The sequence below is a fragment of the Tachypleus tridentatus genome, chromosome 1 (assembly GCF_004210375.1).
Source record: "Tachypleus tridentatus isolate NWPU-2018 chromosome 1, ASM421037v1, whole genome shotgun sequence".
Lineage (NCBI taxonomy): Eukaryota > Metazoa > Arthropoda > Merostomata > Xiphosura > Limulidae > Tachypleus > Tachypleus tridentatus.
This window is the reverse complement of record NC_134825.1, coordinates 43632942-43705030: the sequence shown is the minus strand read 5'-3', so window position 1 is coordinate 43705030 and position 72089 is coordinate 43632942. Positions and strand designations below refer to the sequence as shown.

General features: G+C 32.7%; 1 pseudogene; it reads left to right on the top strand.

The window, feature by feature from the left end:
• Positions 1–32688: 32688 nt before the first annotated feature.
• Positions 32689–69856, top strand: LOC143232390 (UDP-glucuronic acid decarboxylase 1-like; annotated as a pseudogene).
• Positions 69857–72089: the final 2233 nt, after the last annotated feature.

The following is a 72089-nucleotide window of genomic DNA, read 5'->3' as shown; positions in this document are numbered from 1 at the left end:
ATAACGATAAAAGCATGCTAGTGTCATTAACACAAGCAACTGACGACAGATCAAACATTGTCTCATTTGTGCAGAAAATGTTAGGAATTTGGGTTGTTTACATACTCGAAATAACGTGTGTTTTTTTTTAATGTCAGTGGGGAAACAATAAGGCCTCGCGAACTACCGAAAATATATGTCGAGACGTGGATTGATTGATGCTAATAGAGAGCCTGACCCCCTGGGTTGATTCGCTGACCTCCCGCGGCGGAGGCTGCCTACACTCTCAGCCCGTTTCTCGGTTCGGCCACATTTCAGCTGTTGAAGAACGTGTTGATCGTGGAAACTCAAGAGAAACGTAGCTCTTGCTTTTGTCTCCAGTCTATCAGTTCTAAAGAATAAATATCTTCTCTATCACGTTTCTTCATTATTTAACAGTTCATTTCCTCTGTATTGGGCGTGTGGGTAATATATATTGTTTTCTAGTCACTAAATCTGTCATACATTAAAAATAAATCTGCGCCACAAGAATTAGCATTTAAAAAAAGGAGTCTTAAAACTTTGTAATACTAATACATATACACCTAATACCTGTAACTGTTCAAAAACTTTGTAATACTAATACATATACACCTAATACCTGTAACTGTTAAAAAACTTTGTAATACTAATACATATACACCTAATACCTGTAACTGTTAAAAAACTTTGTAATACTAATACATATACACCTAATACCTGTAACTGTTCAAAAACTTTGTAATACTAATACATATACACCTAATACCTGTAACTGTTCAAAAACTTTGTAATACTAATACATATACACCTAATACCCGTAACTGTTCAAAAACTTTGTAATACTAATACATATACACCTAATACCTGTAATTGTTCAAAAACTTTGTAATACTAATACATATACACCTAATACCTGTAACTGTTCAAAAACTTTGTAATACTAATACATATACACCTAATATCTGTAACTGTTAAAAAACTTTGTAATACTAATACATATACACCTAATACCTGTAACTGTTAAAAAACTTTGTAATACTAATACATATACACCTAATACCTGTAACTGTTCAAAAACTTTGTAATACTAATACATATACACCTAATACCTGTAACTGTTCAAAAACTTTGTAATACTAATACATATACACCTAATACCTGTAACTGCTAAAAAACTTTGTAATACTAATACATATACACCTAATACCTGTAACTGTTCAAAAACTTTGTAATACTAATACATATACACCTAATACCTGTAACTGTTCAAAAACTTTGTAATACTAATACATATACACCTAATACCCGTAACTGTTCAAAAACTTTGTAATACTAATACATATACACCTAATACCTGTAATTGTTCAAAAACTTTGTAATACTAATACATATACACCTAATACCTGTAACTGTTCAAAAACTTTGTAATACTAATACATATACACCTACTACCTGTAACTGTTCAAAAACGTTGTAATACTAATACATATACACCTAATACCTGTAACTGTTCAAAAACGTTGTAATACTAATACATATAACATATACCACTTATAACTATTCTAAAAGTTTGTAACATTAATACGTACACATCTACCACCTGCAAGTATTCTAATACTAATACATATACATTTACCACCTGTAACTATTCTACCAGGCCTGGCATGGCCTAGCGCGTTAAGGCGTGCGCTTCGTAATCTGAGGGTCGCGGGTTCGCGCCCGACTCGCGCCAAACATGCTCGCCCTCCCAGCCGTGGGGGCGTTATAATGTGACGGTCAATTCCACTTTTCGTTGGTAAAAAAGTAGCCCAAGAGTTGGCGGTGGGTGGTGATGACTAGCTGCCTTCCCTCTAGTCTTACACTACTAAATTAGGGACGGCTAGCACAGATAGCCCTCGAGTAGCTTTGTGCGAAATTCCAAAACAAACAAACTATTCTGAAAGTTTCTAATATTAATACATATACATCTACTACCTGTAACTATTCAGATAGCCCTCGAGTAGCTTTGTGCGAAATTCCAAAACAAACAAACTCTTCTGAAAGTTTCTAATATTAATACATATACATCTACTACCTGTAACTATTCAGATAGTATCCAAATTCGAAAGTTTCTAATATTAATACATATACATCTACTACCTGTAACTATTCAGAGTATCCACGGGAAATGAATCATAGACCAAATAATATGCATTAACTTTAGAATAATTGTCGTTGTTCACATGAAAATCGAATATTATAACAAAACATCTTTTTATTGTACTTCTTCGTCTGACGTTCCATGTTTGATCAAAAATCGGAGTGTGAAAGTTACAAGTGGAAAAAAGAACTAAAGTATAAACTATAAGTACTATGCAACAACATACGTTGTATGAAGTCACTGCCAAATATAAGTAAAAGATAAAAAAAAATTCTAACTCCAACTATGACAAGCAGAATTACTGTGAGTAGAAATGTTATCAGTATCCTCCAATTGAATTTTGAGCAAAATAAGCGCCAGGTGGCAAGTCATGTGATCTTAAATACAAGTTGGAGTCAATGTAGATACTGTAGAGTTTATAGACAAATGAATTATCATATCACGTTTGTTAATAAGATGCAGGTTCATATCGGACACTAATATAAATCGAACACGATGTGACTTGTTTCGAACGAGTAAATCAATCAGACGCAGTGATTATATAGTTTTCTTTTTTATTAAAATTGGTCTTAGCTCATTAAAACTATTTGTAGATGAATCAAGAACGTTTTACTACTGCAACTTATATGTTTCTAATAAAATGAAAGCATGCCACTGTCGCCACAGGCATATCATTTCCAAGTAAAATTAGAATTGGATCTGGTCCCAGTTATTTTCTTAAATGTACACACAGTTCTAACCTGGCTGAAATGTAAGGCGTGATTCACCTGTGAGGAAAACAATCCTCAACACGTCGTTTGACCAATCCAAATGTCCTTGGCACAACTAAAGAAGGGCTGTTTGTGGGTATGAGTTAGAAAAACCGTGCCCTCAGTGTCTGGAATAAAGGTAAGCCCTTATCAAACCTGTTTTTGACCGTTTACATGCTAATGTTTCGTTGCTGCTCTGAACAGTTCGCGCAATAGGAAAGCTGAAACCTGCGGGTTTCTTAAAACCCGTACTGTTAAATAGCAGTTTATTTTGACCAGCGAGTCCACCTCATGCTAACCACACTTTTCGAGACGTGGTCATTCTCTAACGACTTTATAGATTTGTTTGGAATCCTGAAGCGTGTTATAATCAATTTTTATCACTTTAAATATCATACTCTTGTTTAAACTATTAATTGAGAACACTATGTGTTTCCTTCACTTTTTTAAACATATAATTTAAATGGACATGCCAGATTACGTGAAAGAAACTCAGGAATGCCACAAACATTACTTAGTAAGAGTAGCTGTGCTTTACCATAATTAGAATATAGAAGTGTCAATACGTAAAAACACCAGACAAACTCTCAGTTACTGACTATATAAACCTGTATAACACATAAAAGACTACCTCAAATGAAACAAACTCTCAGCTACTGACTATATAAACCTGTATAGCACATAAAAGACTACTTCAAATGAAACAAACTCTCAGTTACTGACTATATAAACCTGTATAACACATAAAAGACAACCTCAAATGAAACAAAGTCTCAGCTACTGACTATATAAATCTGTATAACACATAAAAGACTACTTCAAATGAAACAAACTCTCAGTTACTGACTATATAAACCTGTATAGCACATAAAAGACTACTTCAAATGAAACAAACTCTCAGCTACTGACTATATAAACCTGTATAGCACATAAAAGACTACCTCAAATGAAACAAACTCTCAGGTTATAAACCTGTATAAGACATAAAATTCATTGGTGAAAGAGTAGCCCGAGAGTTGGCGTTGGGTGGTGATGACTAGCTGTCACTGCTAAATTAGGGGCGGCTGGTGCAGATAGCACTTTTGTAGCTTTTCGCGAAATTCAAAAACAAACAAACGATTTTGGTTCTGATCCACCGAAAATTCGAAATGCTACCACATGTATTAGCATGTTCCCAGAAACTAAGGGATTTTTCTTCAAAACCCAAAGCTACTAGTTTGACACTGTTCATTGAAAAATGAGCGCATTTACGTAAAATATTTTAACCAGTCTTCTCTCCAAAGTGTTTATATTTGGTTAAAGATATATTCAAACGTTTTAAACACGATAATAGTTTATCCAGGTAATTTCCATATAATCAAAACAGCATATTTTCAAATATTGTGGTTTCGAAAATTTCCCAAATACATCTACTCTAAAAGTCTAAGCGATTATGCTTTATGATTTTATTTTAATATGTTAAAATAATAGTATTACCAAGCGATGACGTTAGTCGGAGAAAGCGATAATGCTTTATTCTACTAGCTTAATGTATTTTACTTGTTATTCGCGAAATGATTGCATTCGACTAAGAAGGTTGAAAGTCGATTAAACTAAATCCAAACTAACTTGCTTCCCTACTTCCTGCTTCCTGGACCAAATTATGACCAAAACATTAAAACTGCCAACGTTTTATGCCTAAATGAGATGTATAACAAGTAAGTATATGCCAGAATATTAATGAAATATTATATGAGAGATTTAACTAAAAATAATAATAACAACAGAAATTGAATATTTGATAACGAGAAAAATCGGGATTTTATTTATCAAACTATCTAATGTTAAAATATAGATACATTAAAAAGAAAGACCTCACTATCTAATGTTAAAATATAGATACATTAAAAAGAAAGACCTCACTATCTACACATACATTTGATAGTTCACTTTAAGTCTACAACCAGTTTGTTTTAATACTTTTTAGCACTGCTTTCTTTATTTCCTCGAAAGGGGACCGAAAACCTTCTGGAAGGGTTAATGTTTTAACCATTTGCACCACTATACAGTAGTGTGTTGTCTATCAGTCAATCAGTAGACACTAGAATGACTTTACATTAAGGTAGCTCAGCGTTTCAATTTGTAATGTCGTGACATCAGTGAAACGTGTGCATGCCATGAAACACGAGAAGAATTGTGCACTCTGTAGGAAAAACACAGTATAGCATATAACTTCAAAAGCAAGAAAAAATGTTATTCTTAATTTTGGTTTTATTAATCTTGACACAAAACGTGTCTTGAAGTTCGCCTAATTTTTATTATTTACAGTCAATTTAAGAACAGTTACGCCATCAAATACACTATGGTTTCAAATAATAAGCTTTATAAGGAGTGAGTTTATGGAAGAATTATATATTCAAATAACATTTAGTGAACTTACGATATCTTCTAGTTACCATAACGTAAGTACCTAATACTTTCAGAATTCTTAAATAAAAACGAAATTTTATGAACCCAAGAAGTTAATTTCTAGCTTGAAGAATGTGATGGTAATGATCCGCCATCTATCGGGGGTTGTAATAAGCGAAAAAGGATCTATCGAAAGTTCTAAAACTAGTTTTCACAGAGTTCTCGAACCAATGTAACATAATTTTATACATTTTATTATACAAAACAAATCTGTAGATTGGGAAATAATCAGTATATATACAAGGCATACACCATAATGACAAATAGGTTGGTTTGATTTGTTTTGAATTTTGCGCAAAGCTACTTGAGGGTTATCTGTGATAGCCAACCCTAATTTAGTAGTAGTAAGACGAGGGGGAAGGCAGCTAGTCATCACCACCCACCGCCAACTCTTTCACCAACGAATAGTGGGATTAACCATCACATTATAACGTCCCCACGGCTGAAAGGTTTGGTGTGACGGGGATTCGATCCCGCGACCCTCAAATCACGAGTCAAGGCTAAATTAGATATCACTCGTGTAGCTTTACACGAAATTCGAAACAAAATTTAAAAATTCCCACTAGTTGGTGGAGGAATCTATAGTGTCTCTAAGTGTTGTTTATTAAAAATATAACTTTTCTTCACCAGCTGGTCACAAACTAAAACGTTATACAGATGACATATTTTACAGTCATATGTTGCTCCCAGTTGCAGTACATATCGATGTTATTGTTTGTTTGTTATTATATATAAAGCTACACAAGGAGCTATCTGTGCTTTGCCTACGACGGGTATAGAAACGCGGTTTGTAGCAGTATAAGCCAGCAGACATGCCACTGTGCCACAAGGGGGCGTTAATATTGAGGGAACAAACTTAATAAGTAAACGTGAAGTAATATTCATAGCTTATAATATTCTATAGATGTTATATGTGTAACAAAGCTTGTAGTACTGTATAGATGTCATATGTATAACATAGCTTGTAATACTGTATAGATGTTATATGTCTAACATAGCTTGTAATACTGTATATATGTCATATGTATAACATAGCTTGTAATACTGTATAGATGTTATATGTGTAACAAAGCTTGTAGTACTGTATAGATGTCATATGTATAACAAAGGTTGTAATACTGTATAGATGTCATATGTATAACATAGTTTGTAATAGTGTATAGATATCATATGTATAACATAGCTTGTAATAATGTAGAGATGTCATATGTGTAACATAGCTTGTAATACTGTACAGATGTTATATGTGTAACAAAGCTTGTAGTACTGTATAAATGTCATATGTATAACATAGGTTGTAATACTGTTTAGATGTCATATGTATAACATAGCTTGTAATACTGTATAGATATCATATGTATAACATAGCTTGTAATAATGTAGAGATGTCAAATGTGTAACATAGCTTGTAATACTGTATATATATCATATATGTAACATAGCTTGTAATACTGTATAAATGTCATATGTGTAACTACTTCATAATGTGTGATGTCTGTATATCTTTTCCGATTTCAGGTGCTATTTTTGAGTCACTTCTCTTGCACTTAAGATAAATCAAGAAACCTGACTAACTTAAAGCAATTAAATTACCTTATGTATATATAATGTAACAAAAACTGTCCTACCAGTTGAACTTTATTCGAAGTTATTTTAATGAATTATTAAATTGATAACAAATGTATCACCATCTCGAGCATTTTCTTTATTACGTTCATTCCACGGGAATGTCGAGATGGCGTGCATGTGCATCAATCACCACACAAGTCTACCGAATACCGGAGATCGCCAAGTAACCTACGCTTGTCGCGGCATTAAACGTCACTTTTGTTTGGCGTCGGCTTTACGCAGTGAAAATTGAAATGTCTATCAAGCTCTGCCCGATTACCCGATTGTTTATCAGCGCATAGTCTGTCTTCAGGGGCTCCACCTGAGTTCTATTAACAAGTTTTATCGAAATTGTTGCTGCTAGTTCCTCAGATGATATGTACTCCCCCAGTGGCACAGACAGCATTTCTGTAGCTCTGTGCTCATTAATAAACACATGAAATTTTGAAGTCAAGACACCTGGCAGATAGACATACACCTCTGTTATATATCAAATGAATTAGCAACTGGTTTCGTGGGGTAAGTCGCCCTCTACAGAAATTCACTCAGATTTCGAAAGACACAAACTCAAAAGTTATTAAAATAAAGGTGCCCGACATGGCCAAGCGCGTTAAGGCGTGCGACTCGTAATCTGAGGGTCGCGGGTTCGCGGGTTCGCGCCCGAGTCGCGCCAAACATGCTCGCCCTCCCAGCCGTGGGGGCGTTATAATGTGACGGTCAATCCCACTATTTGTTGGTAAAAGAGTAGCCCAAGAGCTGGCGGTGGGTGGTGATGACTAGCTGCCTTCCCTCTAGTCTTACACTACTAAATTAGGGACAGCTAGTACAGATAGCCCTCGTGTAGCTTTGTGCGAAATTCCAAAACAAACCAAAACATTAAAATAAAGCTGAAATAAACTAGCTACGTAAATAGTTCGTAGGTTTAAACAACAATTAAGTTAACTTTATTACTACAAATAAACTAGTAACTAAACTTTAAACATTAATCCCATATTGTAGAATTAAATATTGTTAGTTTTTCCTGCACAAAACTTTGTAGTTCCATCTTCAATAGTTTAGTTATTATTTACACAAGTTCTCATAGTTTTAATAATTTGTTTATTAAGAAATACGCACTTGACCAGTAGATAAAACGTCTGAGAGTCTAAATAGTGGTATCTAATCTTTCACTTTCAGCTTCCCTAACAAATCTTATGACATGTCTCACACTTGTGATGTTTAAAGTGTGTTTGAAGATATAATTATTTCGGGCATTTATCATACAAAAGACCATTTCATCAGTATAATCACAAATGCACGTTTCTTCCTTATGATAACCTTTTTTGACAAATCAAAATTACATTTGATAAATTTGTTCGGGGATTCTTGAGGTAGGTTGTTTTAATAAGTGGTATATTTACATTTTAAGCTTGAAAGAAGTTACTTTTGTACCCTATACTCTGGCAAACTTGGTCTTATTTGTGTAGCCCCGGACTTAAAGTGTTTAACAAGAAGCCAAGCCGTCAAAACTTATCGGTTATGTTAATCATACCCAGCTCCTGATGTGAAGAAGATAGTAAGAACGAGATCAGGTCGCAAGCAGTTATTATTAAGGCACAGTGTACTGACATACCTTGGGTAAGACCTATACAAGGATCCTAGAATATCAAATTCCAACCTAGCAATTACTCTGTACTAGGCTAAAGTCTTAGAAGTGTCAATGAAGGAGAAGTGTTTGGTACGAATTTAGTGAGATGAGATTACTTGTTGAAAAGCACTTCCCATAGTGCAGTTCTTGGACTTGAAAAAACCGTTCGGCCACAATCCCGCTGGATCACAAATTTGACAAATATGGTATCCCAGAATACATTTCACCTCAGCATTACTTAAAATCACGACAGCGTCGAGCCAAGAGAGTTGGAATAGGGATATAATGTAGCTGATCTTGTCTTTTACCACGGTGGTTTTACACTATACGTTACCTGAAAAAATGGACTGTGGAACAAATGAAGTGTATCTCTGCAAAATGCCAACGAATACGGGCCAGACATGGCCAGGTGGTTAAGACGTTTGACTCGTAATCTGAGGGTCGCGGGTTCGAATCCCCGTCGCATCAAACATGCTCGCCCTTTCAGCCGTGAGGGTGTTTTAATGTGACGGTCAATCCCACTATTCGTTGGTAAAAGAGTGGTTTAAGAGTTGGCGGTGGATGGTGATAACTAGCTGCCTTCTCTCTAGTCTTACACTGTTAAATTAGGGACGGCTAGCGTAGATAGCCCTTGTGTAGCTTTGCGCGAAATTCAACATAAACCAAAGAAAAGCCAGCGAATGCTGGTTAATTATATATCAGTAACAGCAAACGTGATGAGTACACTAACAGGACGAGATAACAATCCCACTGAATTCCGTTAATGTAGCCTCATGTGTAACCACCCGCTGCTTCAGTGCTTTAGTTTTCATAATCGTAAAACGGAACGAAACGTCGAAAGCTGGTCTACATGAATGACTTGTATACATTTTGTATCGTGCTATTTAGACTGCGTAACACACCTATTACCTTTAAGTGATGGAGCTAAAGTTACTTTGTTTACAACAACAGAGTTATTCCAAAAAATAAAATAGACAAAACTGAAACCTCATTGGGAAACATTACTGAATATAAAAATATCATTTATTAAGGTTTTTATTGTTAGGGAAGATGTATTTACTGGTCTTGTTAAACCCATAGCAGTGAGAAACTGGCAGCAATCTGAGATAGAAGTTTTAATCTTTTTCAGCTTTGTACCATATTACTAGCTCTTTCTCTTTGTAAGTAGAATTTCTAAAATGTCAGTACTTACCTAAACTGATTAATATTTTAGGTTCACTTGAGAGTATGAATAGTCATTTCTGTCAGTTAATTTTGTTTTAGTTGATGTACCTTGTCTCTGACATAACCTACACCTACTGATAAATTGTGGTTTGTTGGCACTTCGCTATGTTTGTCTCATTCTCCAACTACTACCGGCACTGTTGATCTATTTGCTTAACTTGAGCTGAACATCAATCATACGCTGTTTGATCATGGCACTTTCTTCTTGTCATGAATCCAGCAAGTAGTCTCTGTTCTGTTTCTTCTGGCAGCAGAATCCACGGTGACTATCACTCTTTTCTTGTTTATTGAAAGCAACATCTTTGTAGGTAGTTCCAGCTGCTTTATGTTGAGATTTCTGCAGTTGCTTGTTGGTAACAGACTTGCATTTAATCATAGTTCTTCCGTTTGTGTAAGAAATATAGGATTTACCTGTTGACTTCTTGTCATCTGTGGTGGTATCCTGCTTCTGGTCAGCCACTTCGGTTTCAACTTTAACTGATCATTCCTGGACTTGTCAGTTAAAATCCCTTTATGGGCTTCCATATACTGTTCTGCCATCTTTATCATCTTTTCTACGTATTTTGGTGCTCTTTCTTTTAGGAACAGTGACATATCAGTGAAGAATGAGATAATAAACTGTTCACATATTAACAGATCTACCATTCCTTTAAAATCTATCTTTGCACTTGACATGCCATTCTATCTTGTGAAGTATCGCTGTAGACGTTTTGAACTTCCAGTAAACAATTTTCGGCCAATTTTTAACTTGTCATACTCTATCACATCTCCTAACGTCTTACCCACATACACTTGTAATCCTTTTCCTGTGAGAAGGCCTGTGACAGGCTGCCTAGTTGCCTTTGTCCCCGTTCTGACTTCGAGCCAATCTTTCATAATTCTCCAGGAAAGCATCCTTGTTATATTTGTGTTCCTCAACTTTGGGCAGCTTGGGTCGGCTGGCCTTGACCCCATTATCATTCTTGGGTCCTTTCTCTTTTATTTGGATGAGCTTGTGATATTATTCTCTCTATTTCTAGTCACCTCTCTCTCCCCTGTTCTTTCTCTTTTCTTTGTTTCTATATGTTTCTTCCTATTCTCTCTCTATGTCTTGTTGTTGTTTAACAAACTTTCATAGATCACTATCTCTGAGCCCAAGTCGCTCACCCCTCTCTGTCCACTTATTAAAGTCAGTCAACATAGTTATATAGTATGGTTGTGGCCTCTACAATAATTTCGCCACCACTACAGCTATACTTACATAAGCCTACTTCTGCTGTAGTTCATGAGCTCTTCTAGAAACCGTCGTTTACTACTATATAATCCTGACTGGCCCGCCAGTGTTAGATTTTGATGTATGTGTGAGCTAGATTTTTTACAGTAACTGTCTGTGATTCTTAATGATTAATTTCAATAATAAACAAACAGCACACAGCCCACTTGTTTAAAATAACATATTAAAACAAGTTAAACATATATACAAATCTTTGCTACACTGTTGGTTATCACAATTGTATCTGGAATTTTAAATAACTATCTCTTTTTCATGAAATTACACACATAATGGTTCAGTTGATTTAAAAAACAGTTTGACAAGGCGAATTCTTCTTCTCTGTTCTGTTATTACAATACAGTTAGTTATAATTTCACTTTAAACTCGCCATTATACTCTTTATGAATAAATTCACAATCATACAGTATAGATCTAGTTATCTATCTAGTTAACTGTCTATCTTCTTCAACTACATTTTGTACCTGTATTTATAGAGTGACAGACGCCTAGAACGTTCCACGATATTGTGGCGCAATAATACTAAATTGAAGCAAAGATAAAAATGTAGAAGTTTCCAGTAACATTACGTAATAATACAACAAACGCCAAATCACAACAATGTATGATTCTTATACAATAACATAAACAAATCTGTGATAAATTATGCTTCTAAAAAATAAATGTAACACTCACACAATACTTAAATTATTTAAATCTTAACACCCATATTAACTTAATTAAACAGTCATGTAAATATAACAGATACACTATATGTGGAGTAGCCTAGTTTTTATTACGCTCAACCAGTTATAGTGCATTTATAATAGCTCGGAAATGCGGAAATAACTTTTCATATCCTAAGATATCCTTTCATTAACCATAAATTTACATAACTACTCGTCCGGGGTACCGGTATCCCGGTTAATACTGTTTAATCATTGTCTCGTATTTGATGGCACGAGGCTATGCAATGCAATTTTTTCGATTATAAGTTGTAATTAAACCTAATTGTATACCTACACTACTCAGTTATTGTTATCATAATTTTGTCATTGTTACATTGTACCTCCATAAAGACGGTACAACCGTAAAATGTAAATAGGTACGACTTCATGACATGTGGTCCTGTTAAGAGTATGAATGTTAGGGTAAAGAACAAGTACAATTAGAAATTTTAGCGTCCTTTACATTTTTTTTCTTAAGAAACCGACGTCTGACTAGATTGTGAATTATTCAGCGGTGTAACGTTTTTGTCACCTCTTCCACGTGCCATTTTTGTTTCTCCTTCTCATTGTATTTTTTCCTACGTGCTTCATTGTTGTTACTTATATTTGTTCACAATGTCGCCCTAATTATCTCTGTTGCCTAGAATTCCATGTGTCACGATTTTCTTTCTTATTGTTCTAGTATCACCTTGGTTGTAAGATGTTACATGTGTCATCGTTGCTACATGTCCATCATTTACCACATCGAACTGAATGTTTCACTAAGACCTCTGTATCTTGCGCTTCTGTGTTGTCGTCTCTTCTGTGTTACCTTTCCCTCCTAATGTGTGACCAACTTACTATAACTTTTCTCTTGCGATGCCCGTAAAATCATTGTAACTATTTCCTTAGAAGGCTCAGTAACTCACTGTAACTCTTTCCTAGTTACTGTAACTTCACTGTCCGCTGCCTCTGATGGCCAAGTTTGGAAATTACTGCAAAATGGTCTTATCAGTGGTTTGTAAAAAGCCGGAGCAATATTATTATGTAAGAGTTTGGCTGAAAGTTTCAAAGAGACTTTTTTTCAGAAAACCGTCTAACATATATAGCTAAGCGTTTTTCTGAAAGGTTTAACTTATAACATATTCCTTATAATCGTAAACATCTCTTGTTACTTACCAATATCGCAATTTATGTTTTCTTATAAAAATAACTTCCTGCAACTAGTAAAATGTATCGAACTGTCTGACTTACTGCTAGCACTTTACTGGAATGCCTTTTGAGTTTCTTTCTTATCTTGTCCCCAGTAGGAAAGCGACAAGTCTACGGATTTACACCGTTAAAATCAAGGGTTTTATTTCTAGACAACGAAAATAGCCTGACGTGGCTTTGCTCTGAAAAAGTAGATACATACAGACACACATTAACGTTTACTGATAAGGACAGAATAACGTTTCGACCTTCCTAGGTCATCTTCAGGTTGAGAGATAGAGAGTTGCAAACTCAGGAGTTCTGAGGTACATAAATACTTCTGAGTTTGGTCATAGCCCAGGTGTATATGTATACCAACTTTCGTTCAAATCCATTCAGCCGTTTTCTAGATATTTTACTAAAAATACACAAACACACATACAGAAGTGAAAACAAGCCTCCGTCCACCTTAGGTGACACATTGTATACGACCTTTTCTATATGTCTGTTAATTTGAGATAGACATTTTCAGTTAAAAAATATCTATTTAAATTTGTTGTCAATGTAAAGCGAAAAGTTGAGTAAATATGATATTTTTTTCTATTGAATTCGTAGGGCCGTTTTTAATCTGTTTATTATACATACCTTTGATGTTTAATTTTATTAGTAAGTGATAGTCACACAACGATCATCTTTTGTTTCGCGTGGGTTTTTATGACTCATAACTGCATAAGCGGAAGCTTTGTAAGAAAATTTGAAACTGGACAATGGGTTACGTATTAGTAGGGCGTGGAAGAACAACGAATCTAGCGGTACTAATGGAAAAGCAGCTCTGGTGGTAAAATTCGTAGCGCCAACTATCTGTTAATCTCATTGGCTGTAATTAAGCTAGGGCACGGTTGTATCAGGTACGTATGGCTTCCCTATCAGCATTGTTTGACGCCACGACACAACTTCAATCTTCATTCAAATATCAGCCCCCTTTGGTGTGACGTGACAAGGTGTGACAGATTTAGCTGATTAGAAATCAGGGTGTGAGCTTACACCCCAAGAGGTGCTTAGTTAAACGATGTTTCTACCGAGTGAAATTAATATTTCCACAAACGACATCTGTTTAAGCTTATATCTTTAATCACAGAATGTTTCTTGACCTCAAAATATTCCAATTAATTAGAAAATTCTTAAACGAGTAATGTTTACACACTAAATAAAGATCTAACGTCTGTTTAATGTGAATAGCCATTATTCGTTCATTTAAAATTTTCAACCAACAACTGCTGCAAGCGTTTCCAACTTCGTAAGCAGCTGTGTGCAAAATCCAGTACTCAGTGAATCAGTTTCGTTTGATTTATTTTGAATTACTCGCAAAGCTACACGAGAGCAATCTGCACTAGCCGTCCCTAATTTTCTAGTGTAAGACTAGAGGGAAGGCAGCTAGTTATCACCACCCACCGTCCATCTTGGGCTACTCTTTTACCAAAGAATAATGCGATTCTTTATAACGACATTATAACTCTCCCACGGCTGAATGGGCGAGCATGTTTGGTGCGATTGGGACAGTGAATCAGACAGAGGCGAACTGTTTGAAGCTATGTTTAACTCCCATAGAATAATCTGCGTTTGGTAGCGGTTTACAAACTAACTTCTATCCTAAAAAAAACAAAAACGCTGTATATAGGCTGTCTTAATTATTTTAACTTCGCGATACTAAATTTAAAAACACCATGACTACTTCACTACTTCAGACTGAATCTTACATGCATTTTGTTTGTGTTATTTGCTCCTGTATTTAATCAGAGTAAAATAAAAAATTATTGTTTAACACTGTTTGTAACACTTGTTTATTTTAATAAGAGGTGGTTGAATCTGTGTATTAGCCCTCATATCCTTTTAAACCTTTTGTATTATATTATTCTACTAGTTTAAAAGAGTTTTTTTAAATAAAAGTAAACGTAATAAATTTATCTATGGATTCAAAAATTATTATACCTTGTTTTTTGTAAAGTTTAGAGCTAACGAGATCTGAAACGATCTTACTTTGACGTTTGACCACAAAATAAAACCACTTCGAAGTTGGTTAATATTTTTCATTTTAGTGTTACTTACAATGCAACCAAGAACGTTTTTCTTTAGTAACTTTTCCATATTTTAAAGAATTTTCAACATTTTCTCAATAAAAACAATCATAAGTCTAGTTTTCATGGTCTTCATAAATTTCGAGTAGTTACATATGGTTAGCATTATCTTAATGGGTTAAAATTATGTTATGGATTGACAGGATAAAATGCTTTTCATAATATAAAATGAAATACAGACACATACCCATCGTAGAACTCACTATAAGCTCACTCTAGTGGATTTATTTTCTTCTATATAAACATATAAACACAGGTACACGAGTTTTTGTCTCTTCTTTAATTAGCTAGTTATTTATAATTTAAGAATTGTGTAAATTATCATAATAAATTCACACAATCCTAAAAAAGGTTTTCATTGTGAGAGAGAAAAATTATAAAATATATTTGTTTTTAATTAACATATGTGGATGTAAGAAAGAGCATACAGCTCAACAACATCCTTATTTAGTTTATAGACTTATTGATTATCTATTGTATGTTAAAGTTCACATAACTCGCATGAATCTTAAGTTTCACTTGGAAGCAATAAAGAACGTTTTCTCATAGTTAGAATATATATATGTGCCGGATAACCTTTTGAAGCAACTTCTCTCAACACGACCAATTTGACGAATTGGAACACGTGCTAAAGATTGGTATCCCCTCACGTGTTTCTACCTCCACAATAAGAACGTAAGTTTCCTTTAACATATTAGCCACGATAATACTCCGTCAAACCAAGCTTCATTTACAACTAATTAAAACTGCTACGATGTCACAAGGGACAAATCTGATATCTGCCAACAGAACAGAGAGAGCGAAGATCAACTTGGAACACCCGACGCTAATATTGAGTTCTTGTCCTAATAGTGGCTCGACCAGTGCTAGAAACCAGAGCAATTCCAATAAAGCAGTTTCAATGTAAATGTAAGTATATACTGTCATTCCTCAATATGGACTTTCAGCTCACTCGATGGGTGATTGATAGAGCTAAATCAGTTTCGGAGATTATCGCTGTCGAGCCAATATTGATGAAACCCAAACACGGACGCCAAACGTGACTCGAACAGTCGTAGCGTGGTGAATAACACAATGAAGCATATTCAAACACGTATTCTCAATACGGCTGGTGTGGGTATTAAAACCCTTATTAAAATGAAGTAAAGAACAACGTTTCGACCTTCTTAGATCATTTTCGGGTTAACAAAGAGAGAGTTTGCAACTGACCGTTGCCGGGTGCATGTCTTGGATATGAGAGCGTAAACGTTTACGTGATTGTAAGTGGCGTACCAGTTGAATGTTAGGTTGTTAATTAGTATAGGTATAAAAGTGTTCCTTTATATTGGTTTAATTTTGGTTTGAGTCGTTGTATAAGTAAGGCTTCTATGATTTTGCTTTTATTTATATTTGTTTCCCTACTTAGTATATGGGTGTTTTCTATGGTTATGTTGTGTTTATTTGTTTTGCAGTGTTCAAAAACATGTGAAGGTGTTTTTTTCTGTTCTTTGAATCTGGTTTCCATTTTTTTGCTTTTTTCTGCAATATAGAAGTAGTGGCAGCTGTTGCACTGTATTTTATAAATTATGTTGGTGTTGTGTTTGTCAATGTAGTTTTTAATGGTATGGACTTTAGTAGTTTTTACATAGTGTGGACTTTAGTTTTGTACCTGGTTTTTTGAATAAATGTGGTGTTCAACGGAATATTGTGTTTTGTTATAATGTTGGTTATTTGCTTGTTTATGCAATATAGAAGTCGTAGCAGTTGTTGCATTGTATTTTATAAATTATGTTAGCTTACTGGACTATACATTCTCTGGGACTCAGCACATGAAACAAAACAAAAACTCAACATATAAAGAAACCAAATAAGCACAGCCACAAAACTATATTCACCTGATAAAATTAACGATGAAATCAACAAAATAAAACAACACTTCATCAACATGAACAAATTTCCTCCAAAACTGTTGAAAAATTATAGGCACAAACCTATATGAAGAACACAATCAACAACAAACAAACAATAATAAATTCCAAGATACAACAAACTACAAAACCTTACACTGCTGCATACCATATATTGCCAACATCAGCAAAAAATAACCAACATTTGGAAAAAAAAACTTATAAAAAGACACAATATTCCGTTGAACACCACATTTATTCAAAATACCAGGTACAAAACTATAGTCCACACTATGTAAAAACTACACTGACAAACACAACACCAACATAATTTATAAAATACAATGCAACAGCTGCCACTACTTCTATATTGCAGAAACAAGCAGAAAAATGGAAATTAGGTTCAAAGAACAGAAAAAAAAACACCTTCACATGTTTTTGAACACTGCAAATCAGATAAACACAACACAACCATAGAAAACACCCATATACTAAGTGGGTAAACAAATATAAACAAAAGCAAAATCATAGAAGCCTTACTTATACAACAACTGAAACCAAAATTAAACCAATATAAAAAGGAACACTTTTATACCTATACTAATTAATAACCTAACATTTAACTGGTACGCCACTTACAGTCCCGTAAACGTTTACGCTCTCATATGTAAGACATGCACCCGGCAACGGTCAAGTGTAAACTCTCACTTTGTTGACCTGAAGATGACCTAGGAAGGTCGAAAAGTTGTTCTCTACTTTAATTTAATTAAAGTTTTAATATCCATACCAGTCGTCTTGAGAATACATTTTTACTTCAAGCGGGTTTTATCATCACGAATATTCAAATGAATATGGATATAACTGACATTTCTTGTAATTTATATTGTTTTTATCAAGTTTTTCTTGTTTTTATTATACTGTGAACGTCTTTTTTAAGCTGGCGAAGCAGGATTATAGTGAATTATACTTACCATAGAACATTAGTATTCAGTGTTTTGTAATTTTAACACCACAGTCTTTCAAATCTTAGGATTTTTAAAGAAAAATAAGAGTGTATAATAGTATTTTAACCACACTCTGTCCATTGGTAACAACGCGCTTTTTTCATTAAGACAATCATTAGGACAGATTTCTCGTCACCACAGATGTTAATAGGAACCAAAAGTATTCAGTGGATCTTAAACTTTAGTATTATTTCAATGATAAGCTGTTTGATTTACAAAAAAACGGGTAGTAACAGAAAGTATAAGTATCAGGAATATTGCTATTCCCAACAATTAATAAAAACTGAATAACTCATATAGAACCATCCTTCTTAATATTCTCAAAAGCTTATGAATCAACTAGTCTGATTTTGACGAACAAATACTTTAAAAAACATTTTCAGTATTATGTTCTTACTTACCAGTTTTTAAATACTGTAATACAAAATGTTAATAGAAATTTATTAAACGTCCATATAGGTTTCGTGTTGTTATTTGTCTAATAAACTTGGAATAATTGTAATTCACATAATCATTAAGTGATAGGTAAACTAGGAGTGCTCATACACTAGCTGACCTTTCTTCACCACGCTCGTGGGAAAAAGGATTATGGAAAGCATTACATGGTATAAAGAATATAAGAACAACAAATTAAGGATTGACGAAGGTAGAAAATGTTTCAACCAGATATTATGTGATTCTTGTTGCAGCTCTAAGTAAATAGCATCCTAACCAGCAGTGCCAATGTGGAATTCAGTTATCATTCAGCGGCATCTAGTGATGTGCAAGGGTGTGACAACAAAGACCCACAACACGTGTTCCTTTCCAAATCTGCTCTGAACACCATTGTTTCCCGTCTTATCAGACATCGTCAAGAAAGCAGATATATTGTTCTTACTTACCTTCAGTTGTTTTTCCTTTCCGTGATAAATTCTCGTGCTTTTAAACTTTATCAATACGCTATATTCTGTCAATGAAATAATCTTACTCGTTTTACACTAATTAAAGTAACGATGCGACTAATCACAAAAACCCAAACAAGTATTTGTAATGATAAACCAACAGAATATTTGATAGCCCCATATATATGTATGTGAAGACGACATGCTGTAAAACGAAGAGTTTGGCAAGTAAGGAAATTCTCTACTTAATCGGTTGCATTTTGACAAAATGTGGTGTATATGTTGTCTACCACATCAAATGGTCTTTGTCATGAACTTCAGATGGTCTCCACGATGTATCTTAAACTTGTAATTTAATTTACATGAACTACACACGAAAACCTAATAGATGATAGATACAACTAAAGCACAGTTAACATGAGAATGGTAAAATATATCCTAGTAAATATGTTTATTAAGAGGTAAGACCGAAACGACGGTATGGAAACGCTGTATGTTCAATTTAACTTCTAAGCACAAGCCTAGAAATTAAATGTTAGGAAAATAAATGGTTCTCAAGCCTCATTGTCCTATATCTAAAACTACTATTTACTATTTGAACGTTTTATTCTTGCAATTTGCATATATACTTTACATTAATATCGTTGACAGTAAGATATATATATATACTTTATATTAATATTGTTGACAACAGTATATATATATATATATATCCTTTATTTTAACATCAATGACAGTAAGATATACGTATATACTTTATATTAACATCGTTGACAGGAAGATAAACATATATACTTTATATTAATATCGTTTACGGCAAGATTTATATATACTTTATATTAATATTGTTCACAGTAAAATACACATATATACTTTATATTAACATCACTGACAGTAAGATATACATATATTATTTATATTAACACTGGTCCCAGCGACATAGACAGATATATTTTATATTAACATTGTTCGCAGCAACCATAGAAATCTGTCGAATTATCTCAATGTGCAGTTAACTGAAACAGTTAAGCTGTTTTGGATTGGTTGTATATTTATACCGGTAAACAAAAGAGTAAAACCAGCCTGCTTACATACCGGATAATTATACCAGTAAAGCCAATTATGTTTTGGTTGAAAGAAATTCAGTGATCACATTTATAGTGAATCTAACCAGCTTCAAGTAACAGCTAAGAGTCTGCAGAAAATCATTAAGCAATTTAACAGTTTATGTAAACTAGATAGAATAGGGCTGACGTCAGAAACTAGTTTTATAATCTGAAATTTTAAGAGTTGAATTAATTAATCCCAACATTTGTTAGTACAAAAGTAGACCAAACGTTGACAATTAGTTTTTGTTTTGTTTTTCTAATCTTTCGTTTGCAAACTTAAGGATGGCTACTTGTAAAGAAAATGTTCACCACCAGGTAAACCTGCACGAAAATCACCAATAGGGTAAGAGTATCTGATTCAAATACGAATGTTACTTGGTTTTTATATTTATTAGTCGAAAATGAATTGGAAAAAATATTATATTTATTTAAAAATATGTAGAGCAAAATAACATTTAGTTCATGGATAAATATATACACACACATGCATTAAGAGTGTGTCTTTGCAAACAAGTAATTTAATCACAATACATGAAATATGTACAGTTATTGTTCGTGGTTTAATTATGTTTTGAGCTAAAACGCTATGGCAGCATTATACAAAGCAGAGCGAGACAGACAAATTTTTGAAGAGTCAGCCAAACAGTGAATATGACGTAGATTTCTTCTCTGTCCAAAAGGTCGTGAGCAGTGTCTACGTTCCATTTATTGGATACGGTAAAGCCCACTGCTATTCACGCTGTATGTTTCCAAGAAGTAAGGGGAAAGTCAAGGAATCTAACGACCTGGACAGGATCAAAAACTCTGGCATGATAAATGAGAAAAGGTCTCAGCCTTGAAAATTGTTTTCTTCTAGTTGAATTCTTGTGAGTGTTTGAAACTGTATGTAGCTGAATAAAGCAATTATTGGACTGTATGGAGCTCAGAATGTTGAGAGCAGAGGTTTACTACAGTAGAATATCGGTATGTCGAACTTTCGAGTCTTATCTGTTACATTTATTGTATCTAACGCTTTTGATTTACTATGGATCATATAGAAGATTAAGATCCCTGAATATTCTATTGCATATTTTAAAAAATGCTGTCAGATTTATATAAATAACTCTTTGTAACCTTGTTTTTTTTTCCAACAAACGTCTAAAAATTATAATATTTTTTTCAAGATTTGTCGCCGGAATATTGGAATATTATTAAAGTAAAGATGGTTTGGAAATGGTGTATATATATATACACACACAGAGAAGTACCATTTATTTGCTTGTCTTTCGATGCATTTTTATGATTACAAACACTTGAACTTTAATCTGAGCTAACGTGAGGTTAGAAAAATCAATGTCTGTATAAGTCCTTTGGACAAGTTCTATTTTGAAAAAGTGAAGGAAGAAAAACAAAACTTTATAAAATAAGTAATTCTCGTACGATTTAGTAACATATCACCTTTTATGAACTTTACGCACTACTTTGAATTTTCCTTAGGCCTAACAAAGGCAACAAGAAAGCCTACTGCCTTTAAGAATTTTCTTTTTTGTCAAACCGACAAATCGTTTTTTAAATCACGTTTGGTTTGGTTTGGTTTGTTTGGGAATTTCGCACAAAGCTACTCGAGGGCTATCTGTGCTAGCCGTCCCTAATTTAGCAGTGTAAGACTAGAGGGAAGGCAGCTAGTCATCACCACCCACCGCCAACTCTTGGGCTACTCTTTACCAACGAATAGTGGGATTGACCGTCACATTATACACCCCCACGGCTGGGAGGGCGAGCATGTTTAGCGCGACGCGGGCGCGAACCCGCGACCCTCGGATTACGAGTCGCACGCCTTACGCGCTAGGCCATGCCGGGCCTTTTAAATCACAATTCGATGTTCTTTAAATTTTATTCAAATCCAATCTCTACAAAAACTTCAGCTTTGGTAAAAAAAAAAAGAAAAGATTCTAACGAAACATTATGTTATCAATTCAGATAATCTGATTCTTTAATACCTACCTTAATTAAAGAGCCCTGTGAGACAATGGTAAGTCTATGGATTCATAACATTAAATATCGATTCCTCTTGGTGGATACAGCAGATAGCCCAATGTGATTTTGCTATAAGAAACAAACAGACGTCGATAAAATTGATAGTAACTGCATTTCACATACTTAATATAGTTTACACAATAATAGTCATTGTTCATGAAATTTATTATATCAGTTCCGGCTAAATCACTATTACGTCGTATCCCAGCCAACCTGATGAGCCCTGGTATCACGAAAAGGCTTCGTCGGTGCTGGATATGGCACACATAGTGTACTTGACATATTATAACATATTATTCTTTACTTTACTCATGCGTTTTTAGAATTCTGCTCTTCAAATGTACCCATTGTTTAAAACAACTCTGTTTTTGGACAAGATTTCGTGTTTTGCTACAACACTTAATCATGGAAATCTGTTGGTGTCCGTCATTTAACTTTCCATTTAATCATGACGTTCGAAAGAAATTATTAATAAGGAAGCTAACTGCACGTTATAGAATAATATTACGGGTCTTCTACGCTTCTTGAACTTCTAAGGTATCACAGATAATGCTCAATCTAATGACCATGATTATTTATAAAATAGCAGTTTCTGTTTCAACAAACTATAATACTTAGAATACATATAATACCTTTTCTACAGATCCTTCAACGTACAGTGACGTCATTACTCTTAAAACCCCTTTAAAAATAAAATAAAGGCACGTAAGTCTATTTGAACGGACTTGGTGGATTTAACAGGTATGTGAGTTGAATGACATGGCTATAATTCTAGTTTCTTCAGTTATCTTTCTCAGCTATTGATTCCAAGGTGTGGTTGGAAGCTCATGAAAGTTTATTTTTGTGATCCATAGTTTACCATCTTGTTAATGGTATATGGCGACATACTCAGCTTCATCACACTGGCTCTGGGGTTGAAGGATTCTCCTTTATAACAATAGAATGCACTTTGGGTATGAGAACTTTACTTAACATTAGGTTTAGTGTGTTTTATAGTCACTTATTATCCATAACATTTGTCTGTGTGAATATGTCAGTTTTAATGAATAACCTTTGAAATCTGTTCTCCAACCTGCCGTATCTTTTGACTCTGAATCATTTAAAAATCTAACAAAATGAATGTGGCAAATTTCTTTATTAATAGGTACTTTTTCAGCCTACTTTTCACGATCGGAATAATCAAAAATGGGTAAAAATAAATTTAAAACTGAGTTTGAAACTCTTTATATACTGTTAAATAACTAACTGTTAAAATTCGTAATATGTAATTTTTTTACAGGATTTCTCCTCATTCGTGTTCGTTTGTTTTCAAATATCTTAACTTATTGTTAACAAAACCTTCAGCTGTTGTAGCTTTCGTTTAATGGGAAAATAGTTACATTTGTTTCAAGGTGTTATTTGTAATACTTGTTCAAAGTAATAGCAACTTCATATTATCAGAAACTGAGCATATAAAGAAAACAAAATGTCATTTTTTAAGAAACCGTCTTTTTTACACCATGTAAGAAATATTAGTTGTTATTTCAGTTACATTATGAAAACAGACTTGAGAAAATTATTCTTGCATTATTAAAGTCTTAATGAAAATCTTCAAGACTTATGTTTTATAATGTTTTGTACAGTTCTCTTTCATGCGTTTTTATTATTTTTTATCCACTCCTATCTATATATTTATGGAAGTTATATAGCTCACATCACACAGCATATCCTGTTCGGACAAAAACTATAATTTCGAACAACGTATTATTCCTCAGCTTCACTCATAATATCCTGGTGCTATCGTATTGACTTAACTACCTTTTTAACATGTTAATCATATATCATTCACACTTGGTAATTAAAATGTAATTAATCGAGCATGTCTCACCAAAATATACATTCTGTATTACAACCAAATAAAGTATTTTCACACAATGGTGAGAAAACAAAGAAACACGGTTTAATGAATAACTGAAACACAAAGAAAACTGACTTACGACGAGAAACCCACATGAAATAAAAATGTATCTCAGAACGACTGGTATGGATAAAAGTGTTAATACCCATACCAGCCGTTCTGAGGCACAAAGGAAACAACTGATGACAATTTAACGATGCAATAAACAACAGTCGATGGAGGTAGAATATATCAACAACAAAACGTCAGAGTTTATCACTTGAATTTTACTTTTGGTGAAGACGAAAAGAAATGTCATCATACATATATCATGAGTTCTAATTAATACCTAACTGTTTTATGTACGGTATTTTTGCGTATTTCGTTTTAAGATAATTAAATATGCTGTGTAAAATATCTCACTATATTACGATTAAGAAACTCTTAAAAAGATTTATGATGAAAAACCCTGAATTTCTCTTAGAAGCTGATATAAAGCCCACAGTATTATCTACATATTTTTAGTACAAAATGACTACAATATTTTACGAGGAATAAGCTTTTTAGTTTCGACATGTTTATGTCATCCTCAGGTATTAAAATGTAACATAATCTTATCGAAACGTCCTACATTTACAATACAGTTTTTTTGCATTTGTCCAGTCAAGGAGAGCAATATTCTAATCAGCGACTGTGTGTTTTTGTAATAATTGGAGGAATACAAACAAGGTTTCATTTCTCATTTCCTACGTAACTTCAAATTTGAAACTAAAAACCTAATTGGGATCATTCTTTATACTTTTTCTGTATTTTTATCATGTATATTGCTATAAAACATTCACTGTTTTCCATTATCTAAGATCAAGTTTCTATACCTTCCACTTCTTCCAGTCAGGCCTGGCATGGCCAAGCGCGTAAGGCGTGGGACTAGTAATCCGAGGGTCGCGTGTTCGCGCCCGTGTCGCAGTAAACATGCTCGCCCTCCCAGCCGTGGGGGCGTATAATGTTACGGTCAATCCCACTATTCGTTGGTAAAAGAGTAGCCCAAGAGTTGGCGGTGGGTGGTGATGATTAGCTGCCTTCCCTCTAGTCTTACACTGCTAAATTAGGAACGGCTAGCACAGATAGCCCTCGAGTAGCTTTGTGAGAAATTCCAAACAAACAAACAAATCTTCCAGTCATATTTCTGGTCTCTCTAACCCTAACATTGTTTACATTTAGTTTCACTATATTGTCTGAAAGCAAAGACGCGGCGAATTTCCCATAGAAATTCTCTACCGCGCCGGTCAAACATGTAATGCTGTTGCTTCATGGTTAACTAGTCTCTTCCCATGTTAAAAGGCATTGTCTCAATGTAAATTACATACAAATTTGAAAGCCGGCAAACTTTTTTGTTTGCATAAGAGTGGTTAGTAACGCAGTAAACCAAAAATTAAAATCGTACATCATAACCAAACACCAAAGCCACTGTTGTCCACTTTATTACATACCTTGCAAAAAGACAATAAAGCGATCAAAAATAGACATAATAAGATGCAAAAGTGATGTTACTTTTCATAGCTGAGTGACACGACTTCTTTTATCAACTTAACCATCTTAACTTATCTGCATGATGATCCTTTGTCATCACTTGTGGCATGGAAACCTTGTTGCAGCCTTTCCTTTTCCATTCTAGATCAATTCTGTAGACGTTGCTGTGTAATTACGTTTAATGCATAAAAAAACACACCAAAACTCATATTATTGTGAGACAAAACTTTTTAAAGATAAAAATATAATTTAGCACTTTTTAACATGATTAAAAACATGGAATATCATCCATTACAAAAAATTAACAATTCATATTAATATGAATCATTAATAAGAGAAATAAGTGTATCCTTACACAATAGTTAAATTCCTCTTTAATCTTGCAACCAGTAGTTTAACGTTAAAAACCAGGTTTTAATACTTATGATGGGCATAGTACAGAGATCTCATTAAGCAGGTTTATCTTTAATAAAATACAAACAAATAAACTCTAAACCTATCACCAAGTTAAAATGTGACTATAGATTGTGCTCAGTGAACGGTACTTTCATATTAACAACAAATACATGCAGTCTCTTTCTGTGATCTGTTTATTAAGAATACTTCTTTCTCGTTAGATTTGATGAGTTAGGTTTACATCCATGGACACTTTTAAGTCGTGCAACTACACAAACTCAGTAGAGGCAGTGATGTAGTTTCATGACCAAAGTGAAAGATGTGCACAGACAACGTATTGTCTGTATTACACGTTTGAAAGGCGTTCAAGTAACTTCAGTCAACATTGAGATTTGCATCGGCAACATGCAATACAAACCTGTAATTCATATTACTTTTATAAGATAAGTAACAAGAACAATACAAAGTCATATACATGAAACGCTTCTTAAATAGTCGAAATTCATCTCTTTTTATCAGTATTAGCAGCATTATGACTTTTCATCTCATCATGCTGAAACATATTTCATGACCTTTGACCCCAGTAGTTGAATCACTCATTAAATTATATTACTCAGGTATTATTTTATGTCATGAAAGACGGCTAAATGTCGCTTTCTGATAAAAACTAGCTCTAACATATAAAACTGGAGAATTGGCATTATGGTAAACTAGAATTGTGTGTGGGGGTGTGGTTTTCTTTTAGCAAAGCCACATCAGGCTATCTGTTGTGTCCACCGAAGGGAATCGAAACCCTGATTTTAAGTCGGAAGACTTACCTCTGTCCCAGTGGGGAATAAACTAGTAGAGACGTATGGATTGTTTGTTTGTTTTGGAATTTCGCACAAAGCTACTCGAGGGCTATCATGTGCTAGCCGTCCGTAATTTAGCAGTGTAAGACTAGAGGGAAGGCAGCTAGTCATCACCACCCACCGCCAACTGTTGGGCTACTCTTTTACCAACGAATAGTGGGATTGACCGTCACATTATAACGCCCCCACGGCTGAAAGGGCGAGCATGTTTGGCGCGACCGGGATGCGAACCCGCGACCCTCAGATTACGAGTCGCACGCCTTAACACGCTTGGCCATGCCGGGCCAGACGTATGGATAATGCATAGTGATGTTAAATTATACAGTAAAGAAAACAAAGAACATTGGTTGTTGTATCAATTGCATGTGTTTTGATTATAGCTAAAATTGATGTGGGTTCCCTAATAATTAAGGCATCACACAGTACGTAAAGTCTTTAAAAGATTATTCCATGCTTTTGAAAGCTGAAAGAAGGTATTCTCGCGACGAAATGGACGTCGGGTTATCACACCTATTAAGATTTATTCACCAGACTGTAAACGAAATAATAATGGTGTACACAGCTGTGTGTAGGACGGTGTGGAATCACATAAATGCGTCAGTGAGCCCGTGCATTCAAGCGAGCTATATCCAAACTCACTGCCAATAGAATGGTAGCGCCCTCTGTTATTGCAGATAAAAATATTTAAACATAATATTACCAATGCTTATTCTTATGTTTAAAAGGTTAATCTTTTTTCTTTAACTTGTTACAGTGCCATTTTACTGTTGTACTTAATGAAACGCTAGTTTTTATTAATTGCATCAAACTATATGTTTGTTTTATTACTCACGTGCTGTTGGTAGACATGTGTAGTATTTTGTGTCTTTCGAAGAGTTAGCTTTGTCGTAATAATTTCTCTGTGTATCGAATCCACAGTAGTATCATCTATTCTTCTCTCTATGTTTTTGTGAGGCAATGGCTGGAACATAGTGAACTATACGTAGTTTAATAGAAACACTAACACTGTTTTGTTGTCTAAGTAGGAAGACTTCTAGAGCGATCATCAGATGCACAGAATTACTTTCTTTTAATTTTTCTCTTTAACTTTAGAAAACATTTACCTTATGTTATTTTCTATAAATCCCAGTATTTCTTAAGTGTCCATTTTTCAACTGAAAACTAGTTAAAAATATATTATCCTATAAACACGATTTATACAGTTCTTAATGAACAACCTTGTGCCAAAAATCTAGCACTCTAGCCACATTCAGTCATACTTTTCCACCTTGATGAAGATGACTATTGTTCTTAATATATGCTCTTTTTGGCAGATTATATTGTACTTAGAATAAAAATGCTAAAAGCAAACAAGTTATAAAAATATTTTCTCTTCAACTGCCTCATTTCTGTGATAATAATTCAGCTGCTGATGTATTTTCTAAAAATATATTTTTGTATATTTTCTAAAAAATACAAATATGAAACCCATCATTGAAATGCATACCATCTTTGTATATTAGCAAAGATAAGTGTAGAAATTAGTGTAACTTAATTTAAAGATTTCTACAGTAAATCCAGCTATAGGAGGTTAATACGAATATTTATCTTGTATTAAACTAGTTCATAAACTTAAGCCTTTATTGTAATATGGCATTATACTAAGAAGTGCAAAATATATATAAGGGATTGGATTAAAATAGTGATCTTCTTTACGTATTTTACCATGACTCCAATTATCTGTTTCTATAAATAGACCTCTAACTATCATTCACAGATTTAGCTGTGTAACTTATCGGTCATTTAAGCCTGAAACTACCACCACGCACGCCATTTGAAACGTTAGTTATACAGTTAAAGTGATACACAACTGTCATGTAATTCCATTTCAAATACTTTTCTTGCACGAAGATTAGTTGATGTGTGAATAAAATATTTCAAATCCAACCAACCCAAATAATTTGCACATTGTTGAAAGTAAATATGGCGGGAACAGCACTGTGTACTCTGGATATTTCTCTCTGAAGCAAAATTGAAGTAAAGGAGAACACATTAATTACATGTTTAGTGATTTTTATTGAATGATACAATTTACTTTTAACTTTCAGCAGTTGATGACAACAAATGTCTTGACTATTTTAAGTAATGATATTACAGAATGATTTAATTTGAGCATCTACAGTAAATATATGAGTAAAGGATATTACATGCTTAAAATAACTAATTTTATTAGAAGCTCCAAATGGACATATCACAAAATCTCTTGACACCCTGTGTTTAGAGCATTATCCAATCAAATTATATACTTTCCAGATTGATTTTATGTACTCAAAAATTTGTAATTATTGTATTGAAAATAACCATAAAGGAAAACACATAATTATGGCAACATGTTGTATTGCACATTTTTATACGTGAAAACGTAATGGAAAAAATCAGCTAATAACAAATGTTCAAAACATAAATGTTTGCTAATTAATCCCAATAAGGACCTGAGTCATACTGACATTTTCTGTGTTCGTGTTACTGCTTTGAAATTAAATTTTTCTGCTGGCGACATGCTACTTTTAACACTCCACCATTATTTATTTCCTTGGTTAGCTAGAAACACTTAACACAAACTCAACGTAAATTATTAGAAAGTTCTGTCTATCATCTATCGAAAAAATTATAATATTTTTTGTGTAAAGTACGTAGCCAGCGAAACTTGTCCCTGAACACTAGCGACATCAAATTGAGCTCCTCAGGAAGTCTGACCCCAAAGTATTTTATTGTGACAATTTATTATTAACATAATAATTAAAGTGAAATTATCTTCATTTAAGTCCTAGAAGACAGTTACAGTGCATTCTAGTGAAACGAGTATACAGCGATAATTTCCCTATTGGTTTCAGACACAGGTATATTGTATTTTCTCTAATTCAGAGTCCAATGTATTGCTAATATGCAAGAATATGAATCAGAGAGTCTTTAATACAATCGTGGTCATTATTATGTACGACTTAAAAGGAGACATACAGGGTGGCTTAAAATTATATTTCATATTTTAAAATTTAAGAATTAAGTAACTAAGGAAATACAACCATGCAGCTTTCAACACTTTTTAACCGAACTCAAACAGTTTTCATTTAGATATCAATAAACTTCTACACTATTAGTGGCTTTCAGCAACGTCTAACCGATTTTCGATTTCAGTCGTCATTCGTTGTAGCATGCCCACAGTTACAGTGGCGATGGCGTCTGTTATTCTGGTCTTCAATTCTGTGATGTCTGCTATAGGTGTGTGATAAATGATGTCCTTAACGTGCCTCCATATGTCTTTCTTGTACCGACACCTATAATTACCATGCACCACAGTCATGGACTTAGTCACCACAACCCAAAAGACGCATTAAGCCTTTTCTTGCACGGTTGCCACTTTTCCCGGTTACATTACTCGCTGGAGTGAAAATTAAACACGACAATAAGGAAATTTGCTTGAGTTGGGTTACAAGATGTTGAAAACTGTATTTCCTCAGTTATTTAATTATTAAATTTAAAAATAGGAAAGATAATTTTGGACCACGCTGTGCAATGAACATTCGTCTGTGCATTGCAGTTATATTTCGTATGGTTACTTCTTAAAGTATTTAACTGAAACAAATATACAAAATAATGATAGCCTCTTTTCCTCATGAAGTTAGAAAGTTAACTTTGTATGAATTGTCTTAATGTCTAACACTAGTGTTATAAACTTAGTACTTTACTGGTTTTAGTGTTAATTTCATAAGGTTGTTTCCGCTGTTAGTAGTTAGTATTTATATACCCATGTATTTCTAAGCTAAATTAGGAAGAAAAAAATTCATACAGTAGTAATATATGTTCCCTTAATAGTTTGTGAACAAAGTGTTTATAATAAATACTTGCCTACTTAACTTGTGTAAAAAACATTGTGTTTTCACTATTTTCTGCGCTCAGTGTGAGTAGAGATCACAGAGCAGCAGATAATCAGATCCTTGTATTATAAGAGGGGCTCAGGTGTGATTAGATTGTGAAATTAAATAATACACAAAAAGAATAAAATCATAATAGATGTGGACGTTCAAGGCTGACGAATTCTGAAAAGTTGTAATAAAGGTTAACTGAAATGGATGGTTGAATTTAAACTTGAACGCAAAAGCTAAGCGAAAAAAAACAACAAAACCTGCACTATTCATACAACATTCTAAGCTCAGCATTTATTATAGTTTTAACTTATTATTTCCAAAATAAGGAAAACAGGCAATATGATATAGATAATACACTAACCCCTAACCTATGCTAATCGAAAACAGATCTATCAAACCATTAGAAATAATATATTATGAAAGTAAGACATGTATCAAATGATATCGAATTTGAATGTGCAAATCAGTAAATCACGTGAAAAGGTATGTATAAGAGCTCTTTCCGATGGAAGACGTTTATACAGTCAGACCATAACATGAGTTCAGACTATGTATTAAAATTTTCCTTGATCTTAGAGACTGAAAAACAAAATAATATGTATCAGCTTCGAGTACCAGTACCATTCAGAAAATTATCTAAAAACGTTGTACCCCAGTCTTGCTAAGCTAAGTGAGACACAATGTTACAGGTAAGAACGTACGAACACAACAACCGTCCACCTACCCCAGGCAACAAACAGTACGCATTGTAATAAAGAAGGATCCCCGCCTGGAAAAGTGACACACGCCACATGTATACGTGCTACGTCCCCAACTTATCAGTTCACCCATCACATACTTCAAGCAGCTAGAGAATCAAACGGGTATCCATGCTATTTTACTTAAAACATAAAACTTCAGGTTTACCGCTGAGCCACTGGGAGGCGTTTCTTGGTAAATCAATGACCATGTAGAAATTTAAAATTCTAATAATAAAAAAATAGAAGAACCATATAAGATTAGTGTTACTAAATCTTTACCATTAAATATGCCACTTGTGGTACGTTCTGTAATAACCTATCAAATGGCATCTTTATTTTAATTAACGATTCAAAAATAAGTTTTAGTTATGTTTTGAGATATAAAGTTGCTCAAGAGCTATTTGTGCTAACCATACCAAATTTAGTTTATTTGTTTTGGAATTTCGCACAAAGCTACTCGAGGGCTATCTGTGCTAGCCGTCCCTAATTTAGCAGTGTAAGACTAGAGGGAAGGCAGCTAGTCATCACCACCCACTGCCAACTCTTGGGCTACTCTTTTACCAACGAACAATGGGATTGACCATCACATTATAACGCCCCCACGGCTGGGAGGGCGAGCATGTTTGGTGCGACGAGGATGCGAACCCGCGACCTTCAGATTAGGAGTCGCACGCTTTAACACATCTGGCCATGCCGGGCAACTAAATTTAGTAATAATAGTAGACTAGAAGGAATACAACAAGTCAACACCACTCACTGCTAACTCTTTGGCTTCCATTTTTTTTAGTGAATAGTGGGATCTACCCTGACTTTATAACACCCCCATGACTGAAAGGGTAGGCATGTTGATTGATCGAGTTGCATCCGTGACCCAAAGGTTGATTCAAGTGCTCTAACTAGTAATCTATGCTAAAAAGTACATTTGGACATAAAACTTTGATATTTTATTACACGCCACACGAGCCAGCCGGCATCTTGGTGCAAATCCAAAAACAAAATCATTCCCGAAAGATTCAGGTTGTTGTGATTAGAAAGAGAAGACGTTTGGTGTTATTTTTAACATCTAGATCGCTGGACCAGATCCTTGACCTGACCCAAAACCATGAGAGCCAAAATAGAGAAGTTAACTTGTGAACATAAAATAAAGCGATTTAGAAATGAAATTTTTTTGAAATGTTCTAGATGTGGTTGTGAATATGGTGGTTTAAGTGTAGTGGTTAAGCTAAACTGTTTGTCAAGGTCAAATGATAGAATAAGCTAGTTGAAGATATACCATTAAATTTGAAATACTCGTCATGGAACAGTGAAGCCTGAAGATTCAGTATTGAAGTTGAACCAGATGCACGATGATTATAAAATTATAGTTCTTTTATTGCCATTTCTACAATAAAGAGTAAATATAAGAAAGATATAGTAATGCCTGGTACAGGGCGGCCCGTAAGTCCCTACCTATCCTTATATCTTTTGTATCCAGTGTATCTATGTAGTGTTACAAGTATTCTTGCGACCATGTACCCACGTACTTGCCACAATACGCTCTTCAAGTGCACATGGGCTTACATCGGCCATATTTCTCTGAAAAAAAAAAAAACAAATTTGTAATACATGCGTAATTGAATATAACGTAATAACATATGGATGGGTATGGACTTACGGGCCACCCTGTATATATCGTTGTTTAATAATAACAACTTTAGTAGAAAAGACGTTAATAATGGCGTTACGTTTTTAGTAACATCCTACTTTTCAAATACAAGAACGCTTTTGTTAACATTGTTAAAATTTAAGTCAAAACAGCATGTTATTCATTACTCATTATTTTTTAAATTCTGTAATATTATAGCCTAATATTATATTTGAAAATATAAAATAAGAATTAGTGATTAAAACTATCTGGTTTTAAACAATAACAATAATTAATAAACTAATAAAAATAACCATGAATACGACAAGTAATATACTTTATAAATAGCAGTAATATTGGAGCAAAATTAAATACCAAATAATTTTTGGAAAGTTCTGAAAAACTAAAATTGCAAGCATGGGACCTTAGTCATTTATTGCACAGTAAATTGCACTGAAACATTTAACTTGTAGTTAATATGTTATTATACAGTGCTTTATAAATACTGTAAAAGTACCTGATGTATATTCTTACACAAAAGACAACCAAATTGTGGAATGATAATTTTCAAGCATTTTATGAAATTCTGAGGTAGGTGTATTGCACTTCACCTATTAGAGAAGATACTGATAACAAAGTATAGGTGTTTGCATTGTATCTGAATGCGAAGCAACCTATTTTGTATGAGATTTGTAGGCCTCACACTTCCCTATAAAATCATCTAGTGATAAAATGGGCCTGACTTTTATGATTTGTTTGTTTGTTTGTTTTGGAATTTCGCACAAAGCTACTCGAGGGATATCTGTGCTAGCCGTCCCTAATTTAGCAGTGTAAGACTAGAGGGAAGGCAGCTAGTCATCACCACCCACCGCCAACTCTTGGGCTACTCTTTTACCAACGAATAGTGGGATTGACCGTCACATTATACACCCCCACGGCTGGGAGGGCGAGCATGTTTAGCGCGACGCGGGCGCGAACCCGCGACCCTTGGATTACGAGTTACACGCTTGGCGTTTGGCCAGCCAGCCCTTACTTTTTATGAAAACAACCTACAAAAAAACTATATTTTCTCGAATCTGAATCAAAGAAGGTGGCATTTCATTTTTGTCTACTACGTTTGAGGGTTTCTTATCTGATAAAGAGTTAGTAAAGCAATCTGGATTGTTGAAACCATTAATTCCAGGAGATCCTGTCATAGGAATGTGGCTTTGATATGGTATATACTCTTCAAGGTCAGCAAGTTGACCTCAGCATGCCCCCCTTTTTTAAAAATAGGAAATGGCTAACACAAAAATACATTTTGACTAAGTAAATTGCATTTATAAACAGAGTAACAACATTAAACCAGATTCCATAAAAATTGATCAATTTGAAATTACAATATTTGTTTTTGGTAATATATCAAGCACAGTTAATGAATGTAAAATAAGCACAAACGTATAAATTGGAAAATACTGAGAAATAACTTTATACTGTGCAGAAAGAAAATGTTACATAAGGATATATATCACATTTAAAATGTATAAAACATATAAACATTGTTCACATTAAGAAATATCATAAGATCGCATTCCTCAATAATTCAGAAAATTCATATCATAAATGGCATGAATTTTCTTGGGACTCTTATTTTAAAGTATTTAGGAATGACAACTGTTTTGTACACATTCATCAGTTTAGCTGACATATTATCCTAGAACATTTTATCAGATACAGTTTTCTGTATGATTATATTTTTGGGTGACTGTCTGAACTACACCCAAGGCCTGGATATTTTGGGTTTATCAGAAGCCACTTTTTTTCAAACTGGAAAAATTGGTAGGTAAGAGTTGGTTTGTAGTCTATAAATGCCATTTTTATGTTCTATGAACAATACTGATTTGTACATGTTGAAATGCTATCCATATAGTTGTCCTCAGCAGTTTGTACATGCCAGGAGATAACAGAAAGTTGGAAAAGGGATTGCAATTAGATGCTGTGATCCTGAATCACCTTGTGACATCCACTGTGTTGGCTCTGTTTGGCCCATGGTGTTTATTAGCTGGCAAATGGAGTCTCTCATGTCTGCCACCACAGCTGCAGTGAACATATCAGTTAATTCCTTGAATTCTTCTTTTCAACCTTTCTCCATTTCATAGTTCTTATACTTGATCTCTGGCAATGTTCCAAACATTACCTTATGTCCAATGCATGAGAGAGTAGAAATGAAGTTGTTGATGAACTTCAAATTGTCATCTTCCACTGAAAGCCTTGTAAACATATTGTGTTTGATTATATGATTTGCCTTAATTTTCTTTGATTGGCAATTGAAGTGAGCAGTTTGTGGACATGTCGTTTTCTCCTGCTCAACATTCCACTGACAAAGCTTGCTGGCTTGTATCCAAATTTTAAGGTGTAGTCTACAAGTGCAAATAATATACCAGTGGCATGATTGCACTTTCCTAGAACTGGTATCTTGCATTCACACAAGTGTACCTGCCACCTTGACATCAACATACTGCATGGTGATGCATGTGCAGTAATGTTTGTCTGTGAACAATGCAGGGACTTGGTCTTTAACAATATAGTAATTGTTCTTGCTGATATCTTGCAAGGCAGTCACATGTTCACGTATAAAATACTGTCTGCCTTTTCTCATTAATTTGGTTGTGCTGAACTCTATTGAATTCTCATAGTTGCTGTTATTATTGGCAAGTGTCAGTGTTTCTGTTGTAATTATATGATCATGGATGCTGCTTTGGTATTTCAATTGAAGGAAGTGGTCTCCAATGGTAATTGACAGTACCGATGGTTCCAATGCATATGGTGCAGCTGGAGCTGATGTCTAAGATGTTAACAGGTTCATCCTTGATGCCAACCCTTCCAGTGTTTTCAGTGTTTTTTGTTCATACTATTTCCCTCCATCCACAGCAACATCTTTTTGTCCAGAGGTCATAGAGTTTTTACATCTGAAAGGAAATAAACAATATAGATATTACAATTACATAAATTAATGCAAATCTGTATGAGGTAATACCTGTTACTGGTGAAGTGAGGTATCTGTTCAAAATACATTTTGAGGTAAGGAAAATGTTAGCATTTCAGCTAGTTTTACTTGTGTAATAAGTGAATTGCAGTTTTTCAGCAAAATCATCTGGTATTAACTATATTGTGCCCAAGAAATGTACTGCATGCGTACATTGTGGCACTACCATACATGCAAGAGATGGCTTGTAGCGACCATAATTGTAATATATTATCACCGTATTTTGTGGTAATAAAAATTCATTCTTTACATCATGAATATAGTGTTAACTTCAGTATTCATATTATAAATCAAAATTAAGCTAATTAACAGATGGGAAAGGAATATTTGGGTTTTTGAGACTGTTTCTAAACACCAATCCTTTAATTTTTTGGAAATCAGTGATTTTTCACATACACCTTTGTAAGGTGCTGCCTCCATGACTTTTAGTTATGACTGATTCTATAAACTAGTTACTTTTTCAGGAGCATAAAACTGTTCTAACTGGAACCTGTTCCATCTCTCTCCAGTCTTAAACTTGTATCTTTTTATCCTTTTGCCTTTAGAATACAGTACAAAGAGATTAAATGCCTTTATCAAATTGACCTGCTTCTCCCCATGATCAATAACATAACTTCATAATATTTTAACATGCTTACTCATTCAGAAAATTAATTATCTTAATTTATCAGCATTAGATAACTATTCCAACTCCAAATTCATCTTATCTGTAGTGATCACTTTATGAAACTTTAACAATAAATGAATGTTCTTTCTTAGATAAGGAGATGAAGGTGTACAAAATACTGTACATAGATCTAGATAACTAGATACTTGTTTGAAGAATAATTACCTTTTATAACTTATACTGTGTATACCTATAAATACATTCTAAACTTATTTTAAGTTTTACTATTCCCATTAGGTGGGATGGATGACTTACTCACTGCTATTACACCTATATGTTATTTTTCTGTCATGGTAATGAATATATTGCCATCTACCTTAAACATGTGAACTAGATTATGATAACATAAATGTGTTAATTTACATTTACTATGATTAAAGATAATTTGCTAAATATTTGTCCATTTCATCCAGTGTATTCTATAATACCTCAACATTCTCAGTAAAGATAGAAATACAAGTTCAATATCTTCAGCACACTTTGTTAATTATTACCTTAAATAATACCATTTATGTAGATAAGGAAAAGCAAATGCTTATTCAAATGTGACATTTAGATGTAATTTTTACATCTAAAAGATATAACTTTTGCAACAAAGTTTCAGTTTGATTGGACTCACTAACAACTTTTTGCTTTCTGTCATTTAGTTACTCAATGTTTCATTTAAGTAGTCTTTCTTGAGCATTAGTTTTCTTAGCTGATGATATGTGTAGCATCTTGTGAAAAGTTCCCTGAAAATATACTAAGTCTGTGTTTCTCAATTTTATTTATAATGAGTAAATCTGAATAATAAGTAATCCATAGCATTGCATGGAGTTTTTTCCAGAATTGGAAATTTCTCAAAACATTTTTATGCATATTTTGATAAATTGGTAGCAAAATATTTGAAGTACAGATTCTAACTTTCCAAAAATTTGAAGGACCAGGAGGGTTCAGCAGTGTTGGTCATGTAGTGATGTACAGGCTGTTAAAATAAACACAACTTTATTGGAATATAACTGTATATGCATAAATGTATTAGGTGTCAGACATCTAGAGGCATTGAGTTGCTGCTAATATCAGGGGGTGGGAAACACACATCTTCCTTTATTCTAAATAGAACAAATTTTCTTTTATCTTAATGTTTGAAATATGTATCTTGTAATCAATACACACACATTAATAAATGAACAATAGATTTTATGGAAATCTTTGGTTTCTACTCTGGTTATGGATAGTAGAGGCTTATAAACTGAGTCTCTTATGTTTAAAATAGTTTATCTACTAAAGAACAGTAGTAGTGCCAGCATATTCCCCATTCTGTAAAAATGTTACCTTTATTTGATTCATTTTGGTTTTTAAGTATGCTGAATTAATATATAATTCACCAAATTTCTATATGGCTTTACAAATAAAGGTACATTGAGATAAAGCTGAAGAATTTTTTTTTTCTTTTTTACTGAGGAGTAATGGTATGTTTAACAGTCATGACATTTATTAAAAATTGGAAATGATCAGCCTAATATTTGGAAAGTAACATTACATTGTTTATGTATACAGGTCATTTCTGCAGCTCTGATATACGTGTTATCACATTGTGAAGATGGATCCACATCTTAGAAATTAATTAATGTATATCCTTTCATAAGGCACCAAGTAAATATTTTGTATCATGAGAGGAAAATCCCGTATACAGTAGTATATGTTTTCAAATAAGTATATATAGTTAGGTTATTAGGGTAAAGATGATAATTGTCTAGTATCATCTTATGAAACATAAATGTGAATTTATCATAATTGTACAGCTTCTAGCATGCATCAAGTAAGGCTAATCAGAAGAATATAGGGATATAATCATGCCAGTGTTTAAAGTAAATATCAAGTTAAAAGCAGCTGGTGTGTCAATAATGAAATATGCTTGGTTTCTCCACCTGTTAGACATAGCACGCAACAGTTGACGTATATTGTTTCATTCTAGTTGTATACCTGTATAAATTTATTTATAGCTTTTCCAGCGTGCATTCCTTTAAACATTTAGTGTGTTCTTTTGCTAAATTATCCTCTAGAGTTTTTCAATCTAAATATTGAATCTTGTATTATGTGTAAAAGTTTCCCCTTAATGTTAAAATAAAAGCAAGACATTATTATATGAATAGTGGCACACTTATATTTTAAATATAGATTTAAATCACTTTTGTAAAGAAATGTTGCAATGCAATTTATTTACGATACCTAAAATGTTTTTTATCCTTTTTTTCAGACATACACTTTGGAACTTAAGTACAATGGATATGGAGGTAAAATAGCAAGAATTGGAAGAAAGAATGACTAAATTGGAAATTAATGATTCCACAACTTTCCCCAAGTGTTAAGCTTTTGGGATATAAAGACAAAAAACAACAATTTTGGTAAGACTTTTTTGTGTGATTTTTAGTCTCAAAAATGTATTTGAATCACTTCTGTTGATTATACATCTCATAGCCTATTGGCTAAGCTTTTATAATTAGAATTATGTTTTCCATTATAAATTTCTTGTAGAGTTCACATATGTGGGGGGTCAAATGCAAAAGTACAACAAACTGTAAACATAATAATATCAAGTAATGTTAAATCTGATTTAATTAATAACAGTACAAATATTCAACTTTCAGTGTAATACAGGCTGGAAATGACACTAAGATTAGTAAATATTTACATGTTTAAATAGTACACTTTAGATAAAGGCACTGAGGAATATATCTCATTTTTTGTTCTAAGGAAAATATTTAAGGAAAAGTCTTAAACATTTCTGTGTATTAGATAGAGTATTTAAGTAATCAGAACTTCTATAAATGTATTTTGAAGCTTGATGGCAAAGATAAAGAAAAGCAAACAAATATTTATGTATGCCACTTTATAATAAAGAGATTGAAAGTTTTCAATTTATTAGTTTTTAAAAATCTGTTTTAGTAAAATCAGATTATTTTATAACAGTAATTGAGATGACAAGAAAAGTTGTTTCCCTATAAATGTAATATTTAATGACAGCATGCATTGAGTACAGTAGCACACAAATCAAAGAGGATAATTAATGTATAATCAATGAATGAAATTACATTCCAATGTAGAGTGTTTTATAATAATTAATTTATGATATGTAAATATATTTAACTAAAAGATCTTTCCAAAATAAGCATTCACTGTGCTTGTAATGCCAAGCAAGGTGCAGAAAGATTAATTACCTAGTAATCTAAATAGATCACATACAATTTGTCAGTTTTGTTAAAAACATCTGTAATGAATTTCTTAAGGGATTTTTGAAGAAATCACAATCTTCTGTGAAGAAACATTAAAAAATCAAAGTATTGGTAAAGAAGATAGAATGCTATGAAGAATCAATAACAATTGAAAGAAGTAATAATCACAAAAACTAATAAAAATAGTACTGTTGTGATAATATTAAAAACAGAATTTGAGGAAAAAATAAAAAAATAATTTAAAATTTTACAAAATTTGAAAAAGAAAGCTAAATGCATGTTTAAAGCAGTCATAAGGCAAAAATTTGGTAAACACTTATCTATATTTGCTTTTAAGAAGTACAAACATGAAAATATCACAGTTATATTTGAGCACCAAAGATACGCAAACAACATTTTTAATGAGACAAATCATATCAACATATGACAGCTTCAGTTATGAATTATTTAAATGTTTAGCTTGCTTCTTCAGATGATATACAAAAAATATAAAAATCTTATGGAGTAACAAAAAACTGAAAAAGAAATTCCCAATAGTAATATGTGTAGCTTTAATGTACATTCAAATAATAGTGGAAGAAGCTGTTGTAATTGCATTAAATGAAAGGCAGTGATGCAAACAATTTAAAGTTACTTTTAGAAGATGTGAAACTTGTATTGAAATCAGGAATTAAGAACTATTTTATGTTTGAAAAATCTTTTTTGTATGGAGAGGAGGTTAAGGAATGAGAAGTTGTTGTCTTCAGTACTGTCAATGCTATTCCTCATCAGTATTGAGACAAAGGAAATTGATACAGCTACATTTCCATTGCTTTTCAGGTGGAAATGTGAGGATGATATCCAGTGTAGCTTTAAAAGAGAAGAAATATGCTTTTAGCACATTAACAAACAGCATAAATATATAAAATTCACAGTAGAAAAATAAAAAAATCATGTACATGAATATGAAAAAAAACCATTCAGTTTGAAAATTTACCAATAGAAGACTTACAATAAAACTTATGGAAATTGGTCTTCTGCACACATTAAAAAGAAGTAAAAATTGAAACACTTAAACTATGCACCAATGAAAATGTAAACAAATGAAAATCTAAAAGAATGTTTGAAAATGAAAAATGAAAACTCTCAAAATATAATTGATATAATTAAAGAAAACAATAAATCAAGAAAAAATAGATGAAAACAATAGCAAAAGAATTTAACAAAATATTCAAAAAAGTTAGAAAAGAAATGCATTTATGGATGAATATAATTTGTAGGTGTTATTAATGAAAAATTACTTAAATTATGGTACAAATTAAGTGAAAAATAAAGAGAAAAAATTGAAATTATTACTAAGAACCAACCTTAAACATTTTCTGTCAAAGTTGGAATGAAATGTATACCAATTGCATAGCATATAAAATAGAATGCTTAGATTGCAAAAGTTTCCATATATAGAAAAACAGGTGGAAAAGTAATGATCATGTGCAATTATAATGGAAAACAAAAAGAGTTAAATATAAACAAACATGTATTTTAAAAACACCACAAGTTTTAAAAAAGGTAAAATATATATATGTAGAAAAACCCCAACAAAAGAAAATGTTTGGAAGCACTAAAAATCAAAGAATTTAAACCTAACTTGAATATAGCATCAGGAGCACCATTATATTTATATTCACTTAATTACATTTATAATCAGAAGGAGCTAGTATAATTATAAATAATTACTTGATTGAACGTATTTGTACTTTGAATGTTGTAGTGATCATATATAAGATTAGATTGTTGTATTTTAATTTAAATACTGCAATCTTTGCTGTTAAAACTTAGTTACTTGAGAAACATTAAAATTCAGTTAGTACAAATTAATTCTTATTGTTCAATTTTACAAATAAAGAATCAAGATGCAGCACTTCAGTAACAGCCTCCATGAATCATTTGGTGAGAACTGTTTACAACCCTTGTGCCTTTTTTCAAATGAGAAAGACTGTTTTCTATTGTAATTATTATACAGGAAGTATCTATATTTATTTGGCCTAGAAGTTATCTGATAGACTAGCTATTTTCATTAAGAAATGTTAAATTGTGAAGTGTAAATATAACATGATCAGTGTGTATCTCTGTCTGTCTCTTATCCAACTAGTTCTGTATCACTGGGCCATCTTCAACCAAAACTCTGTGTGATGATAATTTGGGACAAAAGGCATAATAATGGAGAGTTTACAACCCATCCACCCCAATTACTGCTGTTATTGATTACTTAGTTTTTTTGATGTAAGTTAATGTTAAAGACATTCGTAGATGGTGCCACTTCCTTATGTGGAAAAAGACTATTATGTTTTCTACAATATATCATTTGCACAGGGTAGGATGGAGGCACACAAACATATATCTCAGAGAGTGCACTAGTACTCTCTATGGAAGAATGCAGTAAAAAAGAATTGCTGCCACTATTACAATAATACATATATTCACCTGAAGTTGCTAGTCCAAAGCCACCTTAAGGGTGACATGAAGAGCTATTTTTGAGTTATATCAACTCTCTGTCTTTACCTGTAACCTTTCAACTTCAGCTTGTAAGACACTTCTATGGTCAGTGACTGTCTATTAATTAATCACATAAAATACTAAGGACATTAAAAGTTATGTGTTGAAAGTGGGTAACAGAAAGCACCTTTATTGCCATTACTTTGGATGCTATCTTTTCCTATAAAGTCACTCTGACCATCATACAGTGTTTACCATGTTTGAAATATGTACATTTTCAGTTCTTAAAGCTTGGTGAGGTAATAATGAATACTGTAAAAATATGCTATAAATAAATGGTGTGAAAGTTATGATTTTTATATTTACCATAGCATCCAACTACACATTTTTTTAAGTTTACAATTCAGACAGAGGACAGATATTTCATCTTGTTATAAATTGAGCTGAGCAATTAGTCATTATAGTACGTTATGTACAAACATCAATTACATAGGTTAGTATTGTGTAAAATAATCATTTAATCAAAATTATGAATAAATCAATTAATGTCATGAAAATAGTTACCCAATCTAAATTACTATTTCTGATTATTGTAACTACCAAAATAATTGAAGTATAGTCATTCTTATATCTCATTATTCATTTTGATTATTTCTAGTGATCAAAATCAGTGTTTTTTTTACCACTTCACACAGAATAGTTTGATTCCTCACACATCTACTTATGAAATTTGCATGCCACTATCATTGAACTAACTCCTATTTAAAAAGCATTTGTTTAACATGAACTGTGCTAGTGCATGATAACATTGTTATGTGAGGATAGTCCTATATTATTAGGAAGGAAACACAACAATCTTTTGCAGTAGCTCCCCATAAGTACTTATGCTTAAAACAAGTTAATTCTTAGATCAGGCAAGAAAGAATGCATCAGAAGTAGGGAGGAAAGGTGGGAAGTGTGTAAAGGTGAATATCTATTGGAAATACATTTTCAGGGTGTGTAACATTGTAAAAAGATGAGCATGTATTTTACTTACCTAAAAATTAAAATTTGGGAAGTAATACTTCCCCTTCACACACAGAATAGCTCAAATAACATACTGAAGTTATGGAGATATCAGAGAAAACGTTAAACATAAATGAACTCTTTTTAGAAAATGCGAGAAGAGAAAGCTCAAGGAATATGACACCCAATAGCAAGGGCTCCTTAGGAACTTATCTGTAGGAGGTCACATTTTGTTGTGACCAAGGAAAGACAAAAGAACTACAAGTGTTTCAGGAATGGGTGAAATTCTTGTATCAACAACTGAGCATTTGCCTACTATTAATAGAAGGTTGTCATCACAGGATGACATAATCATGTACTAGTGAGGTTTACATTAAACATATGCCTTTTATGTACGAGCTAGCTCATTGCTACTGACATGCAAGTATCCTGGATAGATGTGCAATTAGAAATATATTTTCAGGAAAGGAAAAATGGTATGTTTTGATTATTATTATTTTTTATTATTCCAGCTATCTGACACTCATGTGAGAACAATCAATTAGTTGAATGTAATTGATTAACGATCATTATGATTAATTGATTACTAAGTTCCACTAATCATCCAGCTATTATTATAACAGAGGTTGCATGGGAATATTCAGGATTTTGAAAACTGGGAGCTCAAATAACTGAATATTGGAAAGTCTGAGAAGGGGGGAGTTCCTCCTCTGAAACACTGGAAACCTTTTGATGTTTGCAGTCTAAACTCAATTTGTGACACTTTCCACTGATTTTTGGTATTATCTCCCATTGGCAAATTAACCGTAAATAAAATGTGAATGACCATTTCTGCTGCCATTCAGAATATTATTTCTACAATCTGTAGACCTGACTTTTAGAATCAGGATCTTGAAGTGATCCATATAATCAAGTGATATTAAGCCTTATTCACTGATGGGCTTAGAGGTGGGGAGGAAGTGTTTGATAGTCAAAATTATGCTCCTTCACAGACCTACAGTTGGTTTTAAATCAGTATAATATGTTAGAAGAGAAGATCTTTTACAGTCATATTCAACATTTTGCACATTCTGTAAAGTGTCCCATTTCATTCAACAGTATGAGAAAAAACAATCCAAACACACAGTTAAGTGTAATCTTTTTACCACTTACATCTCTATTTCCATTTTTTTTCCTCTTTACTCTTTTATGTTTCCTTCAATTTTGTTGTTGATTTCTTGCATTTTTCCTTTACTGATCAGAAGCAGTATTCCTGAGTTTTTAGGCCCATTGATAAAGAATTTTGATTGTCTCAGGACATGCAATATTTTATGTATATGATTAAACAATATAATCAAAAAGTTATGGATTTGTATTATAGTTTTATAGATTGATCTCTCTTGAATCATGACTTTGATGACATAAAGATACATTCTCCGTGGAAGATTGATCAAAAGATTGTAGAGGTAGCTTGAGCTGTAGTTTAGCTTTGTAATTTTGTCTAGATATAAATTACTTTTTTGTAAAAGGTTATTTTGTAGATATAGTCAGACCTAAAAAATATAATTTAGTGCTTTAAATCTACTTATATATTTTTAGGACTTTCATCTTTACATCAAATCAAACATTAGTTTATAAATGATTTAATTTAATGTAACTTCTTGTCTAGCATATAAGTGGGTTTAACTTAAGATTTTTGACTGTATATTTTGAAGAACACAATGAATATAAGAATTATTTTAAAATACACAGTGCAATGTAGTCACAAATAATGTATGTTTAATAATACCCACCAGATGATACAAATATAAATACATTCCCTTGTGGCACAACAATATGTCTGTGGACTTACAATGCTAGAAACCAGGTTTCAATATTCATGCTGGGCAGAGCATGGATAGCCCATTGTGTAGCATTGTGCACAATTACAAACAAACAAGTATAAATACATTGAATTAAATTCAGTTTGGCTACCATTAATTTTATCTTTCCAAATTTTCACTTCATGTATTACATTGTTGGTAAATACAGGAATAGAAGACAAGTAAAGCAGCAATCTGGGTGAGAAAGGAAGCTATCACAGGCCATTCTTTTTAACAGTAGGGTAGTGTGAAATTCATAATTAAATAAAGTTGGCACCGATGCCATTTGTATGATTACCTCTCTGGTAATCCTAATTTATTGAATTAATGGTCATTTATTTAAAGAACAAATGGTAAATTAGGAATGTTTGCTGTAAGAATTTATGTAATACTCATTTCAGTGAAAACGTTTTTAGTTTTGCACTTTGTCTCTGAAGACTGATTAAAACTAAAATAGTTAACATGTTATTTGCTTCATAGCTCTAATCAGAAAATCCGTGAAATGAGATTTTTGGATAATTGTCTTGTTTTACACAGGATTTTAGTTTTTTTGCATTCTCTTGGTATTGTGAGAAATCAACTGATTAGTTTCATTTTACCAGTTACATGTTGGTACTTGAAACAAAACTGGCTGTTAATCTGTAAAATCCTCAAAGAATTCAGCAAAGTATTAAAGATGTCATTAATAATATAGGATTTTTCAAAATTATTTTTGAATTTGCTTATAAACATTGCATAATATATTTTTTATGTAAGGTATAATAAACTTTGTGGTAGTACTCTAAATATTGTTTTTTCATTTTCAGATTCTTTAACCAAGATACAGTTTAGAAAACTAAAGCAAAAAAAACAGAATGGTTGAGCTATGGATTATAGATTGTTTTTATTAACATTTTTCTTTAAATACTATAAATTAATAAAAATATGAAATAACCATTTTGAAAGACTTTACCTATGTCTGGGCATTTTATCATATGTGTTTTAATTTATTTTTCACAAGGTTAAATGGCTTCATTTATTAATGTAGATTTCTGGTGGAGCTGAATTTGTTGGAAGTCATCTAGTGGACAAACATTTGATGGAAAGCTACAGCACGACGATTGTTAATAGCTTTTTACTGGGAGAAAAAACATAGTTGAACATTGGATTGGACATAAGAACTCTGAAATTATAAACCATGATATTGTAAATCCATTATTTGTTGAAGGTAATAATAAGTTAGATGATATCTTTATATTGAGTTACATGTTAAATCAATCAGAAGGAATAGATATTATAATTAATTAGCTTATGGGAATAGTAAAAGCATGCATCTTATGTGAATATTTCCTACAACATTCAGAATTTTATGACTAAACAAACTTCACATTTCTTAATATCTGATATCGTGTCATTATTTGTTTAAAAACAATTTAAATATGATTATAATGTATAAAAGCTTAGTTTTCTAAACACAAGTTTATATTGAGCAGTGTTAATTATAATCATGCTGAAAAGGAAAAAAAAGGCTTGAAGAATTTAAATTTTTGTCATTGTTATTACTGTGGTATTTTGTAAGTTTTAACCTGAAAACGTTTTTTATTTTGTTATACACAAAAAAATAGAGCTCAGTTACATGGGATTTATACAAGCCCTGGAAAATCTTAAGTTCTGAAATTGCACTACTTTTTTTCATCTAAAGCTATCTCTACCTGATTTGTCCTCTAAACGTTGTTAAACTTTTGAACAGTGCATCTTTCTTTTATACTCATTTGATTTTTCCATCATTGCAGCAAAATGTGTTGATCTGTTACTACCTTCCACCAACTATACTGCACTACATGTAGCTCCATAACAGCAAATTCCACACTTCCTCAAATAGCACTATAGTGTTTAGAAGTGTGTTTACTACGTTCTTCATGCTTTTTCATGTGCAATTCTTTGCTGGCTTTAATTTCAAGTTTTCTTCATCAATTCTCGACAGAACTCGGAACCCTCCTGTGGTCTAACATGGCCTGTTTGTTGGCTTTAGCACAATCTCTCACCACCTGTTGTGGTTTTCTGGAGTGCGAAGCATTACTTGTGGGATGCATCTTCCATATTTTTCTTTCAGGGAACTTCTTAAACTCTGTTTCTTTGCAAAATTATCTTTGAAGGTCATTCTTAGTCATTTGAGTGCAGGGTCAATGCGGCAAGATTACATTCCTTCTTGCCCTTTCTAGCCTTTTGTTTTTCTCACCCTACTGTTGCTGCCCAGTCTTTGGCTGTTAGGGTTTCTCATGTACCTTCTTACTTTTGGGGCCCGGCATGGCTGAGCATGTTAAGGATGTGACTCGTAATCTGAGGGTCACGGGTTCGCATCCCCGTCGCGCCAAACATGCTCGCCCTCCCAGCCATGGGAGCGTTATAATGTGACGGTCAATCCCACTATTCGTTGGTAAAAGAGTAGCCCAAGAGTTGGCAGTGGGTGGTGATGACAAGCTGCCTTCCCTCTAGTCTTACACTGCTAAATTAGGGATGGCTAGCACAGATAGCCCTCTTGTAGCTTTGTGCGAAATTAAAAAAACAAACAAACCTTCTTACTTTCCCTGTCTTTTACCATACTCCAGACATTCCCTTCCTTATGATTGTTCTTCCCATTCCTCATTTACTTGTTTTTTAAGGGCTCTGTCAGAGGATCTTTGCCTTCAGTTTTCATTCCTTATCTCAATTTACTATCCCAATTTCTGTTCCTCATCATTGGGATCATTCCTTCTCCAGTTGTCTAGCAGAGTCAGTTCATGACCTTCCCTACAAAGGAGTTATCCAGTATGTAGTGCCAATTCTGTTGGGATTTTACTTTTCACCCCAATTCCCTTCCTCCTACCATGCCACATGATCTGTATGGTAGCTGAACTAATCTGGGTCTACATGTTTTTCTCAGATATATCCATTCAGGAATGGAGTGTTTGGGTGAATCACCATGGAACTTTGGGCAATTGATCTGAACATGAAAGTGATTTATATATCACTGTTTTTGAACTTCTGTCTGTACATTTATTTCTCTTCACTTTATGTTGCCTGGGGATGCGTCCTTCAGATATTTCTATAGTGGTGGCACGTATTGCCAACCAATTGGGCACCTGGTTCAGAAATCTATTATTTTAGATGTTGAATCTCTTTTCTTTTTTTTCTGGACCCACACACATAATATTTGCCTTATGGCATGTCATATGTGGGGTGCTTTCAATCTTGTCAGGAATTGTATTTTGTGCTCCAACCAAATACATCTCACAGAGTGGGTATTAGATCCCCTCATTTCTAGGGATCTTTACCATTGGTAAGATTCTCTGCATAGGGATACCATTATTACTAGCCTATATTTTGATCATCATTATCTCATCCACTGGCTTTGACAGTCAATACTTTCAACCTTGATTGGTTACAGAACTTTTTTTTTCATGAACTCATCAATCCAATTACATTGGGTAATTTACCTTGTACACTCCACTCCTTGTCTAGTCTACGTGTTTACTTTTTCTTGTCCCACTCAGCCTTGGTTTTCAAGGTTACAATGAGAGCTTCTCTCTTTCCCTTGTCTATTTTTCATTCCCTTCTTTGTAAACCTCGATCACATGCTCTACATTCAAACCTTCATGTCCTGCTTCTTTATGCCTGGCCTTCATCTTTTATTAGCTAATTCCATCCATCTATCTTCTATATAGGTGTACCTATGCAATTGGAACATATTCTGCCATGTCTACTAACAGGGAATTTTCTACTAACAGGCCTAATGTGGCTTGTTGGTGAAAATTTTCCACCTAGTTCTTTGGCTGTGAGGCTTCATTCTCCTTGCTTTCTAAATATCAGACATTCTTTATCCAATACCTTTCATTTTCCAATGCTTTAGGGTTTTTACTTTTCTTCTTCTCACCCTACTCATTTCCCTCCTTGGTGTTCTTCACTTCTGGATTGGTTCATTTTTGTGATCCAATATTCCCTTGATTTACCTCTGTTTGAACTAATTTCATAGGTTCTGTATTTTATCTTTTTTGTAAAACATATTTCTTTCTCTTACTCTGTGGTTGTCCAAGGTTGGATTTGTTTGCTTTTGACATTTCACATAACCTAACACCCTCCCTATGTTCAATTTTATCCAAATCATTCTTTTTTTCTCAATGACCTCAGCAGCTCAGTCGGGCTCTCTGACATTTTTTTTTATTTCCCTTCCTTTTATTTTCTGTCTTTAGCCTCGACCAGATTCAGACAGGCTTCTGTGTCTTAATATGGGTTCTTCATTCTTATGTAATCCATATTGCTCCATTCTAGGCTGCAAGTTCACAACTCTTGATCCACTTGCAATCCACCTCCAATCATGATATTTCAACTTCTACCCTTACCATTTGGTCTGCCTTACCAGTTTTCATTCATACTTTCTTTTTCTGCAGCCTTTATATACTTTTTATTACATGGATTCTGCTCTGTGTCAAGTTGTGCCTGACCAGATGTTCTTTAAAATACTTTGTACTGTCATGTTGACTCATTCATGCATTCTCTTCTATAGCCTTAGAGTGCTCACTGTTGAGATGGGGTGTTTTATCTCACAAGATTCCATGCAGGTGAATAACTTTGTGATTTTTGCTTCATAAATATGCTTGTTCTTAACTGTGTCACCCATAGATTTCACTGATCAAACAAAAAGATGTAGCTGCCCATCCCTATCATACCTCAATTGAATCAATAAATGTGGTTTGCATTTCAAAATAGTGTTTCTTAATCACCCATTGCACTGTCTGAAGACTCTACAATGCATTTTTAATTTCCCTTTTCTTCTAGGAAGTATTGGAGTCCTTAACCCCCATCAGTTTTAAGCCACTGGGTGGTCAACCATGGATGCACCCTTTGGAATGTGTTCCACACAAAGATGGCCATAACCATTCAGTGAAGAATAGAGTGGTGGGATTCTGCAGATATAGGTGATGATTACACCTAATTTGTAATAATCAATACAATGGAGTGAGATGTCAGAATGCAATTCACCCCTTTGATTGGAAGCCATCATCCTACTTTTTCATCAGTGTCAGTACTTTGCAGGCAGGTTTTGGATTTAGAGTGAATTAGTTGACATAAATACTTACACAGATTTCAGATTGTCTGTCGTCCTCCATTGATTTCCTAAGTTTGTGTTGTGGCTTGCAGTGGTGGTATGTGGGATTATTCCAGTTCTGTCCTTGGCTATACCTCATCCTTTTTTCTTACTAGGATGTTATTGTCATTTGGATTGTCCCAACCTGTTTCATAGCTGGGAGAGTTGATTGCATGTGATAGACATTGTTTCGATACTGGATGTCAAGTTTGTGAATTGACAGCTCAGAGTTAATCCTTGTGTGATACCCAGAAAATGAGTGATTCACATTTCCACAGTTCTTGAGTTTGAGGTGAAGATGGTGTGATTATCATCTTACCCTCATCAGATGTTGATACCCTAAAGGAAGTTTGATATGTAGTTGACTTACTAAGTACAGTCTGCTATGCCCTCTAGCCATTCAATACCCAGGGGTGCATGATTGTTTGCCAGCTTTTCTCATTGTGGGATTGAGTTAAGATATCTTTCTCTGGTTAGAATCACTTTCCTACCACATTTTTTCCCACTTGGATGTGCTCTTTTTATTTTCTGCCCCAATATCTTGTACATTCCACATATATGTGAAGAGTATACCTAATCAGAAGTGGTACATTTTCCTCTTCAGATCTTCCATTTTGATTCTTCTCTCTACAGGGGTATCATTTAGATGCTATCATGATTTTAGCTAATCTTATGAGTAGAGGGAAGTCATAATTTTTCTCTACTAAAAATGTATTTCTGATAGGTATTTTCTTTTCACACTTTCTACCCTTCCTTCCCACACTCTTCCTGTACTTCCATCTACTATCAGACTTCAAAGTTATAGTTTGGTAGAGGCACGTACAGGGAGTCACATACATTGGATGAGTATACTATACTCCTGTTGGTGGATATGTGATGCATGATGATTTATGAGAGATATGTTGGAATAACGTGATTCTGATAAGGGAGAGTGAGAGGTTTGTAGCATATAAAAAGTTTACGTATAGAGGGCAGCAATGAACATGAATAGCTAATCTTGTCAGTGGAGGTAATCACTTATCAGAAATAAGAAATACATTTTTAATATCAGAAAATTATAACTTCCCACACCTTTTACCATTCTTCTTATGTTATTCTTTATCCTGTTTGTTCCTTCTTTCCCAAGACATTCACTTCTTTGGATATTCCTATTTCCTTGCCTACCATTTCTCATTCAGTTCCAGATTGTATTTTTTTGTTCAGTTTATTATTTTTTTATTTGTCTCTTCTGGCTTTTTTGTGGTTCTTATTTTCTCACCTCTTTATTTTGTTAAATATCTCTCTTTCACCTGATATTTCTCCTTTTCCCCTTACTGGCTGGGTTCAACAACTTGTGCAACTAGCTTATTCTGACTTATCAGTGGTTTTTAAAATTTTTTTCACTTCAAATACAAATTGAACTAGAGATTATTCAACTTAGTATGTAGACAATTCCCAATACCTTGATTGTGCATTATTTGCATTACCTAGCTGTGTCTTTTTTGGTCAGGTATCATCTTCCGTTTGTGGTGATTCTTCGCATGTCTGTTTGCCCTTGACTGGTGTAAGTTTATTTTGTATCTATTTTTTTTTCCTTTCCTTTGCAGTTGATTTACACTGTATATTAGGATCATACCTGGTGGCAGGTATTGCCAGGTTTGCTGAATTTTTTATCTAAGCAACTCTGCATAAATTGTAATGCTTACTGTAGGGTTGGGGTGTTTGTGTAAGACCACCAACCACTTATTTGGTTGTGTATTTGTATTAATATATCATGTTTTGTTCTAACAATACACATGCATATATATATATATATATATTAAGAAGTGACATTCATGGACTTCATTAGTAAAGCAGATAGTGATTTTTGCCCATTCATTTAACCTGTGATTTTTATAGTCTAGGTCTTTTCACTTTTCAGAAAAGGAAGATGTAGAGCCCATTGCACTGTCTTCAGTGTTTTGTTCCTCCTGTACACTATTAATACAAGGTGCTTCCACTAGAAGTTTTCTGCCAGTTGGACTGTACATATTGTTCTCTTTATATATAATATGTACAAAATTTGGAACAAAAAATACCATGCAGGATGCTTGCACTGGATGTTTTCTGCCTGGATAGACCTCACTTGATGTAATCCAGTGCATACTAAGGTGCTTCCCATAGATGTTTTGTGCCTGGGCAGACTACACTTGGTTTATTCATATATGATTATTTGGCCCTAGCCATGTATTCTGTTCACTCCTGACTTATGTGTCTTTTATTATTCTTTGCTGGAAAAATAGCATACAAGTTCTAGAAGTAGTGCTATACCCCATGATGCCTTCTATTTTACTAGCAGCACACCTGTTTGTTTTTTTCATAGCAGCTGTTTTCTGCTTGTTTTGTTGTTGGTAAAAAGAGGTTGTACTATTTCAGAAGTTAACATTTAATAACACTAACAGTGGATTTTTGATAGATATTTACCTCCTCTCACCCACTTTCCATTGTGCTGCAATGGTAGAGGGAGCTACTTGTTCTAGTATAGGTAGCACAGTATGATTGGTTGAGAGTAGTCTCATGATATACACATGTTGCTGCAATGATGCTAAAATATAGCATGGCATAAAAGACTGATACATTGTTCAACATATTAGCAATGTTTGGAGGGCAAACCAAAGTTGAAATATCTGTGAGTGTTTGGAGATATGTACCTATTGGAAATACATTTTCAGTGTTGGAAAATTTTAACATCCCTGAACTTTGTAGATTTAGTAGCAAAATATTTAACTATGGAACTAATTTTTCTCCCATTTTAAATATTGTTATGAAAAGCTCTCTGAATAATGTAATGTATTCAGATAAAACCTTATGGAATGTATGCTTGCTATTCTGTTATTAACTACACTTTCATGCATGTTTCACATTGGTGTAGATGTAGCCTGCAACAAAGTCCTGATGTGAGCCTGAAAGTTTTGGATCTTCCAGGCATGTTGTAAGCACAAATAAGATAGGTGAATTAATACCTGTGAAAAAACAAAATTGTTTTATTATTTATTTAATCAAAGTATTACTGTAAAGTTAAAGTACTGTTACATAAGCAACCGGCCTCTGGAGTTAGTCAAAGATGAGTTGATCTAGATATTACTTGGAGATTGAAAAATTCTCTTTGATCAATGTGTTGCAGTGTTTGAAAAGTATATTTCCAGTTTTAGCCAATTTATTATTCAGAGACCACCAAATAATACAAGATAGTAATGAAAAAGATGTATTATCTTACTATAATGGCAGGATCCATGTAACCAAAACTCCTGCTCCATCTATTGAATGACATCACAAACAAAAATCAGCAAATATTTAACCTTTTTGGTACTTAAGTTTCAGACAATTAGAAAAATAACTGTGGTATGTACAACACACAATAAACAGAACACAATTTAAAATAAGAGTGTTTTTCTCACAACGAGAACGTGACTTACACTAGGAGTGTACATGTGGGTTTGATTATATTTTTCTTAGTATAATTTTCAAATATAGTGCTGAGAACTTGGAGTTCTTAACTTATTTTTCAATATATAAGAATATTATAGTTTATATGAGTAAAATTTATGAAAATCTTTATTTCTGTACATTGAATAATTTTAATATAATAAATTGCTTATGGCTAAAGAACACAATTTGAATACTATCCTCATACAATACTTCCTATATAAGATCCTTTTTTAGAAAATCGGCAAATTTTTTTCAATGAGCTATGAATAGTGTGATTAGTAAGTACTTATATAAAATTACATGTGACTTCTTATACACAGATTCACAGATTCTGCTTTCTTGCTAAGTTCAGATTGTCTTGTTTTCAGTCATACTCAAATCATCATTAACTACTATTGCAAGTTTTTCTACCAGTATCAGAATTTTTACAACTTTATAGGCTTTATGTCTACCTCTAATACTCAGGTATGTTATGTTGTCATTCCTTATTGATCGACATAACCAGAATTTTAGTTTTGTATTGTGTGCTGTTTTCTATAGCAGGTTTCATATTAATGTACACTCTCATTTGTGGAATATCTACACTTTTTATGTAGTGTTCATAAACAAAACTTTCTAAGACTTATTCACCTTCAGTTTCTGAAGAGCAGAGTTTGTTATATAACCCTAATTCTGAAGATCTTTCTTGTGGTCTGTTTTCTTCCTTTTTTTCTCAGATATGTTATGTTTTAAATCTTGAAGTAATTTCTATTATGTCTGAGAGTACAATTCATTTTTTGAATGTTTCATCACAACCCAGTTGTTAGTATGTCAGACCGTAGGACTAAGGTTTTATAATTTGCACTCCATTACCATCAGAATAAAATATTGTACTCCACACTTTTGATCTATGAGTCTGTTATAAGATTTATGGTCAAATTCCATTATTCACTGTGACAAGAGTAGTTCAAGAGTTACCAGTAAATGATATAGATTAGCTGTCTTCCATCTAATCTATTACTTCAAAATTATGAACAAGGCTAGAGCAGATAAACCTTAAGGAGTTTAGCAAAAAACCCATGAATTACAGAATAATTATGTATACCATCTTATTCTGATTTTCTAATCATTGCTGATGCCTTTAGTTGAATGTTAATAGCCTTTCTGCAGGGTTGGCTACTTGTATTCTTCTTACAGCTCAAGTTCTTGACTCTTAAGATATTTTTTTTTCTAGGGTAGGAGATTGTTTTCTATCTTCTCCTTTTGTCTATTGCTGCTACTTTGGTCTGCATGCTGTAAGTTTTTTAATTATAAGATTCTGTTCATCATGTTAACTAGTAGCTGCCCATTACTCTTGTTCTGATTTGTTTAATCAGGATCAGTTTTTTCGTTTCAGTCTGTCTTAGCAACAGATCTTATTGATTTAGTTTCTCTAACCACATAGCTCTTTTTGTTCCTTCGACACCTTAATCTCTTTATTGCACTTCATATGTTACAAAGTACTACTCCCACTCCATCTCTTCAGCTGACTTTGAAATTTCTTTCCTGCATCCATTGTCTTTGCAGAATTTCACCTACATTAGTCCACCATCCAGGAGAAGAAAAGCATGCCAGAAAATGTTAATTAGGATTTTAGCATTTCTATTGCTTCTGGTTTTCATTTCTTTCAAGATTACCAACATGTAATGTTCTTCCTCATGCCTTGCCTCCTTGTCTGTCTACTTCTCAGCCAGAGTCAACAGCTTTTACTCATTTATTTATGACTTCCAGATGACCAGAAGTTGATATATGCAAAGTAAGTTTTCTTTACCCACTCAAGAACATTTATTTCATTTCAGGCTAATTAATCATTAGGACTGTTGGTTTGTTTCTAAGTTTATCTATTGAACCCTTGGGTTTTGGATTATTTAGGTTTGATTGCTTCTTCACTGTGGCTTTAATGTCTTTTTCCTATAACTTTCTATCTAATCACTTTCAAATTCTGGGCCATTTATTGCACTTTTCCAAGCGTTTAATCTCATATCTATGTGGTTCGAATAATATTGGGAGATTGGAGATCAGTTATAGACATGTTTAGCTTAGCTACCCTGGAAATAGCTCATTTTAAAATGTAAAATATATTTCTTATGAAAGTTTCTTCACTACAGCCAATGGATAACAATAATTAGTATATAGTATGGAATTAAAGGAAAACAGGACAAAGGTATGTTTCATAACTTCATCATTTATTCACATTCATGGTTTTGCAAATAAAAGCATTATTAGGTACAGACTGAACTGTTTTGTAACAGGGTATATATATATATTTAAACGAAGAACCAGAAGTTACCTTGACTTTCACATACAGACAAGTGGAGTAAGAAGTAAGAAGTTTAAGTTAGTTTAGTGAGTTGGAACTTTTTCTGGATTTGTGTTTAGACATCTGTTTATTCCCAAAATTTCCAGACTATTTAGGTTTTTATCTCTTTCAGAGATATGTAAAACTTTGCATTTTTTTTTCTGGATCAAATTGGTGTTTGGTTTGAATAAAGTAAGATGCAAAGATTGAATCCACTTTCCTTAGTTTCAAGTTTCTAGAATGTTCTTTAATTTTCGTTTCTATGGAACGTCCTGTTTGACTTGTATATACACTATTGTAATCTTGACATGTAAATTGGTAAAAGTTTGGTATAAAAACTTTTTGGATCCTGTAGAGAAAATATGATTTATATTTCTTGAAACCTTTCAAACTCTTGACTAAAGCCATAGATTACTAACACTTCATTATAATAAAGAAATCCTCTCAGTTTTTAATTATCACCAAACACTAAATACCAACACATTGTCATTAATTTAATCAATTCCTGATTATCACTTCTTTTAAATGATTATTATCATTTTTCATATTTTAAAGATGTAGTATTTATACTTAATGAATCTTTTTCTCAGAGAAATCTTTCTCTGAGGCATATACTGTGTGTGCTTAAGCATACAAATTAATTACAGTATAACACACATTCCCTGGGTTGTTTTGTCTTAATGAATACTGTATTTTACAAATGAATGTTTATTACATAAAGACTTCATGAAGTTCTTTGGGAAAGAATTAAAAACTGAATTATGTGATGTTCAAGATAAAAAATCTGTGATTTGTTTTTGTTTATCAACACAATTACATCAAAATCTCATCTGTGCTATGAAAGATTTTGTATCTCATAAGTGTAATAGTAATGTGATGAGAGTGCTCAGTTCAGAAGTAATTTAAGGAATTTTGTCTTCAGTCAGTTGAAGTAAACCATATGTTGTAATTCTGATTTCTTTATTTTATCCAGTGGACCGAATTTATCATCTAGCTACACCTGCTTCTCCTCAACATTATGTTGAATCTGATAAAAACAATTAAAACCAACAATTTAGGTATAATGAATATGCTCAGTAAGTTAATTTTCTTTTCTGTTGTAAAGATTTAAAAACAAAATTTTGCTTATGAATAAAGCCTTGCAACTGATTCATCAGTTAGAAAATGAAGTTTTTTAAATATATTAAAAACACTGTAATACCAAAACAACTTATTTTACAAACGTCTCAAAATTGCTTCAAATTTCATCATCAGCATTAAAACCTCAAAATATTAGTTCACTCTATTTTAACTACAAAAACAATGTCAGCTATTGAGTGAGTAGTTTTCATATTTAGTTGGAAGTGTAGAATGAACAGATTTAAAGGGTAATAATATAATTGAATGTACAATGAAACTTACTGCATAAAAATGTTTAATAATGTTGTCCAGAGAGAAAACTATAAAGAAAAGCTTAAATATAAGTATAAATACTACATCTTTAAAATATGAAAAATGATAATAATCATTTAAATAAAGTGATAATCAGGAATTGATTAAATTAATGACAATGTGTTGGTATTTAGTGTTTGGTGATAATTAAAAACTGAGATGATTTCTTTATTATAATGAAGTGTTAGTAATCTCAGACAGTAATCTGTCAAGAGTTTTAAAGGTTTCAAGAAGTAGGAAATGGTGGTTATTCTCACTATGTAATCAGATACAATACTCAGGTGAATTAGTTAGCACACATCTGCTTCTTGCTGAAATTCCCATGTGCTTGTGTGCATGTATTTGAAGGTGATGTATAATTTTTTCAGTTTAGGTAGGCATACAGTTAATAGGGGTGGGTAAAGTATATTTGATTTTAAATACATTTTAACTCTAAAATGCTGACCTAAATACTAAACATTGTTTAATTCGTGGTTAATATGTCTTGATTACTTTTGAACTTAAAACTGTGTTTGCCCAAGATAGGAGTGATATGAAATATTGAATAGTTTGAGAATGTGTGGTTTTATTATAGATCCTGTTTTATTTGCTACAAACGTTTGTATAATAAAGTGTGAGAAAATAAGGGGATATCCTTATATAAATATAAATATAAAATAAATATCTTATGAATTTTTGAAAGTTCTGAGTGATGAGTCAGAACAGATATCATACTTTCTGTCTAGTAGATTTAGAACATTGTTACATTTGGATGAGCTTGGTATGGAACCATCAAAACGAACGTATAAGCCAGTAAGTGTTTTCTTATGGTAAATAAATGGGACAGAAATATTGTATATTTTGTTTACTTAGATGCCTAAAAATATAGTTTTTATTTCATCTTGTGTAAAATTTATACATAGCTATTGTGATTTTAGGTATTTTAAAAACTTCTTTGTGTGATCAGTGCTGTGAAAGAGTATAAAGGTATCACCAGTATATTTTCTATATAATACTGGTTTGTAATAAAGGGGGCAGTTATCCAGCTATTGACATTCATAATGACAAAGAAAAATGTTTATCTGGTCATAAATGTGACCATTGAAAACAAAGTGGTTGTCCTTAAGGGCCAATTTAACAAGTTGTTTGAATTTTGTTTAGTTAAAGTTAGAGTGCAGAGCATTTTTGGTTGGGAATAATTGTTAAATAATTATTTCCTCAAGTGGAATGTCAGTGAATAAGGATTTAATATCAAAGCTGGCTATAATAAATTGGGTTGCATTAGGAAACTTAAACGTCTTGAACAGGGGAGAAAAGGTGTCTTTAACAGTAAATTCATTCTCAGTTAGTGAGTTTTAATGCAGATATAACATAGTTAGCAAGTTTATAAGAGTGCAAACTGAGAGTAGGTAGAATGTGTATGAGGAATAAACTATTTCTAAATAAACCATACCTAAGACTAAATGGGAATCTGTAGGATGAAGCTTTGCAAACGTAGTATCACAGACGTGTTTACAATTTTTGAAATATCTTACAATCCACTGATGTTTCCCTCACACTTAAGAGTAAGATCAATTCAATCATTATTGAAGGGTTTAAACTTTTTTCTGTGATTTAAAATGCCTTCCATTAGATCTGTTTAACATGTTAACTACTGCAACTCTTGGCATCATCTGTGGCAAGTGCTGATGAGAGTTTTAGTTCAATACCTTTGTTTTTTGAACTTAAACTGTAGCAATAACAACAAATCTAAAACATTCAATGTTTACATTTTTATATTTGATGCACATGGCATTGTGAGCACACATAAACAAATGTCAAGCATGCACATGTACATATTTGGCAGTGAATATATTAAAATTATGACATGCGCATTTATCTGGCCATATAACAACAACATTTCAATTACTGACAATGATTTAAATAGAATAATGTATTTTTAAGGTGTTGAAGTTATATTAGGAGGACAAAGCCACATTCTCAAACTTAGTTTTGAAAAGACATCCTATATTTGGTGTACTATCTTTGTTAAAACTAGAAAAGGATTTAAAAGTTTTTTAGATAGATTAAAATGGAAAAGTAATTTGAGAAACTAAGTTTATGGGTAGATAGAGAAAAAATATACACCTTTTGAGAGATCATTCTGACATTGATCACTTAAGGTAGCTAAAATTAAAATTAATGTTATCATGATTTTTGCCAAGAGGTTTTATCACGGAAAGTAGCTTGTTAAACTTGACATCAGGTTGGGGAGATTATGATATTTGATCCACACAGTTTTCTTCTTAAGTTCAAGACTGGTTGTAGTATGTTGGTTTGCTAGCTGTTTTATCCCAATGATATTTGTCTTCAATTTTTTTACAGTTATGTTTATTATAGACAGGAATGGTAATCAAAAGAGTCTTGAAGATTTGTATTGTTTGTCTTGAAGCTCAGTAATTTTGGAATAACTTCTAGTTCATACATGTTTAAAATTGAATATCAATCAAGATCTCCCTAAGTTTGAGACCAAGCCTTTCAAGAGTACAATACAGATGTAACATGCAATATCTGTATTGCTGTGTCAGAATATTTGTAACTGATTTATCAAATTCAGGAGAAAGTTTTTTTAATGAGTATTAAAAACACGGCAATACTGAAAAACATCTGGTATTTTGGAATTGCTTCTAATTCCATCATCAGCATTAAAATCTCAAAAAATAGTTGACAAGTACAAATAAAAACAAAACCTGTTTAGTTATTGAGCGAGTAGTTTTCATATTCAATCAGAACTTTAGAAAGAACAGTTTCAAACAGTAACAATATAATACAATGTAACATAAAGCTGCTTAATAATATTGTTAAGAGAGAATGTTATAAAGAAAGGCTTAAATGTAAGTATAAACACTGCATTTTTAAAATAATAATCAAATAAGAAAATGAACCTATAATTACAAGTGTTGAGTATTAGGATTCTCAGTGTCAAAGTACAAACCTCTGTTTATAATTGATATTCTAAATAATAGAAGTATTAATTGGTGTAATGATCTCATTTGGCAAATACTACAAAATTACAACTTATTTTCACCTTAAACTTGTAAAACCAAGAGAAATGTGATTTTGTAATTTTCTTCAATAAAAGTTTCTACATTCTATTCTTTACTTCTTAAACTTTTATTTTGAACTTTTGAGTGTTAAATTAACACTATCACTGCATACTGATGCGATTATAAGTCATTCATTAATTTTAGGCACAGCAAAGAAAGTAGTAACTGGACTGCTAGTAGCCTCTACATCAGAAGTTTATGGTAATCCTGAGATTCATCCTCAGTCAAAATATTACTGGGGACATGTCAATCCAATTGGTCCAAGAGGTTGTTATGATGAAGGAAAACGTGCGGCTGAGACCCTCTGTTATGCTTATGCAAGAAAGGTATTGGTTTCATTGGTCATATTTTCTCATTTTTGATAACCATGTTTTTGAATCTATAATTGTTGAAGATGTTCCATGCAGCTTGTGTCAGTATATCAGTTTATTGTATGTTATTTATTTTATTATGAAATAGATTTTTGTTTTTCTTTTTGCTGTAAGTGAAATATTCAGTGTTAGGATTAGGTTTTTTTCTGATATAAATGTCATTAACATAAGTTGTTTATAAATCAATGTAAAAAATCCAAATTGTTAAACCTAAGTTTATTTTTATCTTTAATTGTAATTTTCATTTGGGAAGTTTTGTACAAAATAAAACATTTTTAATATGCAAAACATATGGAATCGTGTGGTTTGGTACATGTTTGTTACTTATTTTTAACACAAATAGTTTGAAAGCAATGAATGTTTGAAGTTACTTGTGCCACAAATTCTGTATAAAATTCAATTAATAAATCATAAGTATATCATCTTAAAGTTAGGACCACAATTCTATCTTGCATTCTATTTGTTTTAGATCTCTTGTTCTTCTTTATATGGATTGTAATTTTTTTTGTTTAATAATTACATCAGAAACATGTTTATGATAAAATGCAATTCAACAATTTAACTGTATCGTGATTTAAGTTTTTGTTTTGTATTCTGTATAATAGAAATAAAGCAATTTTCTGGGTCCCATGCTTGATTATTTTGTTGATGTAATTACTTTGGCTGGAAATTTAAATGCAGTGAAGCCATACAGTGGATTTTTCTCCGACTTCTCAGGCACTTCTTTGAAACAGCTATACATAATTTCTAAAAGAAGTAAACTTTTGCAAATAATATCGATTTGTATAAGTTTAAACAGTGTGCCAGATAATGTAATATTTTAACAATGTGTACTGGATTGTGATATCATAAGGCCTGCAGTTTTACTTGTTGTTATTGAAGTGTTTCTTGGAGAAAATAAAGGTCAAGTAATACGACTGTGAAAGTTAATATATAAAAATTGACTTTAATGTTAATTACAAATATCTCATCATATAGCACTGCTGATTTTGTGATATTACTGAAATAACATGGAAACATGATGTATCGAGGGTCATAAAATATGTGTGGGTTGTAAGACAAAGATCTTAAGAAGCCTAGTTTTCAGGCATAATATTGTTATGTAACATAATGGTTTTATATCCTTATTAGTCATATATTTGCTAAGAAATCAGTTGTAGTGCTCTATATTTGAAGTGTTTGTGTTTCAATTAAATTTTATGAATGCAAATGAAGAAATGACAATAAGCTGTGTGTATTAGAAATTCATAAATGCTTTTTAGACTCATAACAATTTATAAAACTAAATTAAGAAGACTGTCAAATTTTTCTCATGTTAAAATATTTATTTTAGCGGTTTTTTTTACTCCTTTGCTAGAGTCTTTGTCAAATATTATGCAACTGTTACAATCAACAACAATGAAACAGCTTTAAATTACTATCTTAGAAAGAGAACAAAACTTATCCTCCATGTGTTAGTAAAACAAAACTTAATCTTTTACAGTTCTGATATCTTCTCTACAAATAAGTGGACTAAACTGTTCTTTTTATAAGTTAGGACTTTAAACTTGCTTTATTTTTGTTGTATACATGTAACAAAATAAAAAGTATAACAATTAGTAATAAACTAATAAATACAGATGCATTCATCACTTTAATTTAACAAAATGAAGATAATCTAGGGAATAACTATTTAGAAGAGTTTCTAAGAGTTTGGTTTAGCCCTAAATGAGGTGTACAATTGATTTTAATTTACAGTTATTTCCTTGATCATCATCTTTGAAGCTAACATCTAGTTTTATTATCATCTTTACTGATCCGGACAACGTAAGACTTACTTTCATGTTAACATATTTGTCTTTGTAATATTCCTTTATAGATGTATTCTTGACCAAACATGTATCGAACACAGTTGGTAACTTTTTTTTTATTGTATCACTCTCATCTTTGTTTTCTTACTTGTAGTAGATTTTCTGGGTGTTGATTATTTTGAATCTTACCACATGATATTAAATTTATTCATAAAACAGTTCATTTTTTTTTCTTCAAAGCCAGAGGTGTAAGAGAATAATAATTTTTTTCCTCCTTTTTAAAATCTGCATTTTGATGGTCATTTGTTAATATTGTGAGTTAAAACAAATACTAAATTACTTTTATTAAGTACCTTGAACTAAACTAATTTAGTTGGTGAATTCGTTTCTTTCCTTGTTTAATTCTACAGGGTGTTCGGAAAGTCATTGTGCACTTATATATTTATTAACAGACATGTTTCAATATAGAATACAAAAGGTAAATATGATAAATATTATAAACAATGTTGAAAGTGACCTCTGTTGGCATCAATACAGGCCTGGATCCTTCTTATTTTGTTTCTAAACACCGCTATCAGTTGCTGGCTTGAAATAGACTGAATACAATATGATTACAAAACTGCACAGTTACTTTCCAAACACCCTGTAGAATTGGACCCAACCAATTTTTAAAACCTAGTCTTCTAAATCTTTATGCACTTAATTATTTGTACATTCAGGATTTTGTTGGCAACAGAGTGCTTAATAGTGAGGGCCATACAGACAAACATAAAGAAATATACCATCAGTATTGCAGTAATTTTGATGAATTTTCTATGTATTTTACTTAGCAAATGAGTGATTTTTTGATAAGTTCCTTATATTGAGTATAAGTGAAGTTACAGAACTGTTAAATAGGATGAAATATATGAGGATTCCACCAGCAGTGAATGGTATAAAAACAAGTTGCTTATTTGAAGATTAAAAAAAGTAAAAAAGTTAAAATTTCCCTTTAGTTGACATACAGAAAAGGAATATTTTTATATCTGTATGTTGCCTGAAGTGTCAACTTACAATATAATATGACTCACGTAATCTACGTACCCATCTTAGTGGTTTAGTAGTATGGTTATGGGCTTATAAAGAGAAAAATCAAGTTTTCATACCTATAGTAGGCACAGCACTGATATTCCATTGTGTAGCTTTTTGCTTAACTGCAATGAAAGAAGAAAAGAAACAAAAGTAATATATGTATTAGCAATGAACAATATTAAGTTCAAAGTTTAAGATATGTAGTAAGAAACAGTTTAAACAGTATGTAAGACACATATAAAATAAAGAGTACCATTTTACATGTTGTTTTACTTTGACAGAATATTTAGTTTCTTCATCTGTAAAATATTTCTATTTATTAGATTTTTTGAAAGCAAAATGTATTATAGGTTTAATTTTTGCTTTAAACACAGGAAAAAGTTGGTATAAGAGTGGCTCAGGTCTTTAACACCTATGGCTCTTGAATGCACATTAATGGTGGATATGTAGTCAACAATTTTATTATTCAAGCCTTACAAAATATTCCAATAATGGTATGTTGTGGTGATCAAGTGATCAAATTTGTATATATATATGTATATATTAGTGACATTACTACTTAAAATTAATCACACAGGTACATAATTAACTTTTATTTGTGCTACAGAATATCTTGTCCAAATACCAATGATTTTATATGAATACATCACCAAATATTCTATTAATAAAATAATTTATGTTTATTTTCCTGCAGACTTTTGAGAGATTATTAGCACCAATATGAGAAAATGTATGATATGATATGATATGATATGATATGTATGAAAATAGTATGAGAAAATGAGGTATAGACATAAAAAGAGGTGAAAACTGCTGTTCAGTCTTTAAGACATGGTGGTTTACTGATGATCTGTTTTTTTTACTTAGATTTGTGGATCCATAATGAAAGAAAAACGATTCACTGCCCACTGACCCAATCCACCATGGGACCCTATAAGAGGATACAGATGCAATGCCAGGATTCCAAAAGCACTATATCCAAACACCAGCATCCACAACACCCATTAGAATGTATTAGAAAATGTATGATAGTTGTATCATATTCATAGTAACTAATGACTTTGTAAGCTTTGATGAATTTTTTTCTCGTGTTAATAGGCGTAATTATGAAGAAGCAAAAAAGTAAAGAGATATCAGTGTTAATCTTGTCACTCAGAATGACTGGTATGGGTATTAACACTTTCATTGATAAGGTGAGAACGACATTTTGACTTTCCTAGGTCATCTTAATGTTGTTCTCTCCTTATTAATAAAATGTTAATACCCATATCAGCCATTCTGAGATACATTTTTATTTCAAGTGTGTTTCTTGTCATCAAGAATTACTTCACCACAGTGTTAATCTTGTTTCTTAAACATTTATAGTTTCTAGAGTATATTATACATCATCTACTCTGATATACAAAAAGTAGTATTGAAATAAATTAAGTATATTTTAGCCAAAGTATTTATGATGTTACCACATACTTGAGCAACTTTCATAATAGAAAAAAGAAATAATAAGAATGTTTTCCTTCAGATTTATGGCTCAGGAAAACAGACTCGAGCCTTTCAGTATATCTCTGATCTTGTGGAAGGACTTGTTGCATTAATGAATGGAAATTATTCACAACCTGTCAATTTAGGAAATCTTGATGAATATACTGTTGAAGAAGTTTCTACTCAGGGTCAACTGAGTACTAGTGTTGGACATTCTAATGGGTGTTGTGGATGCTGGTGATTGGATATAGTGCTTTTGGAATCCTGGCATTGCATCTGTATGCTCTTATAGGGTCCCATTGTGGATTGGGTTAGTGGGCAGTGAATCGTTTTTCTTTCATTATGGATCCTCAAATCTAAGTAAAAAAACAGATCATCAGTAAACCACCATGTCTTAAAGACTGAACAGCAGTTTTCACCTCTTTTTATGTCTATACCTCATTTTCTCATACTAACTGTTGCCACTACTTGGAAACATGGAAGACAGATTGTATTACAACATTTGCAGGAATAATCTCTTTGTGTGTGTGTGTAGTATCATCAGAGTAACATAAGTTGATTATTTTGCCAGATGATGAAGAGTTGTCCATTTGTTAAAAACTCTGATGCTGACATAGTGAAGCTGTGTTATACATGGAGGGTGTTGGTATACATGACTATGATAGTAAATTTGTTTCATTGTTTGCTATAATAGTGTGTGTGTGTTAATATAACTGCAGCTGAAAGCATGATGCATGATCCAGTTCTTTTGGCTTGTGATGAAAATGGCTTGCTTCTGCTCAATTTTGTATTTAAGTACAAAAATAATAAAGTTATAACTTATAATCTCATAGATGGCAGTACAGTAACATGGTATATTTAGAGTTATATAGGGATGTTTATGAAAGAAATGTTAGTTATTATTGATTACTGTATGTGCATCACTATCAGTTTGTCATGAAGAAAAACATGATGTGCATAATGATTTGAGAGAATGTGTTCTGTTTTTAGGACTGAAATATTTGTGTGTGATGTTTCATATAAATTGGAAGTAATTGTAGGACCTATACCACACCAAGTGAAAAACAGGATGCAATAAGTGTTCCATTGGTGGTAATGGTGAGATATATTTAATCTGGTATATTTAAAATAAAATACTGGTAGGCTTGTTACTAATCTAAGCAAAACAAAACCATAAATTACTGACTTATTTTAGACAAACATAAGACAATGTACTAGAGTTTTGAATTAGAATATGTGATATTTGGTGATATTGAACTGTTCATGAGTTTACAGATTTTACTTGGTTTTCTTCAACATTCATTTTTTTTATTCATGAAACTTTCAAAATTTCATTATAGGTTTCTGTAATTAGTGAATAGCTTGAGTAAAGTATCCTTGTTGCACCAAACATGCTCGCCTTTTCAGCCATGGGGGTGTTATAATATGATGGTCAATCCCACTATTTGTTGGTAAAAGAGTAGCCCAAGAGTTGGCAGTGGGTGGTAATGACTCTCTGTCATCCCTCTAGTCTTACACTGCTAAATTAGGGAAGGCTAGCGCAGATAGCCCTCGAGTAGTTTTGTGTGAAATTAAAAAACAAACAAACAAACAAGAAGCTTGAGTAAACTGGGTGTGCAAAGTAAAGAACCATATTATTCTTTTCCTTAGACAAACTCAGATTGTTAGAAAAGCTAATATGGTTATGTCTGTTTTTCTTTGTATGTAGCTAAGTTGCTAACAAAGTCATTTATTAGTTGTTGCGAATCCCATGTATTGATCATTTGTAGAGATAGGATTCCAGAAACCCTCACTTTTCTTTCTCCAGATAGAACTTGTCACATCACGTGGGTGAAGTAACACTTTGGGAAATTCTGGTAAAAGAGAAGCTTTATTATAATTCTTGCTTTATTTCATAGATTTTGCTTTCAGATTGCTTTTTTAAGGTTCATCTTTTAGGCCTCTCTTGCCACCATAAAAAGCCAACCTAAGGATGGAAAAACTTTTTGTACTCTGTTTCCCGCAGAGATTCATGTATTATAATTATTGATTTTTCAAGCTTGTTTGTTTATTGAATTTTATACACAGCTACTGCATTAGATGTCTAATTATGAAGTGATAGACTAGAGGTAAGGCAGCTAGTCACCACCAACCACTGCCAGCTTTCAGACTACCCTTTACCAAAAAATAATGGGATTTACCATTACATTTTAACATCCCCATGACTAAAAGTGTAAGCATATTTGGTGTTGGGATTTGAACCTGTAAACCTTAAACACCATGACAGGCCAAACTCTTTTGGTGTGTGTTGGTCAAAACATACATGTTGAAAGATTTTCAGGAAGTTATATTTAAAATTTCATTTAATAACTTTATTTCAATGCATGTCAATACATTTGACATATCAACATGGTTTATAATTCGTATTTCAATATATAAGTTTTAACTTCTGAATTTCAAAAAGAAATACTTAAATAACTTCACTTCTTTGTATCATATGACTCTTCTTTCGTTCTAAGTTGTCCAGTTTTTGGTTTTATTTCTACCCCTAAATGATTTCCTGATCTTATGATAGATTACACATTTACAGTGTAGATATTCATAAGCCATAAATATAAATTTATATTCTCCAAGCTTCTTGCTTTTACTGAGATGCAAACTAGAATATCAAACATACATACAGTGTCCTTCTATTATATCCTGTATTCAAAAAATGTCTGCAATTCTCTCCGATATTCCTATTGGTAATTTATATAATGAACGGAAAGAGCAAATTGTACAGTACATAAATCATATATCATCTGTTTTTTATAGCCATAAAGATAAACAGTTTGCTGTTTAACCTCTGTCACTTTGGACCAAAGACACTGATTGAAGAAACAATGAAATTGTTTTAACCAATTTATATGTTAGGTGGAAAACGAAGTGAATTACAGTGGTTTTTGTAGCAACTTAATCTGGTGAATATGTTTTTTGTTTTCTAAATTGCATACTGGAAAGTTATATGAATTTTTGTGGGGGCAACAAACACAGTAGAAAAAAAAATTCCTGGGATTTTCTTGGGAACAATGTTTAGACTTGTCAACTGGTTCCATGAAACTAAAGATTGGCTAAAAACAATCCTTTAACTAGAATAATCAAGGATAATTCAGAACTTTAATAACATTCTAATTTTTAAGCATACTTGAATGCCAGGTTGTTCTTATTGTTCACACTGACCACACTCCATGTTGAACTGAAACATCTTTAGTAGAGATCTGTGTCAACCAAATATATGTTCCCTTAAAACAAGTAACTTTTACTGTATGATCATTTTAAATATGGATTTTTAAAAGGTCTTTATAAATAAAATTTATTATAATATTGCACTCAGTGCTTTTAAGGTTTCCTTATTTTGTTGTGCTCGTTTCTTTGACTGAAAAGAGGGTATTTGGTGTGATGCTAATACAAAGAATCAGAGGTTTTACCCACACTAGGTTGGAATTGGTAGTACTACATGGCATGAAGCACATATCTGGTACTCTTCAGTTTATTCAAGAGCATAAATTGTAACAGAAAATTAAAACACTTGATTTTCTTTAATTGATTAGTGAATTCTTGTAAATTTGTTTAAGTGTTGAAGAGTGAAAATTAGATTAACCTGGCATCTCCTAGTCTAATCCTTTGGTTTCTGACTGCCCGGCAACCTCCAATCAAAAGGACTTATTAGCAAACAGCCACTGATAAAATCCTAGCCAGAATCCTAGATGTATTATACAACTATACATTTAAACAAAATGTGCTTATGATTAGAAATAAAGAAAACTGGGATTTTTTGTCATAGTTCTAAGGGCATTTGTATTTGTTTTAGTTACAATATTTTAGCTAAACCTGCTGAACTATAGATATATCATAAACTTCACTTGTTTAGCTTATTTCTATTTATCACTTAATATATATGGTGCTTTGGTCAATGCAGCATCCAAAAAGCTAAATAGGTAGAAAAAAATTTGAAAAATTGTCTTTTATCTAAAGTGTAATTTCTTTGACTCTTAAACACTTCATCAATGGGAATTACAATTTCGTGTTTTGTTGATTAAAATATTTTTATTTTTATTAGGTTAGTAACTCTTAGAAATCAGTTGTTAATATACAGTCACAGTTCTGTTTTTGTACGTTCAGTCTTATTTTTGAGATTATTTTTGATGAGGGTTATTTCTTTCCTTATGCACTGAGAGCTGGATGAGGCTTAGATAATAACCAATTGAAATAATGAAATTATTTTGTTTCTAGGTGACAGTACAAGAAGGTTTAAGAAAGACTGTAGAATGTTTTAGAGAAGAAGTTGAAATGCCAAAAAATTAAAAACACCTATGACTAGTGCACATGGTCAAGGAAGTATGTAGTGAGTAATAAGAGAAATAACAAACATTAGTTGATTTAAATGGAATTAATACTCATAAATCTTAATTTGTTCTATAAGTTAATGTATGTAATCAATTGGATACAAATTGCTGTTTCTGTTTTTATAGTTTTTTGGTGAATCAGTGGTGTACAGAGGGATTATTTTTTAACTTGAATATATTTTAAAATTGTGTGTAAATCACAAATGTTTTTTTATGGTAAAATTAAAAATTGTTTTAATTTGAGGATTTTTGTTGTTCTTTGCAAAGTGAGAAATAAAGTTTATAACTAACCATGATTTGGTTGTGTGTTTGATAGGTATGATATGTTTTTTCATACACTGAGACACAGACGTACAGACACAAACATACATAGATGTGGCACAAAAGTTGCTATAGTACAATTTAGTACTATATGGTTGGTAAAAACGAAAATGTTATAAGAAGACCCAAACTAATTTAATTGTTATTTGTTTCAGAGAAAGACATAAGAAATTAAACAATGTTCTAAATGAAACAACTGTGTAGTTGAGTATTGTTTCTTGGCACTTGTGTATAAGGTTATGTTAAAACAACAAATAAGAAAGATAATGAATTATTTAATAGAAACAAAGGTCCAAAGAATATTTGTGTGAGAAAGTGGAGGAACTTCCTTTAAGTATTATGCAGAAATAGTAACTCCCCACACAGGTCACATGAATTGGTTAAAAGTGTAAGTATGACACTGTTATATACTGCAGTTTCACTTCTGATGATGAACTTGAAACATCAAAATATGTTGAGTCGATTTGAGGAGGTCATAAGTCTGGCCGAATTACAAGTTTTTTTGGTTTTTTTGTAGATAGCTTCGTGTAGCTTTGCACGAAATTCAAAACAAAGAAGCAAATTGTTTTTGTTTAACCTTTCAGGAGAACCAGCAAACAGAGATTCAGTCCTGTGTCCAACAGTGTTGGACAAACAAAAGGAAAAACAAAAACAAATGCTGTAACCAACCAAGCTGAAAAGTTGATTCATTAAGTTGTTAAATAACTAACTAGATCACTACAATCTTAAGGATATTCCTGTCGATAAACACCATGTTTTGAGATAAACAGTTTGAATAAGGATTTAATGCTCTCAAACTATATTTTAAAGTTTACAAAAATAAGAAAGAACTAAATTAAAAGTGAATTTGTGTGTTCGTGCTTCGCTTATACTTTTTTAGATCGTGTATTTGAATGCACAGAGTTCATAAAATATAAGGCATTGCTTTATATTTAAAGTAATTAATATTACGTGACATGAATAGGATACTCGTGCAAAAGGTTTGGAACGTGGAGTTCTGAATGAGTCTGAAGGCCGTGTGGGCCGTCTTAGTAATTGTGAGTTTAAACCTATTCCACAACACGCGATACCCATCAAAAACCTCAAATTCAAAAGACACTAAACCGAATGACCTGATTAAAAATAACAAACCCACTGACTTATCTAATAAGAGTCACCGGATCTAGCAACGGTTTCAAAACCTGGAGCCCACAAGTGGCACAGTGGTATGTCTGCAGACACGCACGGCTAAAAATTGGGTTTCAATACGTGATGGGCAGAGCACAGATAGCCCATTGTATAGCTTTGTGCGTAATTCTAAACTAAACAAAAGCTGGGTATCGGGAGCAAATATTAAATCTCAACGGGGTGTTGAGATGCTATTTACTCCATGTCATAGAGTTTTACATGTTTGTAGGTGCCGACACTCTCTGAAAGTCTATAAAGAAATTAGATATTAACACACATGAAACCTTAACATACCACTGTCTGAGATGGTGGCTCTGAGGGATGAGGGATTCATTTTTTAAACATTTCTTCTTTCAGTTAAAAGTACTATCTGTAATTACCACTTCCTCACGCATATAGTGACGTCATCTGTACTTTCCCACTTCTTATTTCATGTCTGCATGGTTTATTGAAATTTTAAAAGCTTTCTACGCATGCACGCACCCACGTTACTACTTTAATTACACGGATGTGTAACATTTATTTTAATTATCACATTCAAGTTTGTATATCTAAGTATAAAGAGCTGTGAATAAATGGACCACAACAATATTATACACTACAAACAAGTAAAACTAATTTGTTTTTATCTGAAGCAATTTAGGCCTGGCATGGCCTAGCGCGTTAAGGCGTGCACTTCGTAATCTGAGGGTCGCGGGTTCGCGCCCGAGTCGCGCCAAACATGCTCGCCCTCCCAGCCGTGGGGGCGTTATAATGTGACGGTCAATCCCACTATTCGTTGGTAAAAGAGTAGCCCAAGAGTTGGCGGTGGGTGGTGATGACTAGCTACCTTCCCTCTGGTCTTACACTGCTAAATTAGGGACGGCTAGCACAGATAGCCCTCGAGTAGCTTTGTGCGAAATTCCAAAACAAACAAACTGAAGCAATTTAACAAACGACAAACTGACACATTGCTCTGTGACTTGACTTTAAGTACAAGTTTATACTGTTGCAGAAAACCTAACTTGCATTTATTAATTCCAGCGTTTAATGTTTAACAAA